Source organism: Sarcophilus harrisii, chromosome 3 (genome assembly GCF_902635505.1).
Source record: "Sarcophilus harrisii chromosome 3, mSarHar1.11, whole genome shotgun sequence".
Taxonomy (NCBI): Eukaryota; Metazoa; Chordata; class Mammalia; order Dasyuromorphia; family Dasyuridae; genus Sarcophilus; species Sarcophilus harrisii.
Window position 1 is genome coordinate 545449386 of NC_045428.1, and position 55555 is coordinate 545504940.

A 55555-nucleotide genomic window follows, 5' to 3' on the forward strand; every position below is an offset into this window, starting at 1 on the left:
AATCTTGCTGTTGCTGTGACAGTGTTTTCCTGGTTCTGCTTACTTCACTCAACATCAATTCATTTATCTTTCCAAACTTTTCTGAAATCAGCCTGTTTATCATTTTTTAATAGAATAATAACATTCTATTACTTTCATATGCCATAACTTATTCAGCTATTCCTCAGTTGATGGGCATCCATTCATATTCCAATTCTTTGTCACTATAAAAAGAACTGTTATATTTTTTGCACATGTGGCTCCTTTTCCCTCTTTTATGGTCTTTTTGGGATACAGACCCAGGAGTGACATTGCTAGATCAAAGGATATGCAGTTTTATAACCCTTTGGGGTATATATTGCTCTACACCAGGGGTCCTCAAACTATGGCCCGCGGGCCAGATGCTGCAGCTTAGGATGTTTATCCCCCTCACCCAGGGCAATGAAGTTTCTTTATTTAAAGGCCCATAAAACAACCTTTTTGTTTTTACTATAGTCGGGCCCTCCAACAGTCTGAGGGACAGTGAACTGGCCCCCTATTTAAAAAGTTTGAGGACCCCTGCTACACAATAGCTGGATCAGTTCATAACCCCACCAACAAGGCATTAGTGTCCCAGTTTTCCCACATCCCCTCCAACATTTATCAGTATCTTTTCTTATTATCTTAGCCAATCTGATAGGTATGAGGTGGTATCTCACAGTTATTTTAATTTGCACTTCTCTAATCAATAATTTAGAGCATTTTTTTCATATAAAGAGAAATGGCTTTAATTTCTTCACCTGAAAATTATGTTCATATCCATTTGATGGGGGTGAACTCTAAAATTGTGTCCCCTTTATTTGTAAAATAATCATCATGAAACTGTGTCCCCTTTGATCTGTAAAAGAAGGGAAATTCAGGGCCTCACAGGAGGGGGCATACTTTCCACACAGGACTTTTGGGATAAGCGGAATCATTCAATTGGAGATCTTGGGCAAATTTGCTCATATTGATCTTTTGGGGTAGCCAGATCCCCTTTCAGGAAATTCCCGGCTCTGGAAAAAAGCCTTCAAAGTGATTTCATTCATTGGGAGATCTTGGTCAGTTTATCAGCTCAAACTGTCCCCAGCCCCCAAGATTTGTTCATAAAAGAGATTTCTGTTAACACATTCCTTGCAAACTTTCTTCATTAAGAGATTTACCCGCTAATCTTAGCGACAAATAAAATTTCCTTTTGCCATTCAGATTTCGGGTTCGTGAATTCTTTTACATTAGACCTGCATTGAGACCAGAGGGGATTCTCACATCAATTCTCATACCTCAATTCTCTATTACTATACCTGCATCACTTTGACTATCAATTGGGGAATAACTTGTATCCTTAAAAATTTGACTCAGTCCTCTATAAATTTTAGATATGAGACCTTTATCAAAAATACTGACTAAAAATTGTATCCCAGCTTTCTGTTTTCCTTCTAATCCTAGCCACATTGGTTTTCTTTGTGCAAAAGCTTTTCAATTTAATGAAATCAAAATTAACCATTTTGCATTTCATACTGTTCCCTATTTCTTGTTTGGCTATAAATTCTTCACTTCAAGAAGCATTTTTAAAGACTAAGTACTAGGACACAAATCCAATGGAAAGATAGTACCTGCCCTCAAGGATCTTACATTCTGATGGTATTAAGTAAAACATAAAAAAGAAGCTAAAAAGGGAGGATGGGACAGAGGAGAGGAATGAAGACATGGTTCATCTGGACATCCTCTTTAAAATGGAGGTTTGGTGAAGACCAACCAGTCAATTAGAGGGCAAGATGTCAGGGGTGAAAAGTACTTCTGATGTTTTAAGTTCAGGAATCAAGGGAGCTTCTAGAGTGAAGAAGTTTCTGTATCATGATAGAGAAAGTTCATTGAATCAGGAGTGAATCCTGGAGAGGAATTCATCTATAATAACCCTTGTCCCAAAGCCCATGGGCAGGGGACTCTGCTTATTGTTGATCAAGCCTTTGCTTCATGTGAGGGGCCAGGGGAAGATGGCAAGAAGGGAGCCTTAGTGTTCTTCAGGACTTCAAATAACATTCCCTTTAGGTCTCTTCAAGGGTCAAATTTTTTTGTGTGCTTCTGCCTTACACTTTTAAGTCAACTATGGAAAAGGCCATGCCAATTTAGTGTGCTGAAAGACTCTGCAAAGACATGAGAAGAGCCAGAAGTTTCCATTGTGTCCCTGTCCCTAGCTTGCTACCCTAGAAACTTTGAAGAGTTTCCCCTTGGGTAAGATCAAAGACACTGCCTCTCAGTTGAGTTATCTCACTCCCAGTTGGAGAGCTCCTTCACTTTGTATTATCTGGCGTGCATTCTATTGTGTATACCTTCTTGGATTCCTGTTTACTATGGTTTGGATAAATGGATTTTTTTAAGTGCTATGTGTGTTTATTGTTGAATTGGTATTTGGTGAGAAAGTGGTTAAGCCTTGGACCCTCTCTCTCCATGACAAAATGATCAAAAGTTAAATCGAACCCGATTATATTCCCTAGACTAATTATATTGAAGGGAGAAGACAGATATATAATTCAAAAGGAAGAAAACCAGACATCTCTGCTGTCTCTGCCACCTTTCTCAGGGGAGACTTTAGTTGGGGTGGGAGGAGGAGAGACAGTGGAGGTTGGGCAGGAGATTATTCTGTTCTCAGAGAGACATGTACCAGGTTAGAAGTATAAAGACAGCTCTCTCCACACTTGTGGGGCCCTTTTCTTGCACACGTGGATTCCCCTTCTCTCATTATCTATCTGTTGTTCAGAGGACTAGCCCATCTGGTGGGAGGGCTTGCTGATGATCCCTTTTCGGAGCTGTCCGCCTCATTCACCCAACTCTTAGCTGTGGCTCCACGAAGTCACAGCAATCAGAGCTGGTCAGACAGAGAGGCCACCCGATGCATCCCTGGCCATCAACATGCAAGACTTTTGTCCTATTTTGACTTTGATGACTGGCCGGGAGTGAGGTGGATGCCCTTCTCCCTTAACTCCAGATCACCGGCCACTTTCGATGTCCTGGGCCCTCTTCGGAAACCAAGATCTGTCCATTTCTCTCCGTCTCTTCACCTCTCCTCCTCTGCCTCTATCCTCCTGTCCTTCATCCTACGCCCCACCACTCGTAAGCTCGCTTGCCTTAGGGCAAGCGGACTTAACACCGGTTCTCTCGCTCTGGATCTCTGATGGGCAGGGGCTCTAATTAAAATCTTTCCGATGTGCATCCTCGGGCCTCTGTGAGTGACAAGGGCAAGGATCAACAAGCAGGGAGAAGAGGACGTTGTGAGCAGGGAGGCGGGGCCTGAGGACAGTCACGGAGAGGGCAGACTTGGGGGCAACTACGAGGCGTCCGTTCCTGCAGCTGCTGAGCGGGGGAGTCGGGTTGCGGAGGGCAAGGGATAAATGCAGGTGTGTCTGGGTAAGGAGACGGGGGTTGGGCCGGAGGGCAAGGCGGAACTCGGGGCTCCCAGACTGGGGCCGCAGTGAAGGGAGAAGGTGGCGCGCTGAGGGCCCACCTGGAAGAGCACGAGGGTTCAGATTTACACAAGTCCTCACCTAGGCCCTGGAAAGGTCAGCCATGCGCAAGTAAACTGCCTGCGGGCTCGGAGACTACCCTGAAGGGGGCCCGGGGCCGCGCGGAGCCGGAGCGCGCACGGGGGCAGCTCCGCTTAGAACTAGGGCCGGGGTGGGGCTCAGCGGAAGTGGAAGGGCTGCCCGCGCTTTCTTGGTTCGGCTTCCGGGCCTGTTCCTAAGCCTCGGGGAAGGGGTTAGATGTGACACCGCAAGCTCGGAGCGGATGTGGTGTGTGGGCGACACACCCCCTGAGCTGAGGGGGGGGGGGGTGGTTGTCAGCCAGACTTTTTAGTTGTGACACAACCGGCATGCGGAACGAATGTGAAGGTGACACCTCCGCCTTGCCGAGGAGCCCGGATTGTTTGGATGTAACACAGACCGCAGGGCTGCGGAGACGGATGCGGCTGAGAAGACGAGGACCGAAGTGGTGGTGACACCGAGCATGCGCAGAGGCGCTGGGGACTGATATGGCGGTGACACCTCCGACGAGACGGATGTGGCTGTGACTCCCCGCCTTTCCCCCGGCGGGCGTGCTCGCGGAGGGGACGGAGCAGGCCGGGACGCTGCCGGCGTGTGGGGGCGCAAGGAGAGCCGAAGGCCGCGGGGATGTGGACGCCGCTGTTGGACGCGTTGTGGGCGCTGCCGCTCGAGAAGCGCATCTTCGGCTCGGTGTTGCTCTTCTCTTGGACCATCTACCTCTGGGAGACCTTCTTGGCGCAGCGGCAGGTGAGCGGAGCCGCTAGGAGGAACAGGCGGGGGAGAAGGCCGCACCCCTCCCTGCCGGGCGGGGGCCTGTCGGGGCCTGCCCTGCCCACGTGGGCCGAGGGTGTGGGGGGGAGGGCACCCGGCACTGAGCCCCCAAATTCCCCCGCCCTTAAAACCGACTTCCGAGGCCTCCTCACTTTCTGCCCTGGCTCCTCCATCCTTGGCATGCAGCAGGCGCTTAATAAGTGTTGGATGAGTGCTTGGATTGAGTGACTTTCCTCAGACTGGCTTTGGGGACCAGCCTGGGGTCCAAATCGCTGCCATCCTCATTTCCTCCTAATGTGACCTTGGCCAGTATCACTTCCACGAGCCTCTGTTTTCTTATGTAAAAAGAGAGGGACGTACCAGACGCCCCTCCCCCTTCTTCCCCACCACCATCCCCCCAGATCTCGTCTGGCTGTACACCCGAGGTCCTCAGCGACCTGCATCTGGCTCCTTCCCTGCTTCCTATTCGCCCCACGTCGTCATGCCCATTTTGATGGAGTTTGAGGATTTGCGGCGCTGGTTTTCTGGTTATCCTAAGAGGTAGTCAAAGGGAATACCGCATTTTCGAGCCCCAAATCGTATCGGATTGTTTATCCCCAAAATGATTCTTTCCCTGTGACAACATTGTGAGTTTGGTAGGGTCGGGAATAGCAAGTCCATTTTCTGATGAGGAAATTGGGGACAGGCAACTATTTGGTCGAAGGCAGAAAGCCTCTGAATGCTACCCCGCCATAATCCTGGGGTCTCTAGAAAATTTGATTTGGGAAATTGGGGTTGAATAACCTTCCCCTAACCACTTACTTGCTCTTTAACCTTGAACAATTAAATTATTCTCTGGGTCTCCTTTTCCACTTTTGTAAAAGGATGGGATATAAAATTGTACGGTTCTGTCTCTGAAAGTTATAATGGCCGGTCCAAAGTCACAAAGTAATAAATTTTAGAACCTGGTTTGGAATAATTCCAAGTCTTTCTTCGGTGCAGCTTGGGAAATTGAACCTGATTGGCTCTGAGTGAATGTAAATAGCTGTTGTTTCTGTTTTGACCAGAAACTCTGAGGTTCTTCCCTTCCCAGATTGATTTTTTTCCCCCCTACTAGATAAAAGAAGTTATTCTAAGCCTCATTTCTTACCTAACCCTAATCATCTATGGGGCTTGCTTAAGTCAAAACGATACCTGTTCGATTTAATGAGACCTTAGCTTAAAAGGCCAAGGTTTCCCCACTGCATCTAGGGCATCTCTAGTTGTCCTGATCTATATCTGACCCAGCTGGCTTTGTTGGAGAAAATGAGGCAGGTGACCTTGTCCTACCTTAACTGAAATCCAATTAACTTGTATGTCATGGCATCACTTCTCTGATATCATGGTCTTCTAGGGTTTATTTATTCTTGGTTTATTCTGTAAAATAATCCTTGGAGACCAAAGAACAAAGATCATTTACAACTTTCTGCTGTGCAGCCCTGAGGATTGTGATTGGATGACCTCTGAGGTTCCTTCCAATTCCTCCATTCTTATGCTCCTGTGGGTTTTTTTGCTTTTCATCTCATTGAACCAACATTTTTTTCCTTTTGTTAATGTGATGTCATAAAATTAGAAAATTATTTCCTGAAGCCTGATGCATTTCATCTGCAAAGGTAAAGAATTAGGTTCTAAATGTACTCTAAATTATACTCTAAAGAGTATAATGGGAAGAGCAGTAGAATCTGAGTCAGTGGATTTGGTTTTGGATTTGCTTCCTTGCTCTGCCACATTTTGTAACTTTAGACAATTTCTCAGTTGTCTTTCAGTTTCACTTTATTCTGTAAAATACACCTGGCTTTAGCTACTTCACAATTCAATTCAATTTAGCCAATGTTTTTTAAAAAGCCTACAATGTGCAAGGTATTGTAGATATAAAGGCAAAAATAAAATTATCCCTGCCCTTAAGAGTTTACATTTTACCAGGGAGTTGTGGTATTATGTGCATAGTAGATTGATCATTTGAGTACATAGTACATGAGTACAAGTACTCATTTGTACAAGTCCAAGCTTTCTTATACAACTCCTAGTGGCAAATCTATTCCCCTGCTTTAGGACTATACTGGTCTGACAGTTCATGCCTAGATACACTAGGTAGGAATTTGAGGGACCAGGTATAAGGAAGAACAATTTTCACCAAAAATCTCATCGTGTGCTATGTATTCTGAGATCATACACACTATATTTGACTATTATGTAACATTCTGATTATAGGGTATGTTTCAATTAAATCATATATGCTCAAATTATGTAATTTGATATAATTATATATAATGTATTAAGTAGAATTATAAAATTATAGAATCTTGGACCTAACAGAACATTTGTGCAATACGTAAACCCTTTCTTATCTATCCAGTTAGTTTTCAACTCTCCCCCTCACCCTGTTACTTTGTTTATATGTATTGCTTTAATAAAAATCCCTGGTCTTTTAAGACAGAGCTTTTTTCCTTTTGTTTATGATTCCTATTGCTTAGCAAAGGGCTTTGTGCTTAGTAAGTAATAGATATGTGTTAAATTATTATCTTAGTGTCCCTAGCACTTAGCACACATTAGCACTTAATAAATATCTCTTTGTGAGATTGTGAATTAATAGCATAACAGAGCATATCATCTAGTCCAACCCCTTCAGTTTATGAATGAATTGGCTGTTAAAGGGGGAAAAAAAGTCCATTCAGTGTTTTAGTATGGCATATTGATAACAGTTTTTTTCTGCTAGAAATTATTTTTTTTGTTTGACATTAATTTAAATACAAATATTTATTCTCGGAGACAGAAATACCCAAACTGCAATAGTCCCACCTTTCCCTTTAGACCGTTTGAGCTAACATTTATAGGACTTGAGCCAGGAAAAGATCACAATACATTAAAATTTAGTTTTAGATTAACTTAATGCTTTACCTAATACAACAACAGTAATTTACATCTTTTTCTAATACTTTTTCTATGCTATCAATACTCTTATTATTAATAAAATGAGCAAAAATCAAATGTGGAAATTTAGGCAAAGAGGAGACTAAAAATTCTTTTTTTTTTTTTTTTTTTCTGATAGAATGATAGTTTACTTAAAAGTCCCCCAGAATCAGTAACAATATTAATTGAAATAGTTAATGGCTTCAGCAGAGACTCAGGCAAGGTAAATTCACACAAATGAAAAGTATTTCTAAATAAGAATAACAAAATCTGAGAGGCATTAACAGAAAGGGAAATTCTGTTTAAAGTAAATATAAAATGTGTAAAATATTTGTGAGTTAATCTACCAAAACACAAAATGTTTGCACAAGTTCAGTAATAAAGTGCTCCTTTAAAGAAATAAAGAACACTTTTTAATAGCTGAAGGAATAGTTAGTGCTCACGACTGGGCTGAATTAGTTATTAGAAAAATGATAGTACTGCCAAAGTTAGTTTATGATGCTGGTCTTATTGCTATGTCTTATTGCTATACCAGTCACGTTATCAAATTATAGAACTTCATAAAATAATAATTAGGAGAAACAAAAGCATATCAATGAAAGTAATGAAAAAAGGTATGTAGAAAGGGTGAATAACATTTCCAGATCTCAGACTATTATAAAAGCAGCAGCCATCAAAATATTTGGTATTGTTGAGAAAATGGAGGAGATTAGAGTACCTAGACAAGTATAATACAGTGAAATTCCATATTGGATTGTTCAAAAACCAGAAAGCATAAATTACGTAGGAAAAAAACTCCTATGTTTGGGGCATCTAAGTGACACATTGGACAGAGACAGTCCTCAAGTCTGGCCTGAGTTCAAATCAGACCTCAGATACTTGGTACTTATTAGCTGTGTGACTCTGGACAAATCACTTACCTCTGATTGCCTTGCACACATGCAAAAAAAACCCCAAAAATTCAAGATAAAACTGTTGGAAATCTAGAAAGTAGTCTGACAAAAATTAGGTGTAGCCCAGCATCTTTTACCCTAATTCACAGTAAATTCTAAATGTATACATGATCTTAATATTAAAAATCATACCACCAAAAAAAATTAGAAAAGCAGATCTTATACTTTTTGTATTATTAGGAATGAGGCTAGGAGCTAGCTACTGTTATCAATATGCCATACTTATATGTTCTCATGCAGGCTAGATTAAACAGATAAAGTTGATTGAATCTAGTCTTACTGTCAAGATATGACTTGATTATTTTAAAGGAACCAGTGAACTGAGAATCAAATGTTGTATTAGTTACTTTTTTTTTTTTTTTGGCTAAGGCAATTGGGGCTAAGTGACTTGCCCAGGGTCATACAGACAGGAAGTATTAAGTGTCTGAGGTCAGATTTGAACTCAGATCCTCCTGACTTCAGGGTTGGTACTCTATCTCCACCGTGTTACCTAGCTGCCCCATTACTTTTTTTTTTTTTTTAACTTCATTTTGCTATTTATTTTCAGAGACGTATCTACAAAACTACTACACATGTACCAAAAGAATTAGGACAAATCATGGATTCAGAAACATTTGAAAAATCTCGACTATATCAGCTGGACAAAAGTACTTTTAGCTTTTGGTCAGGATTGTATTCAGAAACTGAAGGCACTGTGAGTATTGTTTTTTCTCTTTTAAAAATTATAACTTTTTTAAAAAAATATATGTGGATAATTTTTGACATTATGAGCATTTTTTAAAATAAAATAATTTAAACCTAATTATCACATTTGATTTCACATTTATGTAGCAAAAATTCAAGTAAGGGTTTATAGATGAATAAATAATTGTTCAGTGCTATCTCCTGAACTAATTTGGTTTGTGTTCCTCCAGTTCTTGAAAATCAGAAACTTTAAAAGGAATCAATCAGAAATATATTCTTCCTATTTTTAGTCTGTCCTTTCAACAGCTCCAAATGGGGGTTTTGGGAACAATTTTCCTGTGGTACCTTGAGTCAGTTTGCTAATATTGTCTGTAAGCATTTTTAGTTAATTTTTTTTATTTGATTGGCTCATTAGTAATCCTGAGAGTTTTCCTTTCCAGATTACTGGGCCATTTATTTTGCTGCCTCTAAAATTGTTACTATAGGCGAGTAACATAGCTAGAGAGGGTTAGAAATGTCTTTTAAACAAACAAACAAAAAAACATCTAAATAGTAATCAGGAGCAAGGAAAGCAGAAGCATGGTACTTCAATGAAAGACAAGACCTGGAAAATACTGTGTTTACACTATTCCTATGGAATTGGAGCCTTAGTAAAAGAGAGAAACTGTATGTTAATTGTATAGTTATCTGTGAGTTGATTTTGAGGACCCAGCAAACATAAGAACCTGGCAGTGTTAAAAATTAGAGCAGGGGAGTTCAGGGTACACTTGCCATGTGTAAGCATTGGGAAAGTTTGGTCTTTACTAGAAATCTGAAGTTGACTTCATTCTAGTTTTGGGGATAGGAGTTCACAAAAAATGAATTATGCTAACTCCATCTCCAAACTATCTAGAAATGATGGAGGAGAAAGAGAAGGCACATGCAGATTTATAATGGTGCTTTGGGACTGTGTGGTAAGCCAAGAAAACCCAAGAGCCTTTGCTCAACTATTGTGAGTTTGTAATAGTGACCCCTGTAGAGTTTGTAATAGTGGGTGGTGAGTAGGGAGTAGAAACACAGACCATGAGTTCTTTTTGATATGTTGAGATTGAATGGGAATTTTTGTGGTAATTTTTAGGTGAATTTTTAGGACCAATTCATTAGTTAGGAGAGTTGAAAAGTGTAGTTTAGGGAAACAATGACTTTTAGGTTAAAGAGATTTTCAGATACACAAGTTTTTTTGTTTTTGTTTTTTAAATCTTTAGTAATCTAGGCCAAAGGGCCAACTGGCCAACTAAAATGCTCATATAATTTAAGCTGGTAGTCAAGAAATAACCAAAATGTGAACAATATTAAATGTTGATTCATTTATTTGGTTTAAGAGAAGGATGACATGCTTAAGGAAGAAATAGGAAAAATCAGAATTAGAAGGTTTAAAATTAAAGCAGCTAATCCACCCTTTTATTGTGCAGATGGAGAAACCGAGACCCATAGGTTGAGTAATTTGCCCAACGTTCAGACAGATAAGTCAGCAGACCCAGGATTCATGTCCAAGTATTTTGACTTCAGATTGAGGAATATTTTGGGATGCCAAATTACAGTATTTTCCTATGCTCCTCGGATATGAAATCAGAAGATCTGGGTTCCTAGGAGCTATCAGTCCACAAGCATTTTGCAGTTCCTAATAAATGTCTGGTATTGTGCTCACAACTGAGGATACAGATGCACAAAGAATAGAATAATCCTGACTCCCAGGGGATTTATATTCTGGTAGAGGACACAAGAACATATATAAGCATATAGAGAGAATAGAAAGTCAATGCAAAATAAATGTCAAGTAGTTAAATACAAGGTACTTTGGGAAGGTGGGGACTCACACTTAGGAAGAGCTTCAGATAGAAGGTAGTACTTGAGGTAGCTCTGGTCACAAGCTGGCAGAATGTCCACTTCTTTATCCATTGCAATACATTGCTTGTCACATATGTTGCTTTTCACAAGTAGCTAAGGAGTCATTAAAACTGTTCTGCTTGAGTATTTCTCTCTGACAATTAGTAAAAATTTTATTGTGTTGATTAACTTTTTTTGTTAAAAGCAGTAACAAAAATATTTTTTGGAATATCTTTGCCTCTTCCTGAGGAAGCCTTTGTGCTGTTGAAATTAAGGTAAACTGAGGCACAAAGTTTCAAACACCTTCAATTTATTGGTAAGATTAGCAATTCTTGGGATTATTAAAAAACAAAAAAATCAACAACTCCCAAAGTGGATGGGCCATAGTTTGCTAACCCCTGAATAAGATGATCAGGGATTCCAGGTAAGAAGTCTCTTAGGTCTAAATAATAGAATTTGTGAACCCTAGCAGGCGGATAATTAAAAGTTAACTTTATTTTGTCCTTCATTTCCTCATATATACTTAAAATGAGGCTTTTGACATTTAGTACATTGAGGTGTAGCATTCTGGTTTCTAAACATTCAGTCATAAGGGAATGATTGTTTAAAAAGCTTGGATTTTAATAACAACATAATAGTGATGCTTTGCCCAACAAGTTCTTTTTATAAGGCAGTGTGCTTGGCTCTGGAAATGAAAAACAATGTAGTCTTTTCCCTCAAGAACCTTTTCGTCTAATGGAGAAGTTGACATTTATACAAGTAAGTCTGACTCAAAGTTGATAGTGTGCCTTAGGAAGAGTTGAGGAAAAGATCACTTTCAGCTTAGTGGGCATTGGGCAGAAGGAGGTCAAGGGGACATACTTGTGAGATGAGGAGGTGAGTTAATGACCCCTGTAGAGATCAGGGGTGTGTCCCCTTTCCAGGCTGTTTTCCATCTCTCCCAGTTGGGACTTTTCTAAAGCAGGAATGTTAAATTTGATGGAGTGACCTTAACTGTCAGAACTGATTGGAGTCTTCCAAGAGGAGCAAGTTCCACCTGGCAGCCAAGAGGCTTCAGATGTCAGTCATCTCATTCCCAGGTGGGAAATCTGCCACATAGAGGTGGAGAGACTGGGGGTGGGTAGTAAAGCCCACTCCTTGGTCAGGTTTGGAGACTAGCTCTGCAGAGCTGATTCCTAGAAGCAACTGCTCAGAACCTTGACTGCCCTGTTTGTGTCCACCATTGTCAAGTTCCTAACCTGATCTTAATCTCTTTGTTCTCTACATTTCAGTCAGACTGGCTCACTGTGAGCCTCCCTGCCAGTCTTGTTTAGCTCACCTCCTAAGCCAAGCAAACAGCTTGATATTTTTCCTGGAATAAGACTTGATTGTCTGTGGAATTCATGACTTTAAGAGTCCTGGATTACAAGTCTGTCCATTGGATTTAGAATCAAAAGAATCCCAGCACTGTTACATATTTCTTGTGTGACTTCAGATAAATGACTTATGCACTCTGAACACATCTGTAAAATAAAGGCATGGACTGGATAACTAAGATCAGTCAGACCATTGGTGAACATAAAGTAAGCACTCAGCTGGGAATACAGATAAAGTGAAGGATTATGTCCCTGCAAAGAGCTCTTGTTCTAATAGGAAAGTCCACCAGGACTTAATGTAAGGATATCCAGAGTCAATATAACGAGAATACATTTAAATAAATCGACCTAGTTAAACACAGCCAGTAGTAGCGATTAGGAAAGCCCTCACATAGAGGGTAGTACTTGAGATACATCTTAAAGGAAAACATTCTGTGAGGTGAAGTCAGGAGTCAGTGAACATTTATTAAGCATCTTCCTTATGCCAAGCACTGAGCTAAGCTGGGGCTCCAAATAGGAAACAAGGCTGATTGGATTGTACAAAATATGATTTTCCCACCGCTGAGCTTTCCCAATGCTTAGTGGAGAAGTCAGGAAAGTCTCAAAGAAGGAAGCCTGGGCGAGGTGAGGAGCAAGTACAGCCCAGGTATGGGTAAGGAGAGTTGAGATGGAACAGAGACAAGGCCTAGATTGGCTAGATCTCAGAGTGCAGGAGGGAGAACTTTCAGGCTGGAAAGATATGTTGGAATCAGGTTGTGGAGGGAGTTAAAATTCAGATAAAGGAATTGTTACTTCATTTTCAAAGCCAGAGGCATCCACTGGAATTTATTGACTACAGGAATGACATAGTCAGAATTGTGCTTAAAGAAATTTGCTTTTGTATTAATGTGGAGAATGTATTTGAGTAGGAAAATTCTTAAGTCAGGAGACCAATTAGGAAGCTGCTGTTAGAATTTAGGCCCAAATTTATAAGGGCCTGAATTAAGGTGCTCATTGTGTGAGGAGAGAAGAGACTGAATTTGAGATGTGAATGTAGAAATGACAAAATTTGGCAATTGGTCAGGTATGTGAGTCGAAGAGAAAGCAATAGCACTGCTGAGAATCCAGAGAACTGAAAGAATGGTGGTAATCCCAGTAGAAATGAAAGTTTAGAATAGGAAGAGGATTGAGTTCCACTTCTGAATCCTGTATTTTTTTTTAATAGACTTTTAAAGTTATTAGCCTACTTCTTTGATAGTAGACCTCATGTCTGGTCATTTTAGTTGGCATCTACAGAGCTTCTCTAGTTACTTTTTTTGTTTTATTTGAGATGTGGCTTCTGGATTCACACATAGTATCAGAAGTTGCAGAGAATAATAGGATTTTCATGGATAGAAAAGTGTTTTTTCATTTGTTTATTTTTTTTAAAGGTGCTCAACATGCTCCTTACCAGCTGTTCTATATCTCTTCCTTTACTAGGCTAAATACTTTGTAAAAGTTGTCTCCATTAAGTACTTCTACTTCTCTAATTTCTTTTTCCTAAATAGCTCTTTAACTTGACTTTAAAACATTTTTTAATAATAATTTTTATTTTCAAAATACATGTAAAGATAGTTTTCAGCATTCATCATCAAACCTTGTGTTTCAAATTTTTCTCCCTCCCTCCCTTAGACAGCAAATAGTCCAATATAGGGTTAAATATGTATAGTTCTTCTAAAGATAGTTCCATATTTATCATTCTACATAAGAAAAATCAAGTGAAAAAGAAAAAAAATGAGAAAGGAAAAAAAGTAAGCAAACAACAAAAAAGATGAGAAGCTATGCTGTGATCTACATTCAGTCCCCATAATCTTCTTTTTGGATGCAAATAGTTTTCTTCATTACAAGTTTTTGGAATTGACCTGAGTCAGCTCATTGTTGAAAAGAATCACATCCATCAGAATTAATAATCGCATATTCTTATTATAACTGTTGTTCCAATGTTCTCTTTTCTATTCACTTCACTTAGCATCATTTCATGTAAGTCTTTCTGAAATCATCCTGCTATTGTTTCTTATAGAACAATAATATCCCATTACATTCACATACCATACCATTCAGCCATTCCTGAAATGTTGGACATCCACTCAGTTTCCAGTTCCTTGCCACTACAAAAAGAGCTGCTACAAACATTTGTACACAAGTGGATCCTTTTCCTTCTTTTATCATCTTTTTGGAATACAGGACCAGTAATAATACTACTGGATCAAAAGGTTTTCAGTTTGATAGTCCTTTGGGCCTAGTTTAACTTGATTTTCAAAAGCTTTATTATTCAATGGAAGCTGCCCTCTCCAAAGTTATTGGTGAACTTTTGCCAAATCTAGTAGCTTTTATTTTAACCCCTTAAAACCTCCAGATCTTTTGGACAAAAGTTCTAACCATGACTTTGCCTTTTTGTTCTGATGAAGTCAATTTCTTATACTTCAACAGGAGATTTTATTCTTGTTCCTTTTAAATTTCATTTGATTAGGTTTAGCTCAGTTTTCTGGTTCACTGAGAAAATTTTATTGTCCTGTCATATAGTATGTTAGCTATCCTTTTTTTTTTTTTTTTAATGTTTATTGTTATTTTATTGTTTTTTTATGTTTTATGTTATTTGTTATTTGAAAATTTGTCAAGGCCATGTATTCCTTTATCCTAGTCATTGATATAAATTATAAATGGCATAGGGCCAAGCATAGAATCCAGGGGCATTCTGTTAGAGATCTTTTTTAAAGCTTATATGGAACTATTAGTAGTTTCCTCTTTAGGCTGGCCATTCATTCAGTTCCAAATCCATCTAACTGTGCTGTCACATAGCCCACATTACTACATATTTTCTATAAAAATAGCATGAGCTATTTTGCCAAAATTTGAATAAACTGTAGCTACAGTGTTTGCCTTATCTAGCACTTAAGAAAAGGAAATATGGTTATTCTGACATACCGTGTTCTTGATGAAGCCCTGCTTTTGTGTTTTCTTTACTTTTTTAGATGTAGGCAATTGAGAACCCCTGAAGATTTTTTAATTAACAAGAGATATGACCAACTTTATGTATTAGTAAGATTAGTTTAGTATTGGTATGAAGGGCTAATTGATTGGAGAAGAGATCAGGTCTTGGAAGAGCTGGTATGAGGCAACTGAAATAGCCCCAACAGGTCTATCCATGAGTGTGGCAGTGAGTGGCAGGGAGGGATGATTACCATGGAGCTAGAAACAATTGATAGCTTTTTAAAGCACAGCATTCTTTATAATTTGGATTTTTTCTAAATACACATCACTGTACTTGCCTACACTGAAACTCATCTGCCATTTCCTACCCACTCATATAATCTTAACAAGTCTCTGTACAATTTATTCCCATATTTCTGGCTTATATTACCTGGAATGTCATCAATGATCTTGAACATTTTGCTGTATAAACCCTTTCCCAGAACATTTTCTGAGGATTTCAAATTAGACCACTTATTTTTGGAGATGTCTTTTAAAAAAAAAATTTTTTTTTTCACTTAATAGTATTTTATTTTTTAGATTACATGTTGAGATACTTTTCATCATTCATTTTTGTTAAGGACCATGCCTAGGTAAAGGGGTAGGTCAATTCTACGAGAGCCTCCATAGTTGTGAATCATAACATCTGAGAGAACTGGAGGGTAGCCTTTGCTGACACAGGTATTGCGGATTAGGAATGAGATAAATTGTAGACAGAGGGAAGAGGAGAAAGGTCAGACAACGCAATGGCCTTTTAGTTTCCTTGTATCCTCCTCCTCCTCCTCCTCCTCTCACATGAAGAGATCCATTCTACAGATCTGAGGTAGACCTCCAGCAGCCATTGGCAGATGGCTCCTGTATTACAACAGATTTTGAGTTCCAAATTTTTTTCCCCTCATTCTCTTACTTCTCCTCTGCCCAAGATAGCAATCAATCTAATATAGATAATACATGTATAATCATTTTAAACATATTTTGGAGATGTCTTTTTACCCTACTCTGTTTTATATATCTGATTTGTTCTTACTTTCTTAAAAGTCCAGTAGAGACCATAGTGGGTCATAGTACTGGATATATTTTCTTCCCAGTGCTATTTTTCTGGATTTACTGCCAGAATAGCACTTAATGTGGGTCTCCTTTCTATAAGCTGTTTGGTAAACCTTTCCCTATCTTCTGTCTGTATCAGCATGATTTAGAAAAACATTTCCTGCTTTTGACAAATTTATACTATGTATACACACACAGAGGTCAACTCCTTCGTCCACTACTTTACGCTCTATTATCACCATATCACCCCCATACACAAACTTATCTATTCTCAGGGACTGACCACCTAGCCTACTCTCATACAAGAAGCCTTTCCTGATGCATCTAGTCTATAAAAAGCTTTCCTTCTAGAACTTGCACTGAACTTTTTAAATGCAGCTATCATCTAATATGATTTATTATTGCAGTCAGTATTTATATTAGTCATATACTAGAATGACCATGGGACAGGAGTATATCCTAGCTAAACATTGAATCTCCTGCATCACTGAGAACAGTGCATGATATGAGGAAGATACTTACATAATATTTTGTGTTTTCTGTGCCTTGGTGTAGAGAATGTAAGCTCCTTGTGAATAGGAAATGTTTTGTCTGTTATACCCATTCTCAGTGCCTAGCATAGTACTGGTACATAGTACTTGTTTAATAAATACTTGATCAATTTGTCTTCATCAAAAATACTTTAAAACTAAATGTGTTGTCCACTAATTTCATATTAGTTTTCATGTAAATTTATTCCCTTGATGAATTCAACAGATAGGGTTTCCCTTTGTGGAAGCCCAAGTTATCTTCTTTCCATGATTGTTTTATAATATTATATGATAGTTTCATATGCTTTTGAAAAATAAATTATATTTTCTTTTACAGGTTATTCTTCTTTTTGGAGGAATTCCACATCTCTGGAATTTTTCTGGAGTATTGTGTAGGCGTGCTGGTTTTGGGCCAGAGTATGAGGTACCTTTTCTTACATCTAAAAAATGTTTTTCCCCATCTTGACCTGCAGAGATTTATTCTAAATCTTGTTGGTAATTAAATTGTTCATTATTTATAGTTAGTACCTTGCATGGATTGGTAGTGGCATGTAGAGCACTTTGCCATGAAATAACTGTTTGAATTAGCTTTGCACCATAACTGTGCAGGGATATGGGACTTCAGTCTGGAGTAAAATGGGAGTAATCCTTGGAGGAAGGAACCTCCTGGAACGGAAGCAGATCTTCCCCTGCAGATTCACACTGGGATTCAGGAAGGAGTGACTCAAAGGGCTTGTAGGCCCAGCTTGTGGATTACAGCAGCCATGAGAGTGCATGGTCATTGCTGTAGAGCTAAAAGGCTCCTCAGCAGTCATGTAGTCAAATCCACACATCTTACACTTGAGGAAACTGAGGGCCAGAAAGGCTAAGTGCTTTGGCTGCTGTCCCATAAGTTTTGAACTCTGATCCTTAAGACTCCAAATTTGGTGCCCTTTGCTGCATCATGGAGACTTCCTGTGGCACTAAGGAAGTCCCATTGGCAACAGAGGCTGATGTTTCTTATCAGTCTTTGTCACTTTCAGAAGCTAGACATTCATGGACTGGGTCAGAGGACATACTTGAACTTAGGAATCCAAGGACAAAGAGAATAAAGAGATTATTGAACCATTTAGCAGAAGTGGTATTAGAGTTATATAATTCTGCAAGCACTTTGCAATTCAGTTTTAACTCCACAGAAAAGAAATACAGAGGTTTATTCATTTGGTATCATGGGTAAATTTCTGTCTATCATAGCAATTCCTGTGCAACATTGCAGGTTCACATCTGAATGTGTGCTCTTTACCTGATCTCATCAGAATTATTATACTAGGAGAGAAGGCAATGATAGGGGATGGAAAAGGAAAAACTCCCGAGTTAAGATGTTAAATATTTCTCTTTTTTTTCCCCTCAATACCATTTTATTTTTTCAATTACATTTAAAAATAGTTTCCAGCAATCATTTTTGTAAGATTTTAAATTCCAAATGTTTTCTTCTCCCTCCCCCCAAGACGGCAAACAACCAGATATAGATTATACATGTATGTGAAAGAAAACTCAAAAGGGTAAAAACCATGACAAAGAAAAAGCAAACCAAAAAAAAGGTGAAAATAGTGTGCTTGGATCTGCATTCAGGCTCCATAATTCTTTTTTCTGGATGCAGGCGGTGTTTTCCATCCCAAGTCTATTGGAATAACATTAAATATTTCAACAGGAATGAATAAAAGCATTATTAACTTTGTAAGGACAGTGTGCACACATACATACATATATATATATATTTAAATATAGCTATGAGCATACATAGATATGAGAAGATAGTGATAATATTCATATTTCCAGTATAATACAAATGCTGAGTTTATGTCATTATCTTATTTTTGTAAAACAAAGAACTAACCCTGAAGACTTTGTTGTGGGCAAAGTTGGGAGTGCTTGTTTTTTTGTTTTGTTTTTTTAAATCTTCCCTAAATAGGTATCTTCAAGCCACTTTCTCAGAAGGGAAGAGCCAGAAATATTTTAACAGAGGACGAGGTTTTAAAATACCTGTTCCCTTGCTAATAAAGTTAGGCTTTTAATAAGGGAGGGCTACTGACAGTAATGTTTAACATTTCTGTTTTGAGTAGTAATTGATAGAAATAACATCTGGGGAACTGCCTCTTCTCTCAGCAAGGTCACAGTTGCAGAAACAAAAGTTTTTACAGCAAGATAGGATATTAGAATAAGCAATAAGGTGTGCAATTTTTGTTAACAGAATTAAAAGGGATTTCTTCAGATGGAAGGGAGTCTGCATTTGCATTACTTAATATAAGCTAGTGTATATCTGTGTCCCTCTGTTCAGGACTGACTGCTGCAGCAAGATCTTAAGTAAAGTGACCTCTTGAGCAATGAGGTTCATTGATCACTTTTTTAAAAAATCACTTTCTTAATTAATTACCTTTAACTCATGTTTATCTTAAGCTAACTTGTATTGAGGCATGTTGAAATAGGCTTTATTAGTACTGGCAAGTACGCATTTTCAGAAGGAGCCCTCTTTATTTGTGAAGCAAATGTATATCTATGCATGTGTATGTCTGTATTTGTATGTGCGTGTGTTTGTGTGTATAAAAACACATTTGTACACACACATTTTTGCATCTCAGGGATCAAAATTAGAAAAAAAAATTCTCCTGCCGCTGCCTAGAGAAATAAATATTTAACAAGGATTTATTAAGTACCTACTATGTAAATTCCAGGCATTTTATAAATATTATCTCATTTGATCCTCACAAAACCATGTGAGGTAGGTGCTATTATTATTCCCCTTTCACAGGGAGGTGGCTGAGGCATTCAGAGGATACATGATTTGTCCAAGGTTACCCAGCTAGTTCCTGAGCAGCCTGGGGGTCTTTCTGATTCTTGGTGCTCTATCCACTAATACCCAATGGCTGTGGGTATGTGGGCTTTGCGGACCTTACAGCTGGCTCTACTGTATAGAGAATGTGGTAATGCCATGGAAGCACTTTGCTACCCCATGAGCATGCAGCCAGGTTAGGAACACAGCTGTAATCAGACCTTGAGTCTGTATGTCCCTCCTTTAGTCTCAGAGAGCGCAAGCTTCCTTTTTAAAGTTACATTCCTCACCTGTATTTGTAACCACCTCATTCTTTTTGCCTCTTGAGTTTGCTTTTCCCATTCTGGCCTACTCTTTTCAGCCCCCTTTGCCAGTTTATTTTCTTCTTTGCCTTCCACAGGTGTGAAGCTCTGCCCTTGGTCCTTTTCTTTCCACTCTGACAATCTCATCCACTTCCTTTTACTATAACTGGCTTTACTGTATTACCTCCTATATCTTTATCTCCAACCTATCTCAGTTCTGAACTGTGGGAAGAGGATTCTGAAGGGCAAAGATGGGGGAGGGCAGGCTTCCAGGCATGGAGGAGGCTTTGATAAGAACCTAAGAGAAAAGCAGTGGAGGCCTGAACAAGAGTGAGAGAGCTATGAGTAAGTGGAAAGAAGGGGACATGTGTAGGAGGTATTACGGAGGTAAAATTACTTGTACTTGGCAACCGATTGGATGGTGGGAGCAGATTGTTGAGGAAATGACTCCAAGGTTTTGTTCCTTAGAAACCAGTAGCTAGGACCATATTCCTGTCAGTAGAAGCAGGGGAATTGGAGGAAGTTACTCACTTAGCAGAGCATAGGAACATGGAGTGATAGTGGGACATAAAGATGGAAATACACAACAGACCGTTTAAAATGAAAGATTTACTCTAATGAAAATTGAAGGGCACATAGGTAGATTTGGACTAATTTGTATGGAAATGTTGTTGAACCATGGGAAAGATTAGAGCATGAGAGAGGAAAAAATGGGGCCTAGATCAGAGCCTTGGGAGACATCCTCTCAGGTAGTAGCAAGAGGAAGATGAACTAGCAAAAGATACCAAGAACACCAGTCAGTGGAGAAAGAGAACTACCAGTCTGGGGAGGAAAAACTCTCCTGGAGGAGGAGGAAGTGTTAAAGATTTCAGAAAAGTTAATGGAAAATGAGGGCAGAATAAGCATAGGATTTAGGGATCTTTGGTGACCTTTTTGGAATGGAGTAGGAAGTAAAGTTGCAGAGGGTCTATAAGAAGCAAAGTGACTAGGGAAATGGCAGAGTAGATTGTGGTTTGGTTTGTTTTTTCCCCTGGAATTTTAGCTTTGAAAGAGTGGAGAAATATATAGAATGGTGGTGTGAGGAGATAAGAGGGTCAAGGAATGTTCTCAAAGGGTGGGAGAGACTGCGTCTAGCAGGGACTGGAAATGGTTCTTGCAGCAAATTCCCAAAGGAGAAGGGAGGGTTTAAGCTTGAGGACATAAGTGAAGTGATTGAACTATAGCAAAGAGAAAAAGACCATCTCATTTTCTGAGACGAGGGCAACTTTGATGTTACTTTGTAGAAATAAATAATATGTCTTTTCATATTGTCTTTAGATCACTCATTCCTTGATGTTCCTGTTTTTGGCCACACTCTTCAGTGCCCTCACTGGCTTGCCTTGGAGTATTTACAATACATTTGTCATCGAAGAAAAGCATGGTTTCAATCAACAGGTATTGTAGAATGCACTGACACTATTCGTTGTCATGTGAAGATGACCTTTTTTTCCTTTCCATCATGCCAGGGGCCTCTACTTTTGCTTATACACCCATTACTTAGCTTACACATGTCACTTCTATTACTTGAATATTTTGAGAAAAATGCATAGTGGGTGCAACAGACATTGAGATTTTCTGATTTTTTTTCTGTAAGAACTTTTTGTATTAATACAAATAATTATATTAATTGTAATACAAATATTTTTCAGGTGATGAATTTCAAACTAGTTCTTTTAAGGGTGTGAGGGACAAAAGTTGGATAGGTATATAAAGTAGATGTATAAATCAGACATTTACTGATAATAAATAAATCATAATTTCATTCAGTTACACAAACCACAGTTTAAGGAGCTGGGCTCTAGAACTAGCGCTCTTTGAGTTTTACTATTGGTTAATGAGTCTACACCCCAGAACTGTTGAGGTGGCATCCCCTCTCATAACACCACTACAAATAAAGAAGTGACCTCAGGAAGGAAGGAGCATTCAGAACTGAATCCCAAGACTTCTTCCTTCCACTTTTTAAAAAAGGTCACCTTTAATTAGTTATTCTAGTTAATGATATTTACAAAGAGAAAAGGGATTATTACCCAGGAGGTTGGGGGTATTTAGCTATAGGGTAAAGCAGGATCATTGCATCTAATGTTTCATTTTGTTTTTTATGTATTTCATTGATTCTGGATTTCAGGGATGTGGGCATTACTTGTAGAAGATTTTAAGACTTTCTGTTGGCAGAAATATTTAGCCTCTGATGACCTACATTGTGCTCTAAGTTAGACTATTCCTCAGACAAGGGTGGTTCTCCTTTAGGCCAGAAGTTTCTCCAGTTGGTAGGACCTTCCAAAACTTGTATTTTCCTGTCATGACCTTAATTAAAAACTTAGGGCTATTTTAGCAATTCAGTGAGTCATTGGAGTAGGACTTGCGTGGAAAAGTTATTGGCAATATTTTAAACAAATGGTTGTACTCAGTTAGCTATTTAAAATAACAGCTTTTTGTCATTTATTTTTTTTAGACTTTTGGATTCTTCATGAAAGATTCTGTCAAGAAATTTATTGTGACTCAATGTATTTTATTGCCTGTTTCTTCACTTCTGCTTTATATCATTAAAATTGGAGGTGACTACTTTTTCATCTATGCCTGGCTGTTCACATTAATTGTTTCTTTGGTGAGTAAAGTTTCTCTTTATTTTGAGAGTAATATTTAATGTGATTGCATTAAAAAAAATTAAAAGTTTTATTTTTTATTCTGAATTTACAAATACTTCCTAGAGAGAACATTTCTATGTGTGAAATCACAAATATTTACTATGTAAAGCTTGCTTTTTTAAAAGTATATAATTAGTGGATTATTATTTTTTTTAGAGCTTAAAAAAGATTTTGTTTGTTTTTATTTAAAAAAAAAAAGAATACAAAACAAAATGAAATAAAAGAAAACATTGTCATGTGCCCAGCAGAACATCAGGGAAGATTCAAAATATATAACAAATTACTAGGCCAAGAAAGTATATATATTAATAGAAGAAATTATATTCATGAGTATCCATCTTTTCTTTACTTCCTTGCAAATTGTCGTTTTGTTCTCTGCTTGTGTATCTATTTTTTACTTCATTCTTTTTTTCCCTCTTTTTCATTTCCCCCTTCTCTTGTGCCCCCAAGCAGGATGTAATTAAAGGATTTATTTACATATATCTATATAAATATATATGTACACACACACACACACACACACATACATATACCTACCCCACCCCCATCCCCTATACTCAAAGATATTTTTCCTATCCCTGCTGACTCTTTACTTTAATTCTACTCTTTAACTTGCCTTGCTATTACTTTATCTCCTGCCACTCATGGATCCTTCCCTTGTCTTCTTCCTTCACTCTTTGCTTCCTTGTCCGCCCATTCTTCCCCACTTATTTCTTCATCTTATATATGTAATGTTGCCTATTTAATCCATTCCCAATGTGAGTAGTTTTTCAGAATTACAAGCCATCCCTCCCCCCTTGCAGTGCCTATGTCTATTCTTCTTCAGTACTCATTTGTAGAACACAATTACTATTTTTACCTTAACTCTGCCCCAATCTTTCTTTTGAGCTACCCTATTGTTGATGTCAATCTTAAACATAATTTTACCTTAATTCTGCCCCAATCTTTCTTTTGAGCTACCCTATTGTTGATGTCAATCTTAAACATATAGTATACATTTCCCATGTAAAACAACATAAAACAACATTTGTCCATGTTGAATTCCTTGAATTAATCTTTGATATTGGCTCTTATATGTTAAATTTCCTATTAAGTTCAGGTTTGATTGATAATCTTGAAAATCTGTACTTTTGTTGAATGTCCATTTTTTTCCTCATTCAGTATTATAGATAATTTTGCTGAGTGTGACATTTTTGACTGCAGGCCTTGTTCTTTTGATGGTCGCTAGATTTGATTCTAATTCCTGTGGTCTTTTATTGTGGCTGCTCATAAGTCCTGTATAATTCTAATTGTAGCTCCAGTATATTTGAATTGTTTTGGTTTTTTTTTCCTTTCTTTCTTGCAAAATTTTCTCTTTGATCTGGTGGTTTTGAAATTTGGCAATAATATTCCTATATGTTTTCCACCTTAGGATCATGTTGAGGTGGTGATTGATTGATTTTTATTTTTTATTTTTTTTTCTATTTCTACTTTCCCCTCATGTTCTATCTCCAGGACAATTTTCTTGAATTATTTCTTGCATTATTGTGTCATGGTTCTTTTTTTGGTCACAACTTTGAGTCAGTCCAATTATTCTTATGTTTTCTCTTCTTGATCTATTCTCCAGATCTGTTGTTTTTCCCCGTAAGATGTTTCACTTCTCCTTGCCAGATTCTAATTTTCAAAGAGTTATTTTCATCTTTGAGATTTTGTATCTTTGTATCTCCTTTTCTAGTTGGTTAACCTTTTTTTCCCCCATAATCTTCTTGTTTTTCTTGGATTTTTTTTTTTTTTTTTTTTGTCAATGTCTCATTTGATTTTTGAGTTCTTCTATAAATTCTCTGGGCAGAAAGCCATTTCACGTTGTTCTTTGGGATTGAAGCTTTTTTTTACTTCAGAGTCCTCCTCTGAAGATGAACCCCAGGCTTCCCTGTCTCCATAGTAAATTTCTATGGTGCAGTTCTTTTTTGTTGGCTCATTTTTTTTAAACGAGTTATTAATATAAACACTTGTAATCATGGGGTGAGGGGGGCATGGTGCTTCAAACTTTACTTCAGCTCTCCTCCTAAGAAATTTTTTTAAATAATGTTTTTATTTTTTCTCAACTATATATAAAAATATTTTTTAATTATTATTTTTGAATTTCAAATTCCTTTCCTTCCCTTCCCTCTATTTGAGAAGGGAGGCACCTTGATATAGATTATACAAGTGTAGTCTTGCAAAACATATTTCCATATCAGCCATATTGCAAAAGATGACACCATCTCTTAAGGAACAGTTAAGATTTGTTAATATTATTATTATTGTTATTTAATATATATTATATATAATAATATATATATAATATATTTTATATATAATAAACAATAATATTATTATTAATAAAATTTATTAAACAGCCCTCTTAATTCATGTTTGTTTGTAGCATTAAGATTACCACAACTCATCTTAGAATTTTAAAAACTTTCTGTTAACTTTTGCTGTTAGGTCTTTTTTTTTCTAGCTAGGAGGACAAGCCAGTAAAAGAAAATAGTCATGTAGAAATTGAGGGAGGGCAGAGTAACAACAAGAAGGAGTGGTTAAGTGTCAGATGCTGAACAGAGAAGAAGAGGACTGAAAATATGGCTATTTGGATTTGACAACTAAGAGATCTTGGGTGACTTCAGGGAAAGCTCTTTTAGTTGAGTGATCAAAAGAAAAGCCAGTTTGGACAGGAGTACGGCATGAGTGAGGGGTGAGATGGAGGATCGCTTCAGGCCTTCTGTACCTAATTGCTGAGATAGGCTGAGGAATGGACGGGAGGACGGGGGAGAAGAGCACAGAAGTAGTCAGCACATATCCGTCAAGATAACCTTCACATGCATCCATATGACCACCCAATCACACTCTTTGCAGCCTAGTTTCTCACTAGTACCCTTCATCTAGTATGTTTCGGTTGAACTGACCTACTTCTTATTCCCCAATACACCATGAAAGTTTCCCCCATGAAGCCTTCCTTCCTGCTATGAAACATCCTTCTGTCGCATGTAATTGCAACTGCAATATGACATCTATTGTTAAATCATTTTTATTTAGAGTCATGAAATGTTAGAGCCGTGGAAGTGCCTTTAGCCATTATAATCATGGCTTCCTGGTACTTTATAAAAATTAAGAGACTTAAGAGGCCATCTCGTCCAAGCTTTTCATTTTGTAGGTGAAGAAGCGCAGAGAGGGAAGCAGAGAGCTTTTCCCACACAGCTCTTCGGTGGCAGAGCTGGATTTTTAAACCTTGGACTTGTGACTCTTGAATCTGTTGTTTTTTTCCACTAAGTTTTGCTGCTTTCAACATTCTTGTATTAGTTTACTTGAAATGTGGTTCTTATCTCCTCAGCCAGATTATCCTTAGGATTTCTGTAGCCTATACTCCTTTCCCAAGTTCCTGGCATAAGTAGATTTTGCACAACCAGTGCTTATTTAAGGTATGATTAAATCTGAAAACAGTAGTGGCCCTGAACTAGTCTTCATAAGAGAGAGTCCTGATAGTTGCTAAAAACATTTATAACATTTATATATATAAACATATAAACAAAAAATATAAAAACATTTAACATACATAAGTAAATACTTATGAACTTCCTTTGACTAAAATACTATAAAGTTCAATGACACACTGGAAATATGATCTCCAAAGTCTAACCTGACCCAAGTGCACACATAATACATTTCAGCTTCTGCTTGGGCTCTCATTAAGAGACCATAGTCAGATAATAGGGTGATCACATGTAAAAGTAGACTGCTTGCCTAAAATATCTTAGGACTACTGCTAACTGTGCTGGATTCCTGATTCATTGTAAGATTCTGCCATGTGCCCTGGATGGCAGCCTGTTTTTGGCACACATTGTGGTCCATCTCTTGGTTTCTGCACACTGTACTTTCCCTCTTTATTCCAGCCTGATTTACCCTAGAGACCAACTATGTCCCTGCTTTATTGTTACTGTTGTGATTACCACTGGGCTGCAACAGTTCCACCCAGACTAATCACTGAAGAACTATAAAGCTATAAGATGAGAGGTCTCATCTTAATTTTGGAGCAGTTTTAACATTGTCCAATGAATCCTAATAAACATAGTGGATTCACCAGATTAGCTGAATGTGGCCAGCATACTTATTTCCTCTGGATTGAAACATAAACTACTCTGTTTGGCATTTAAAACCATATATTGTCTGGCTCTCACCTTTCTAGATGTTTCATATTATTCCCTCCCACATACTCATCATTGTAGTCCTATTAGACTGCTAGCTAGCCCTTCCCTGAATTCAGTATTCTTTCTCTTGGGCACCTCCAACCTCTTAGAATCCCCAACTTCTTTTAATCTCAGCTTGAAGTCCTCTTCAAACTGTGACACATTTGTAACCTGGGGAGCAATAGCATCAGAAGACAGACCAGCAAGACACTTGACCAGGAGTTCCTTGTAAAGGCTCCTAGTTTCCTTGGAACTAGTGATCCACTTTTTCAAGTATTAAAAAACAAAGAGCACATTTCAATGATTGTTGGTTCCATATTCATTTTTTCAGTCCTACCTCAAACACTGTAATCTAATATTCAACATTTCATTGTATCATATATTTACATGCTAGCTTTACATAGGACATTTGTACTCATTTATTTACTTAAAAAATAGTTGGAGGGAATGTCGGAACCATAGTTGCACTTGCAAGTATTTATTGTGTTTTTGTCAAGAAAAGGTGAAATAACTGATTAAATAACTAATATTTACAATCAGTTATAAATTAGCTGATAATTTATCTGATAAAATAACTTGCTCTTGGGCAGAACTTTTTTTGGCTACTTGAACTCTAAGGAGGATAATATATCATTTATTCACTTGGGTTTCTTTGTAGTCAAAGTGCCAAGAAGGAAGTCTGGGACAGCTGAAAAATACATTTCATTTCGGGTAGAAAGGTCAGGAGTGAAAACACCTAGTTTAACAGCCTGACTCTTAACAGCCTGACTTTTATTTATGACTTGCTGTCTTTAGTAAATCCTTTGACCTTTGGAGTTTCAGATTCCCCATTTGTAAAGTTGAGGGTTGGATTTGATTTCCAAATTGCCTTCCTATCTGATAATGTATTATGAATCATTCATTAAGTGTTTACTATATTTACAGGGATAGGGACTGAAGATAAAAATTTAGTTGTAAATATATTATTGTATAGGAGTTTACAGTCTGATTATGGGAAGGGCACATATCTATAAGTTATGGTACCAGAACTCTGGTGGGATATACTAGAGGCTTCTCAAATACTATTTTACAGCAACATAATGAAAATGTCTTGGACATACCTACTTCCTAACAACACTGGGGTTCTGCTGTATCCCCATTCTTAGAAAACACAAATTTCCAAATTTCAGCACTTAACTGTAAAAATAAATACTGCACTTTCCTTCACACACATCTTAGAACTTTAATAACAAGGCTCAAAGCCAGAGCTTCTTACCCTCAGTAAAGCCTTACCTTCTACAACATACATCTTCGTCAGAGGAAAGTCAATATTCTTTGCCATCACTTCAATTTCTTCTTTCCGAATTCATTTCTTAACCTCTAAAATTCAGCTTTCTTCCCAACCTTCATTTTTCTATTAAAGACACTGCTATCTTTTCTGTTCATAAACTTAGAGTCATCTCTGATTTTTTTTTCTTCTTCCTTGCCCCATGTCTAGTCACTTTTTGAGTTTTATCTAGTCTGTACCTCTATAATGATTCCTTTTTTCCCCCTTAATAATAGCTTTTTATTTTCAAAATATATGCAGATAGTTTTCAACACTTATCCTCGTAAAATCTTGTTCCAAACTTTTCTCCCTTCCAATATATGTTCAACATGTATAATTCTATATACATTTCCACATTTATCATGTTGCACCAGAGAAATAGATCAAAAAGAAAAAAAATGAGAAAGGAAAAAAGCAAGCAAAAAACAAACAAACAAACCAAAAAAGATGAAAATAACTATGCTGTGTTCAACATTTAGTCCCCATAGTCCTCTTTCTGGATACAGATTGCTCTCTCTACATCATAAGTCTATTGTGATCCCCTTTTCTTTCCTCAAGTAGATATCACCCTGGTTCCAGCCTTTATCATCTCTAGTCTGGATTATTGCAGTGGCCTCCTGCTTAGTGTCCCTAATTCCATTTTCTCCCTTCAATCTGTCTTACAAATAGCTGTTTAACTATCCTTTCCTCTAAGCCTCAGAACCCTTCAGTTATTCCCCATTGTTGGGTAAAACAATTTGCTTAGCAATTAAGATCCTCAGTAGTCTGATTCCTTCCTGCTTTGCTATCTTGATTTCCTTTGCCATTCTTTGCCAAGTCTACATTTCAGTCAAACTAGATAATCATTTCCTAAATTCATTACATCTCTACTTATTTGCCTTTTCATGAACAATTCCTCCTTTGTCTCAGAATATAGTTTTTTCTCAACTCTTCTCCTCAGAATCAGTTCCCCTTAAGGGCCCAATTCTCTGTGAAGTTTTCTCTAATCATTCTAATCACCCCAGGTTTTAGTGTTCCCTCCCTCCCTCAGATTACCTTGTCTTTTACTCATTGGTGTACATATAGATTCTCTTCCTTGCTCCCCTTTGCAAGCTCCTTAAGAATAGGAACTAATTTTTTTTGGTTATGCTCTTAGCTAGTATATTAAGTAGGAAGGCACTTAAAATTTATTCACTTAAATTTTATGGCACAAAGTATAATGGAAACTGTAAGAAGAAAAAGATTCTTTAGGCTACAGAGATCACTTCATGGAGAAAGATGTTCATGAGGTGGGTCTTGAAGGAAAGGAGGAGCTTCATCAGATTGGAATGGGAGGCAAGCCATTGCATGTATGGCAGTGAACTAAGTAGAAGCCCAGAGATGGGAGAAGCCATTATCAAAGTATGAGAGGAAAATAGGAGGGGTAATTGGAAGAAATCAGATTCTAGGAGCTTACACTTTGTTCAGCAGATTTTCGGGAGAGGAGGAAAGTGGTCATACTTGTCCATTAGGAAAAGTCCTCGGGTTGTGTGAGAAGATTGGCTTGGAGCAGTTGGTAGCAGGGAGAGATGGGGGTACGTTTGTCACAGAACTTTGGTCAGAGGGACCAGGGAACTGTGCCAAAACCCAGATCATTTCTGGGTATCTAGGCATACTTTATAAACTTGTCCCATGTTCATCCTTCAGGAAACTTCTTAGAGGTTGTTCTCACTTTTACATTTCAGGTACTTGTCACCATCTATGCTGACTACATCGCCCCTTTGTTTGATAAATTCATTCCATTGCCTGAGGGAACCCTTAAAGAAGAAATTGAAGTGATGGCAAAGAATATTGACTTTCCTCTGACGAAGGTGTATGTTGTAGAAGGTAAGGCTTTACTGAGGGTAAGAAGCTCTGGCTTTGAGCCTTGTTATTAAAGTTCTAAGATGTGTGTGAAGGAAAGTGCAGTATTTATTTTTACAGTTAAGTGCTGAAATTTGGAAATTTGTGTTTTCTAAGAATGGGGATACAGCAGAACCCCAGTGTTGTTAGGAAGTAGGTATGTCCAAGACATTTTCATTATGTTGCTGTAAAATAGTTAGGAGAAGCTTTTTTAATTCCCATTTTACAGATGAAGAAATTACATCTTAAATTAGTATTAACTTTCCCAACCCCACAACGGTTAGTCTTGACATCATGATTCAAAACCAGTCTTTTGACTCTAAAATCTCTTTCTCTTCTATCATACTCCCTCAATTTCCAACAACAAGAAAATATATCATTTGATTCTCAAAATAATTCCCTAAGGAAGGGCATATAGATATTGTTATCCTCATTGTATAGAAGAAAAACTGTGGTCCAGAGAGGCTGCCATTTAACACAATAAGCATAGCATATTTTCTGCCTGTTTCTATCCTTCACATGGAAAGAGTGGCAAGGTAACGCTTCACCGACTTGCCTGCTGATGAAACCTTGAACTGCCCTGGAACTTCCCAAAGTCACTGAAGAGAGAACTGAGGGCATGAATGCTAGGATCTGTGTGGGCAGAGCAGCCAGAGGCTGGGGTGGGTGGAGGACTTCACATCTCATTCAGACTTACGAGCTGGGTATTTGCTTAATTTCTCTGGCCCCTTCAATTTTCTCATTTCTATAGTGAGAGAATTGGACTCTGATAACAAAAGTCCCTTCTAGCTCTAAATCTGTGATCCTCTCATTTTTGGGATGTCAAGGCTCAGTGTAGTATACTCAGTATAGTGGGTGGCCATTTGCCAGTCATCTTCCTGTGACCATCATCTAAAGACCCGCCCAAACTGACCTCCTGGCACTCCTTCCCATGCACTTAAGGTACAGCCCAGTTAGCCTTTTCACTGTGTTTCATACATGGTATACCAGCTGGACTCTGTGCATGATCACATCCTGGCGTTGCCTTTACCTGTTAAAGTCTCTCTTCCCCCAAGGTTCAGCTCAAGTTCTTGCTTCATGAAGCCTTTCCTGATCCTCTAGCTGCTATGGTCAGTTGTTATGGAACCTCCCCCTGTTTCCCCCATTATCTTGTGTCTATTCTGGGGGGGGTAAGGGCGGGAGGGAGGAGGAAGGAGAGGAAGGTTTGCTCCTCGTGGGCAGGAGCTGCTTTGTCTTGGTATCCTTAGCTCTTGCCACAATGCTTGTCACTACTTTGCTTTTCAAGATCACACCACAACTAACAATTTGCAGTTGTTTTGTGAAAGGGCAAATTGTCACACTATATCCGTCCTTACATTGCCTTGCTGAAAGAATTTGTTCTTTACATACATAATGAGCATCATATTGCTTGCTTTCTCAGTGGGTGGGGAAAGGGCAGGAAGGAGGGAAAGAATTTGAAACTCAAAGGAATATTTTTTAAATAGCTTTTTATTTACAAAACATATGCATGGGTAATTTTTCAACATTGACCTTGCAAGACCTTTTGTTCCAATTTTTTCCCTCTTCCTCTCACCTCCTCTATATGGCAGGTAGTCCCATACATGTTAAATATATTAAAGTACATGTTAAATCCAGTATATGTATATATATTTATACAGTTATCTTGTTACACAAGAAAAATTGGGTATAGAAAGAAAGAAAAACTGAGAAAGAAAACAAAAAAGCAAGCAAGCAATAACAGAAAGAGTAGAAGTGCTATGTTGTATTCCAAACTCTGTTCCCACAGTCCTCTCCCTGGGTGTAGATGACTCTCTTCATTACTGAACAGTTAGAACTGTCCTGAATCATCTCATTGTTGAAGAGAGCCACGTCCATCAGAATTGATCATCATATCATATTGTTATTGAAGTATATAATGATCTCCTGGTTCTGCTCATTTCACTCAGCATCAGTTCATGTAAGTCTCTCCAGGCCTTTCTGAAGTCATCCTGTTGGTCATTTCTTACAGAACAATAGTATTCCATAACATTCATATACCGTAACTTATTCAGCCATTCTCCAATTGATGGGCATCCATTCAGTTTCCAGTTTCTAGACACTACAAAAAGGGCTGCCACAAAAAATTTTTGCACAAAAATTTTCCCTTCTTTGAGATCTTTTTGGGATATAAGCCCAATAGAAACATTGCTGGATCAAAGGGTATGCACAGTTTGAAAACTTTTGAGCATAGTTCCAAATTGCTCTCCAGAATGGTTGTATCCATTCCCAATTTCACCAACAATGTATTAGTGTCCCAGTTTTCCCACATCCCCTCCAACATTCATCATTGTCTTCTCCTGTCATCCTAGCCAATCTGAGAGGTCTGTAGTGGTATCTCAGAGTTGTCTTAATTTTCATTTCTCTGATCAATAGTGATTTGGAGCACCTCAAAGGAGTATTTTAAAATTTTTTAACTTTTTTTTTAAATTTAAAATTCATTTTTAAAAATTTATTTTTTTAAATTTAAAATTTATTTTAAAAAGAATATAGTATAATGTTTTCTAGAGAATTTGAACCCTGCTCACTTCAATACTTACTGTGCAACAGATATCTGTTGAATTTCTGCTTTGTGTTCAGTATTGTGAGAGAAACAAAAACTGAAAGTAGTTCCAATCTTCAAGAAATTTATCAAATAATTGAAGAGAAGAAACTCATGTGAAAATCATGCCTAAGCATTGATTGGTGTGAAGCATTCTTTACAAAGCAGCCCAAGAGGATAGGTAGTGATGGGTCACGTGGTAAAAGGACTGTAGGATTTCAGAGCAGTCACCTCTGGGGAACCTGGAGAGAAAGCTTCACAGAGAAGGGTGTGCCAGGCTAAATGAGGACATTCCAATAAAGAGAGCAGCATAGAGAATTCCAGGAGGTGGGAGTGAGCCATGCTTGCAGTCAGGCATCCGTCCATCCCTGCTGGCCCTCATTCCAGGCCTCGTTCCTCTTTAGAGGGCTGTCTGCAGTCTGTCTTTCCATTGATAGCACAGCTCCAGTTACCAGTCATCTCAGTTGTCAAATCTAACGGCTTCTTTTCTACTCTGGCCCTGCTTGGCCTTCCTGCAGCTTTTGACCCTCTCAGTCTTCTTGGCACTCCTCTGCTGTGCATTCTCCCTATCCAACAGCTCTTCTTCTCTCTTTTTGATGGGTCTTTACCCAGGTTAACTGTGGGCCCAGGAGGCCAAGTGTTGCTAGCATCTCTTTTTAGATGATTTTCAGTTTTATTTGTCCAGTTCAGACCTATCTTTCCTCCAGACTCTCCCTTCTTTCTAATTTGTCTATTACTGTTGAGTTACTTAGTTTTGCCATCTAAATGTCAATCTTCGATTCCTTCATCTCTCAACTCCCATTTCTAATCAGTTGTCAAGTTGTGTCATTTATACTTTGTCATATCTCTTGAATATATCTTTATATTCAAAGACTTGTAGTCCTCTGAAACTGCCATCACCGTGGTGCAGGTCCAAATGACCTTATACTTAGACCTTTGCTTTAACTGCTAGTGGGTTTGTTTGCCACAAAACTACCCACTCCAGTCCATCCTCTTATTTCCTGTCAGAGTGATCTTCCTAAAGTACAATTCTGGTCTTGTCATCTCCCTACTCAGTCAGTGCAGGTGGTTCCATTTTCCTCTGCAGATAAAACATCCTTTCTTTGGCTTACAAAGTCCTTTATACCCTGGCCCCTATCTTCCTTTCCAGCCTTCGTGTCCCTTACTCCACATACTTGGTGTTCCAGTGCCATCAGCCTCCTGGGTGTTGCTCTCACAAGACTCTTCATGTCAAAAGTTTCACTGGCTTTCTCAAATTCTCCCAGGCATTCTCTCCTTCCTCTCTACCTCCTAGCTCCCCTGGCTCCCTTCAGGTATTGCCTAAAATCTTAGCTTCTGCAACAAGCCTTTCCAAATTCTCCTCAATGCTAGTACTTCCTTCTGCTCATTCTCTTCAGTTCTTCTATCTTGGCTTGTTTGTACAGAGCTGTTTCTGTTGTTTCCTGATGCTATATTGGGCACTTAGAAATCTAGGAGTGTTTTAGCTTTCTTTATATCCTAGCCTATACAGAGTAGATACTTAATAAATGCTGATTGACTGACTTGATAAATGCCTTGAAAAGAATAAGAATGTTAATGTTTTTGGAGTTGAATTGTCCTGTTTTTCAGGATGATTTTGTGCATTCTTTCACGTGGTAAAAGATAAAGGCTTCCAGAAAGTAACCTAGAAAGGCCCTGGTAAGGTAATGGTATACATGGCCATAAAATAATATATCCTGTAATATAACCTTGTAGTCTGGGCCTACATTTAGGACTTCAGAAAGTCTACAATTTTATCACTGTAAATACTCTTCCATCAGTATTGATCACAAACGATTGTCAGGAATTTCCTGACTTGTGGCCTAGAGAATTCATCACCTTTTGGTGGCGAAACTTTTTTTTTTTTTAATGTGTTGATTTAAATTCATTCTCCTTAGATTTTTTTCCTGGTATTTTCTGTCCAAAGTCTATTGGGATTGCTTTGGATCACTGAAACACTAAGAAGAATCAAATCTATCATAATTGATCATCACAGATTCTTGCTGTTATTGTGTACGATGTATCCCCGGTTTTGCTTGTTTTTGCTCAGCATCAGTTCATGTAAATCTCTTCAGGCCTTTCTATAATCAGCTTGTTCATCATTTTTTTTTTTTTTTTTTAATAACTTTTTATTGACAGAACCTATGCCAGGGTAGTTTTTTACAACATTATCCCTTGCACTCACTTCTGTTCCAATTTTTCCCCTCCCTCCCTCTGCCCTCTCCCCAAAGACGGCAAGCAGTCCTATACATGTTAAATAGATTGTAGTGGATCTTGGATATAATATATGTTTGCAGAACCGAACAGTTTTCTTGTTGCTCAAGGAGAATTGGATTTAGAAGATATAAATAACCTGGGAAAAAGAACAAAAATGCAAGCAGTTTACATTTATTTCCTAGTGTTCTTTCTTTGGGTGTAGCTGCTTCTGACCATCCTTGATCAATTGAAACTAAGTTAGATCATTTTTTATAGAACAATAATTATTACCTTCATATGTCACAATTTGTTCAGCTATTCCCCAACTGACGGGCATCCACTCATTTTCCAATTCTTTGCTAGTACAAAAAGAGCTATTACAAACACTTATGCACATATGGGTTTTTTTCCCTTTTTTGTGATTTCTTTGGGATACAGGCTCAATAGAAACATTGCTGGATCAAAGAGTATACACAGTTTGATAGCCTTTTGGGCTTAGCTTCAGATTGCTCTCCAGAATGGTTGGATCATTTCACGTCTCCACGAACAATATATTAGTGTCCCAAGTGATGAAACTTTAGATTATGGTTCACATTTAACCCAGATGCTCCTGGTAGGATGTGACAGAGCTTGGTGCCCTGGCCTGGTGTTTGAGAACCAAGGATCATAGAAAATCTCAGTAAAGACTATGTAACTTGTTGTTTAGGTTGTGGAGCTTTAAGGAACTCTGGGTGAGAAATTCTTTCTGCAAAAGCAGGTTCTTAGAGCTCTGTCTGAGGATTTGAGAATTTCAGTGCCTCTCTTGGCTCATGGCTAGTGTGCATGTGAGGTGAGACCCTCACTCTTTCTGATTGCCAGCTGATCCGTGTGGACACGACTGATGGATTCATGGAATAACTGCATGGGATGCTCTATATACATAGTCTTACTTAGTCCTCACAACCAGAGTGCCACTATTCTGCCTCTTTGTTCTTCTTTTCCCCTCTAGCTTCCACTCCTGAGCTTTGGTGTACCTAGAACTGTTTTTACAGAACACTTAACTTGCTCTCATATGCTGTAGTGTGTTTTTCAAATGTGAGTTTCCTGTGTATCCACATTGATATTCTTTTTTGCCCAAATTTACTTTTATTCATTAATATCCCTGGCTTGTCCTGTCTAGTACTGATACTCTGAACATTGGTCTATAAACACCTGAGTTATTAAGTTTTGTTACTGTCATGTCTTAGATTTTGTCCTTTGTGTATTTGGGGGGCATGTATTACTATTCTTATGTCATAGGGTATTCTGGTTTCCTTGGTAACTATGTACTGAACAAACAGCTATGTATAACTGCCAAGCAGACCAGAATACCCTACAACTAAAAAAGGAAAGTAAAAAGAACAGCATGTTACAACTTTGACATTTTCTTGCTATTTACAAAGCATGCCCCAGTTCCAATGATCTTATCATGAAGAGAGCCATCTATACTCGGAGAGAGTTCTGTGGGAACTGAGTGTGAATCACAACATAGTATTTTCACTTCTTTTGTTGTTTGCTTGCTGGCACTTTGTCTTCTTTCTCATTTTTTTCCTTCTTGATCTGATTTTTCTTGTACAGCAAGACAATTGTGGAAATATGTGTATAAGAATTGCACACATTTAATATTACTGGATTACTTGCTATCTAGGGAGGGAGTGGGGGGAAGGAGAGAGAAAGTTGGAACACAAGGTTTTACAAGAATCAGTGGTGAAAAATTATTCATGCATATATTTTGAAAATAAAAAGTTTTAATTAAAAAACAAAACAAAGCATGAGCCAGTGGGGGCATAGACCAAAAATCTTTTTGTTTTTAATTTTTTGCTTAGCTTCACCATATTTGGGTATCTGTGGAGAAGAGGCATACACTTACCTGAAGTGAACGATATTATTTTGCTAAATCATTATAGAATTTAAACCAAGAAAGTTAGTGTGTCATTTTATATTTTGTGATTTTCCTGCCTTTCACTGTCAGCTCATAGATTTATTATAGAAGAGAATGTCTTACAACTCTGAGATCCACTACACACCTGTCAGATTGGCTAAGATGACGGAAAAAAAAATGATAAATGTTGGAGGGGATGAGGGAAAACTGGGACACTGATGCATTGTGGGTGGAGCTGTGAACGAATTCAACCATTCTGGAGAGCAATCTGGAATTATGCCCCAAAAGTTATCAAACTGTGCATACCCTTTGACCCAGCAGTGCTACTACTGGGCTTATATCCCAAAGAGATACTAAAGAAGGGAAAGGGACCTTTATGTGCCAAAATGTTTGTGGCAGCCCTGTTTATAGTGGCTAGAAACTGGTAAATGAATGTATGCCCATCAATTGGAGAATGGTTGGGTAAATTGTGGTATATGAATGTTATGGAATATTATTGTTCTGTAAGAAATGACCAGCAGGATGAATACAGAGAGGATTGGTGAGACTTACAAGAACTGATGCTAAGTGAAATGAGCAGAATCATGAGATCATTATATACTTCATCAATGATACTGTATGAGGATGTGTTCTGATGGAAGTGGATTTCTTCGACAAAGGAGATCTAATTCAGTTCCAATTGATCAAGGATGGACAGAAGCAGCTACACCCCAAAAAGGAACACTGGGAAATGAATGTAAACCGTTTGCATTTTTGTTTTTCTTCCCAGGTTATTTTTACCTTCTGAATCCAATTCTTCCTGTGCAACAAGAGAACTGTTCATTTCTGCACACATATACTGTATCTAGGATATACTGTGACATATTTAACATGTATAGGACTGTCTGCCATCTAGGGGAGGGGATGGAGGGAGGGAGGGGAAAAGTTGGAACAGAAGTGAGTGCAAGGGATAATGTTGTAAAAAATTACCCAGGCATGGGTTCTGTCAATAAAAAGTGATAATTATTTAAAAAAAAAAAAAAAAAGAGAGAGAGAGCGAGAGAGAATGTCTTAGTTTATGCTTCACCTACTTAGACCTTTATTACCTTCTTGTACCTCCCAGCTTGCACAGATGTTCCCAGACTTTCTCCTTCTCTACCTATGTTAATATTACTTAATTATCTCTTCATCTATTAAGTAATCCTTTGGCTTCACCTCACATGTTTCTGTAGCATGTAGGCAAGAAGCTAGAGGGCACGATGGACAGAGCTCTGAGCATGGACTCAAGACCTAAGTTCATATAGTGCCTCAGATAGTAGTGGGGAAACCCACCTGTGTTGTGTCGGCCTCCATTTGTACATCTGTAAAGTGAGAAAGCGTGGCCTGCTGTGAGGAGCACGAGATGACAGTGCCAAAGTACTTTGCAGGCCTCCGTGTGCTACTGCATAAGGCCTGGTCAGTAGCAGCCCTTCACCTGGACTACCTTTTATATAACAACCTACATGGGCCCTATCTTAGAATCTGATGTTCAAATAGATGATCCAGGCTGGGCCTCTGCTCCTTGACAGGCTGTTCTCATGGCAGCCTAAGCCTGTCTGCCACTGAGCCCGTCTGCCAGGCCTTCCAGACTCCCCGCTGCTGGCCAGGGGTTAAGTATGGAGGTCACTGCTGTGCTGTATGACAAGTCATTGGAACAAGACTTGAAAGGAGGGTTATTATTGTCATCATTAGTGGGTTTGTTGCATTTAAATACAACAACAACAGCCCTGATTGTGGGATCCTGGGCAAATGGTTGGGCCCACTTGCCTCCTGACCAGAGGCACTCTCTAACATGCTGATGACATCACAGAGTCTGACAGAATGAATGAACACCAAAGGTATTTCAGCATATGACAGAAATGTTAGCACTCCTCTGTTAATGATACTGGATAGCAGCAGGCAGTTTCAGGTCCCACAAGTTTAATGTCTGTCTTCTTGGACTCTCCCACTAGGATCAAAACGGTCCTCCCACAGCAATGCTTACTTCTATGGCTTCTTCAAGAACAAGCGGATAGTTTTGTTTGACACGCTGCTGGAGGAGTACTCCATACCGAACAAAGAGCCCCCGGAGGAGGGCTTCTTGGAGCCCCCCAGAGAGGGAGAGGGGGAGAGCCCAGAAACGAAGGCCAAAGTCAGAGTGAGTTTGACTTTAACTCTAGTCTTCTGCTGAAATATATGCAGCTCCTGCTTAGAAAATATGCAATGGTTCAGTGCCTGACTACTGCTTATTTAATCACCTAATCTCCTTACCACTGGGGTTTTGAGACTTCTGGGCCACGCGATCTTTGCTTGGTACAAGGAACATGGCACAGCTACAGATTATTACTACCAAGTTGGGTTTCAAATAGAGATCCTGTGTTTTGGAGTGATATCGTTGTCTTAAAAGACAAAGAATTGTCTTGATTTTTCTGAAATTAGGGAATTCTTGAAAACCACAGGAAGAGAAGATGAGTTTCTTCCTAAAAATTTCATTGAAACTGTTGTCAGCCTAATAATATATTTAACATGATTATACATGTAAACTAGATGAGGGAGAAAAATTTAGAACTCAAAAAATCTTTTTTCTTTTTTTTTTTTTAGCTTAGGCAAGTGGGGTTAAGTGACTTGCCCAGGGTCACACAGCTAGGAAATGTTAAGTGTCTGAATTCAGATTTGAACTCGGGTCCTCCTGAATTTATGAATTGAAAATCTTACAAAAAAGATTGTAGAAAACTGTCTATATGTAATTGGAAAAAAGTAAATGCTATTAAGTGGAAAGAAAGAGAGACAGAGACTATGTCATTATACAGTATGTGGGGAGAACAATAGAACTAGTCAGTTTAGCTTAATCCTCAAGCCCATAGGGCTGACTAGACTACCATCATTAGTATATAGAGGCAGCCCTAACTGGAACGTTTACAGTGGAAAAATGGTGCTACTAGTTCCCTAATTATTGTATTAGGTTAGATCCAGATAAACTAACAAGTAAGGCACTTGGTAGAGCATGAATAGAGCATTAGCCTTCAAAGCTCTCTGGCAGGTCTCAGTTCCTCAACTGTAAAATGGTGATGAGTAGAGGAATATTGTGACGGTGAAATGAGATCTGTGAGACTCAATGCAGTGCCTGGTCTTTTATAGGCTCTGTATTAATGCTTACTTCCTTACTTTCTCCAAATAGTGCCAGGTACTATTTTAATGCTAGGAATATAAAATGCAAGCACTTGAGGCTTGGGGGCCCAGAAACCCATTTGACATTTCTCCTCAGGGTTCTAAGAAACAGTGGGAGAAGTAGGGTGTTGTGTCCTTGTGGCAGAGTTTTACTTTACTAAGTCTGAGATAAAACCATTAGAAAACAGCCTGAGTCTTCACCTATTGTGTAGACAGGAGGCAAAGTCCAAAATTAACTCCCTGTTATTGGTGAGTGAAACCAGAGTGCTTTGTGACCCAGGGGAGCAGGAGTGCTCTACAGAGTTAACTGTTTGTCTTTGCCTATTTTTCTCCTCTGGTCCCACCTATCCCAGCAAGAGAATCACATGTATTTTCTACATATTTTTCCTGCTGTTCTAGTCAGGGCAAACCAAGAGTGAAATTGGAAGTCTCTCCCAAAAACTTGTTTCTCTAGGGAAAGATCTAATTTGTTAAAAGTGTTAAAGAAAAACTAAGTATCTAATTGTTTATTTTTTAATTAACTTAAAATTTTATTATGATATTAGCAAACAACAAATAGAACAAGTTTTTGGTTGAAGACAGTAAAACAAAAAGCTGAAATGGCAAGCCTCAGTTATATGCAGTTTGCTTTTCTTTTTAGGTTTATAATAATCACCTCTTGCTTTTAAAGCTGTCTGTCTAGTCTATACTTTTTTTTTTCCCTCTCCATTTACATTCAGACTTATGTAATTTAGCTTTCATTCATAGTTGTGGACACATATTACAAATGAAACCTTCCCTTAATATCTCTAACTCCTCTATGAAGCAGGGATTTGATAAGAGAGAAAGGGAATATTAGTAGCTCTAAATTCCAATTAGCTTAGCACGGTGCCTATTCTCTTCCCTTCCTATTTATTTGTTGCTACCAACATTCCTATTACACTGTGCTGCTGCTTATCATAGAACATCTTTTCTGCCTTGAAAAACACTTGTTTTCACATTAGAGATTAGGGTCACAATAGTTTCTGGTTTCTTTGAGATGTTCCTCTAGGGTGAATCATGTGAGGTGACTCATGGCCCATCTGTAGCTCCTGGAGAGCTATTATTCTCTGTATTACTTTTTTCACTTAAAATTTGGGGCCTTGGGGCTTCTCATTCTTCCTGATGAATGAATCCCATACTCTTCCTATTTTGTTATAGTCTTGAACCTCTCCTGCTTGGCTTGGTTGTTAAGTAGAAGAGGTTTATTTCTAGTAGCTGCCTTTTCCTCTTCCCCTTAGCTCCTTTGGGGAGCTCTTCTTGAGTCTTTTCTCGAGTTAGTGGAGTCTTCCAGAGCTTATGTCTCTGAGGACCACAGAACACCAACGCATCATGAGGAAGCAGTAGAGGAAGACTTGAAGAATTTAAAAAATGGTCCAGTTCTGCCTGGGTTTGCCCTTGCCCACTGCATCTCAGGCTTTTCTCCATCATCTGGCTTTCCTAAGTTCCCTGAAAGGAGGGTGGGGGGGTGGGAATGCTACACCTAAGCTATCCTGGCCAAGGACATACCCCTAAGGTACGCAGATAGAGACCGTATTCTAAATAAGCATTGAACCAATGGTTAGTCTTTGAGCCCACCCTTTATTTTATTTCCATTCCTACCCACTTGTACTCTTCTGTAGCTTATGTGCTTTATCTTATCTACAAAACTAACATGAGAAACTTCATCAAGTGCTTAGCAAAAAGATAGTTAACCAATTTCTGTAGCGTTCCCTTTATCTTCCAATTTAGTCACACTCTCAAAAAGGGAAATGAAGTTAGTTTTATATGATCTGTTCTTGATAAATCTCTGCTTCCTCTCGTCGTGACTGCTTCTTTTTCTAGATGTTCATTAATTCTGAGCCATCTTTGAAATCTTACCACAAATGCTTACTTCTTCAGCTGCCTTCCATGAAGTCTGTGATTTTTAACAGACCTTTTCCTTTATTTTTTAAATAATTATAACTTTTTATTGACAGAACCCATGCCTGGGTAATTTTTTACAACATTATCCCTTGCACTCACTAATGTTCTGATTTTTCCCCTCCCTCCTTCCACCTCCTCCCCCAGATGGCAAGCAGTCCTATACATGTTAAATATGTCACAGTATATCCTAGATACAATATATGTGTACAGGAAGAGTTGGATTCAGAAGTTAAAAATAACCTGGGAAGAAAAACAAAAATGCAAACAGTTTACACTCATTTCCCAGTGTTCTTTCTTTGGGTGTGGCTGCTTCTGTCCATCAGTTGATCAATTGAAACTGAGTTAGATCTTCTCTTTGTCGAAGAAATCCACTTCCATCAGAATACATCCTCATACAATATCGTTGTTGAAGTGTATAATGATCTCCTGGTTCTGCTCATTTCACTCAGCATCAGTTCATGTAGGTCTCTCCAAGCCTCTCTGTATTCATCCTGCTGGTCATTTCTTACAGAACAATAATATTCCATAACATTCATATACCGCAATTTACCCAACCATTTTCCAGTTGATGGGTATCCATTCATTTTCCAGTTTCTAGTCACTACAAACAGGGCTGCCACGACCCTTTCCTTTAGACTTCCCCTCTAGTACCCAGGTTATGTGTCATGGGCTCTACCTGGAGCAATTTGACTTCAGATTCTTCCTCCACCTCCTGATTGTGGGATTATGAGCAAGTTATTTAGTCTCTCTGAACTTCCGTTTCCTTATCTGCAAAGTGGGGATAATAACCAATCACTGCCTCCCTTATAAGATTAAATATGAATGTGCCTTGTAACCAAATGTTGAAGCTTTATTTATGTGGGTTGATGATGATATATTATAATTCTCTACATCTTATTCTTCTGCCAGATTATAGAAATTCTGTAAAGGCACTTACTCTGTCTCATTTACCTTTGCTTTCTCTCAGCCCCTGGTCCGTGCATGCTTTGTACAAATCAGGCACTCAGTAATAGCAGCTATTTATTACTTTTAAAACACTGCTAGGGTCCATCAGTATGTATATGTTGGACAAAAGATTGAATATGGATGGACAAATGTTGCCAAGTATGAAGAAGTCTAAGATAAAGATTAAAAAAACCCTTGTTTGCTTGCCTCTTGGGAATTCAAAGGGATTGTCATGCGTATGAGCTAAGTTTGATGAGACTCTCTTTTGGCCATATTCATGCTGTTAATTCAGTAGATATTCCTAAAAATGGATTTTAAACTGATTATTATTATTTTTTAACTCAGAATAAGAAACAAGGCTGTAAAAATGAAGAGGTTCTTGCTGTTCTTGGCCATGAACTGGGACACTGGAAGTTAGGCCACACGGTCAAAAATATCGTTATCAGTCAGGTGAGTGTGTGAATATTCTAGTTTGCTTAGAAGACCTGTTTTTCCTGGTTCTCTTCTACTCAGTACAAGTCAAATAGCTATTTGTACTTTCCTCATAAACAAGTAATCCTTTCCTGGTGGAGATGGCCAAGAATTACTATTTTGCTTCTCTTCTCCAAATTCCTTTTCAAATGTCTAGTATAATAGAAATCATTAACTTCCAAAGTCTTTGGCAAATGCAGCCATTAAAGGTAAGGAAGAGGAAAACAATATATGGAATGAGAATTCTTTTCGAAATTGTCTCCCTTTATCATCCAGGCTATAAATGTAGCTGCTGTTCATGGGCCCAGACTTAATACTGATCTATAGGGAAGATTAAAGTTAAAGCTTTTTTTTTTTCTGACCTGAACTGATTCACCTCTCTTTGGAAGCCTGGTGGTCCTCTGCTTTTGGGAATTTACCATATAAAATTAATGCAGCCGCCCTTTCAACTTTGTTCAACTTTATAGCTTGGAGCTCCTGGACAGTCTCCCCAGTCTCGGCCTCCCAGATAGCAGGGATTTACAGTTATGTGTTACCACACCTCTGGCTCTAGAATATTTGGGTCTTCATTCCAAAGTTGAGTTCATAAGATTTAGAACTGGAATGAACTATAGAGATCCCCTAGTCTAAAGATTCTTAACCTGAGGTCTAGGAATTTAATATTTTTTATAATTATTTCAGTATTATTGGTTTTCATGGTAATCCTATGTATTTTATTCTTATACTTCAAACAAACAAACCAACCTACTATTCTAAGGAGGGTTCCATAAGCTTCACCAGACTGCTGATGGAGGTCTTTGACACAAATCTGAGAATCAGTAGATTTAGGTTCAAGTGTTGACTGTGTAATAGTTTTCTCTGCGATTTTTGGAATCTATGTCTCTTTCCTCCCCTATAAAGTGAGCATACTAAGACTTTCTCATTGGATCATTGTGTATGGATCAGGTAGAATCATGGATATAAAACCGTTTTTGATCTCTGAAGTGCTGTGAACATTTTAGCTATTTGTTAAAAATATCTCCAAGCACAGAATTAGGAGGGTGAGCATTCTGTATATCTGCAGGCTGTTTTTCCCTTCTTGTCTAAGGCAGAAGTGAAACCAAGTATCTGGCAGTTTCTATAATCACATTTAATGTCATTCTTAAAATGAAGAGCATGTAGTAGATTTTTTTTTTAATTTTAATAGCTTTTTATTTAAAAGTTATATGTATGGGTAATTTTACAGCATTGACAATTGCCAAACCTTTTCTTCCAATTTTTCCCTTCCTTCCCTCCTACCCCCTCCCCTAGATGGCAGGATGACGAATACATGTTAAATATATTAGAGTATAAATTAAATACAAAATAGGTATACATGTCCAAACCATTATTTTGTTGTACAAAAAGAATCGGTATGTAGTAGAATTTAAAAATAAAATCCATGCTATCGAATGTTGCCCTTTGCGGCCATCCTTCCAACCATAATTTTATGTCTCTCTCATTTCAGATGAATTCCTTCCTTTGTTTTTTCTTATTTGCCATATTAATTGGTCGGAAAGAACTCTTTGCTGCATTTGGCTTTTATGATACTCAACCCACTCTGATTGGACTAATGATCATCTTCCAGTTTATTTTTTCACCTTACAATGAGGTAAAGTATGGTCTTTTAACTGTGTTCATATAATTTGTTAAATCCTGGACCTCTAGGGCAGTCTTTGAAATACTTCCCTATTCTTCATGGAAGGCCTTGAAAGCTAATCTATGTTTATTTAATACATGGACTAAATGGGTGGGACAAAAGAAGATGATTTTAGTTTGTCAGGTTTTCAAGAGGCTTTTTTTATTGAAGTTGGTGTGTCTGGATTGTGAGTAGAACAGACTCCCACCTGGACCAAAGTAGTAACTAGATGCTGACTAGCACTAAGCATGAAAAAAGACAACAGAATGATGGGTAAATTTGAGAAAAGACAAAATGTGGCTACAGATAGGACAACCTTTTTGGTCAAGAAGGAAACTCTTCAGAGTAACTTTTAAACCTTTGGAAAGGGGTCAAGGAATCCTTTGACTGGGAGATAGTTAAGATCAGGGCTGAGAGGCAGATCTTCATGTAGCTTTTGGCTTTCTGGAAAGAGGAAATTGTTCCCCAAAAGAAGCTCTCAAAATGTGAAAATGGGTAACATTGGCTGAAGAGGGCCTAAGGTGGATCCTGGGTTACCCCAGCAGTCAGCCAGCTCCCCGAGTCCACTCCCCTTCTGAGAAGATGAGGGAACCTGCCCCCACAGTCAGACAGTAGCAAGCTGGGATCTAGCCCATCGTTATGGTCACTGTGCCGCAGGATGATAAGCTGAAAGTTGTTAGGGGCAAAGGACATAATCTGGGGGGGCATCTCGGAGATCTCCTCAACTAGTAGCACTTGAGGCAAGACACCCCAGCAATTGCTGGCTAGTGAAGTAGGCTCCTAAGGGTCAGAGGCAGGCCAGCTCCGTGCTCAACATTATTTCTACCACACCTACCTGCCTCCATTTCTGACGGGTTTTAGATCTTTTGGATGGACCCTGATATTTGGCATTAGTTTATACAAACCTCATTGTTAGTTTTGAACTGGAATGACTTATTCTGAGAAAAGGGGCCTCTTTTTTTTTTTTTTCTTATGTTAAATATGGTAGAAATATATGTTAAATCCAATATATGCATACATATTTATACTATTATCTTATGGCATAAGAAAGGTCCCTCTTTTTGATTGAAAAAAAATAATATATCATGGAAAGAGTCCTGGATTTTACATCACAATCTGATACTTACTACTTCTGTGATACTGGGCAAGTCATTTTCATGTGTAGGCCTTTATTTTCCCATCTGGAAAATGATGGGAGAGATGTTCTCAAATGTAAGGCTCTCATTACTTTATAAAGATACCCACTAAAATTCCAGATCCTTGAATTTCATTTATCTTTATTCAAGCCTGTTTGTCTCATGTGCAGGCCCCACATTATTACTTCCTTTGGGATCTCAACTTCACCAAATATTCAATGAGAGCAAAAGTCTTGCTTTTCAATAACCTTTCCCTTTCTTTCCCTCAGGTACTTTCTTTTTGTCTCACAGTACTGAGTCGAAGATTTGAGTTCCAAGCAGATGCATTTGCCAAGAAACTTGGGAAAGCTAAAGACCTATACTCAGCGCTGATCAAACTAAACAAAGACAACTTGGGATTTCCTGTTTCTGACTGGTTATTTTCAATGTGGCATTATTCCCATCCTCCACTACTTGAGAGACTTCAAGCTTTACAGGATTCAAAACAAGACTGAGATGCCCAGGATCTGTGCTTGAAGACAAGTTTCTGAAAGTTTCCATCCTGGCAGCATGTTCTAGCTCTTAATGTTTTTACTTTTTTTTTTTTCAAAGAGAAGAATTAAGTGGAGGTGGGTACCCCAATTTAAATGCATTTAGAGCCCATTTTAAAATTGATTGGAATAATCAATTGTTTTAAAAAGGACAACACTGGATGAGCTTTAAAAACATAATGTATATATAAAGGTATTTTTACTTTACTTTTGATGATATAATTTACCCCCTTCATCTTCATACCTGTAATTGAATCTGCCCATGGGGTACTTTGGGCAAATATTTGGAGGAGTTGTCCCTTCCTCTGAAGCCTTTCTATAGAGCTGACACCATGGTCCCAAATCATTGTGCTCACACCAAACTTGAATTTTTAAATAGTTAAAATTGTTCATATTTAATCTGACTGACCAATCAGTGTTTTAAATAATGAGGAAGGTATTTGTCAGTACAGTTGGCATTGTTCTGATGAAATATGGTTATAAATGTACTTCTGACTTATGTTCCTATATCCACATTTAGGTGGGCAGTCTAAGACATTTTTTTTGTTGTTTATTGTTGTTTTATTGGGTTTTATTCATCAGGATCTATTTCACAATATAAAAAGTCACAGTTGACAAAAAATTTAATGTCATTTGGGCAAAGTATATACCATATTAGGCAAATCGGTAGTATTTTTCAAAATACCTTTAGCTTTTTTTGAATTTGTAATTCCTTTTTATTCCTGACTTCAGCTAGATCTTCAGTAAGGAAAGCTATGTGATCCTCTTTTGGGCAGAAACAGCCATATCATACAGATTTACATATCTATACTAGGAACAGAATTTGGAGAGGAGAGGATAGAATAGGATTTTTAGAACTCCCATCCTCACCCAAGATGACAGGTTTCTTTTTACATTTAGGCGAAACCTTCTGAAAACAGTAAAAACTAAAAAGTAGTGCCTGTTTTGAGAAAACTTCCTTTATTTAGATTCCCCACTCCCCTTCTTCTGGAAGTTACCAATATGATTCACACCTAGCATCCACTTAGATCAGTTGTAGTAGTTGTCAGTGGCCAAGCTGTTTTCATTCAAAGTAACTCTCCCACTAAGAGGTTCCTTTTGACATTTTAAAAGAAATGTGTATGGGACTACCTTACACTTACGTATAATGCCTGAGGAAGCCCTAAGTTTTTGTCTCTAGTCTTCTCTTTAGTATATCTGCATTCTGGGTATTTGCTAGGACTAGCCTTCAGATTTCTGTCAGTAAAATTCTGCACAGCTGAGGTTTGAGGTGACTTCTTCACAAGAAAATATGATTGAAGTCAGTATCTCTGTTGTAATGGGTTACTTATTTGTTGCAGAAAGCAAGTGGGCATGCTGCTTTGGTTTTATTCCTCCTGGAGTATACCTCCAGTCTCCCTTATCTTCCTTCTCAGTGACATGGCTTTCCCTTCTTCCTGTGCCTTTAAACTCACATTTAAATCCAGTACAAGTCAACATTAAAAATTGCCAATGGAAAGTTAGATATTCTATCTTTAATTTATTGAAAAGGCTTTATATTTTATCCACCTCCCAGACTCAGATCTCTGCACTGCTGTGAAGAGGTGACTGCTATTGGAAGAGAAGCATTGACTCTCCAGGGTTTATACCCCTGAGGCTGTCTCTAGCCCCTGTTCCCTGGCGTATCTTCCTCTGTAATTTCTTTTTACTTGGCTCAGCCTGTACTGTCTCGGCTTTGATGCAGTGCAAACGATTGTGAGCTTGACTGCTTTCAACATCAAACTTACTAATTGGTGTCTCCACTCAGAACCACTTCATTCTGCCCTCTTGGAAGCCAAATTAAGGTTTCTTAGATGTTTTGATCATGTTATTCTCCTGTTGTACAGTGAGAATTGAGTTGGTCAAGACTTGTAAAAGGAAGTTTAGCAGGCAGCAGAAGTCTAAGCAGTTTAGGGATGCAGTCTAGGGAATTAAGCTAATTAAATGTTAAGTGCCTGCTGTACAAAAGATTGCTAAAGCAGTATGATAGCTGCTAGAATACAAATATTTTTAAAAAATAGTATACCTCTAAGAAGCTTATTTTCTTCTAGACAGATACAAGTAGTATAGAGATAAATATATTACAAGTTAATGTGTGGTGACTGCAAAAGAGAGACCCAAGAGGAGGAGAATACTTATACCTGCACTGGAGAAGGGAAAAATGAAAGGAGGCTTCATGGAGAAGCTGTTCTGTGAGCTGAGTTTTGAAGGAATATGAGTTTTCAGAAAACAAGAAATGAAAATAAAGTGCAATAGGGGATAGGTCTGCATGAAGGTACAAAATGGTGAGTTCAGAGAATAGCTAAGTCACTGGACCAGGCTATAATGTAGGTTACAAAGGGAATTCATGTAATAAGTTTGGGAGAGAAGGCAGGTTGGAGCCTTAAATGTCAGACAGGCTCAAAGAATGTTTTTACTCTAGTGAAGATAAGAAGGCCCCCAAGAGTTTTGAGGTATGCTCATTCCCCAGTAGGATGATTTGTGTCATCTCTGGGGGATGGACTGTGGATAATGATGGGTACAACTACTGTAGTGTCTGTTAACAGAGTGAAAGGTAGCAATGCAAGAAGTGTTTTAGAGGTGGAAGTGAAGATGAATTCACAGCTAATAAATGGAAGGAATGGGGGAGTCCAAGGGTTGTGTGAGAGTTGCTTGGGTGAGAGTTCTGGGAGCTTGGATTGTGTTCCAAGCTGAGCTTGCTGCACTTACAGGGACATCCAGGTAGAAATGACCATCAGCATTTGCAGATGAGGAAATTGAGATCACATAGAGATAAGGATTAGATAATAGAGATTTTAAAAAACAACACAGGAGCAATGAGACTACCAAAGGGTAGATGTCTTACAGCAGGAATTATGACTCCCCCTGAGGATAAATTTCAGGGTATTCTAGAAGTTGAATAAAGGGAGGAAAAAAAATCTTCATTTTCATTGAAATTTAGCATCTCATTAGGAATGCATACATTCTGAGAAGGGGTTTATTGGTCTCCTGTGGTTTATAGAGGAATCAATAGCATAAAAATAGAGACAAGCAAAGAAAGTCCAGGCGAGAGCTATGAATACTATTGCTCAGGTGGTGAAACGTGTTGGATAACTGGGAAGAGGAAGTGAAGCAGTGGTCAGCTAGGTTAAGAGGAGAGCCATGAAAGAGCACTCTCAAAAAACTATCTAGAAATAAAGATTAAGACTGACTTAAGTTTGGCAGACATCACTAGCAACATTTGACGAAATAGTTTCAGTTGAGTTGTGGAGTCATGAATCATATTGAAAAGGGTTCAGGAGAGTGAAAAGATGGAGAGGAAGCAAAGGAGTGATAGCAGCCTGATTGAGGAGAAAGTAAGGTCAGGGCTAATGTGTATGACATATTGCGTTGGGCCCATCATCCAAAAGCTTACTGCTCAGAAGCAATTTAAACTACATCCTTAGGTGTATTTCAAAGAGAATTACTTGGATCCCAGTCTTTCAGGATTTTGTGATAGACCACACTAGTGTCAACTTGCAAGCATATGGTATACAACTCCTGTCTTCAGCTGTAATATTATCCCCACAGCCTCCTTCATGCCTACAGAATCACTCCATCTTCTTCCCGTTCATTCAGTCCGTTGTCCCTTCCTTACCTGGCCTTCCCAGTCAACTACTTAAGCATAACCACCATTCCCTAAGGTTTGCCCTGTGCCTTGCCTCTGAGTCCCTTCCCTCCCCCATCTCCCATCCCTAGCCTGGCAGCGTGACTGTATGTGACATCTTGTTCAAGACCCCAGCCCAGTCAACATTTCTTTCTTTCATTTATCAGTTACATTTCTTTAGGAGTTTCTTCTTTTTAAATTTTTTTCCAAAATTTTGTATCTTACCTCATATGCATGTGCACCTGTCATGTGTCTTCTCTCCCTGTCTCCCCATAAGATCCATTTTTTCCACTTTTGTATCCCCACTGCCTACCCATGGAGCTCTTTATTATTAGTTTTGAGCTAAGGCATAACATGTCCAGGCCTAGTTTAGGAAAAAAAACAAATCTGGCAGTTGGACAAAGATAAGATTTTAGAGGAGAGACTTCTGTTTCAATAATTATAATGAGGACTTGACTAATGGCAATGGAAATAGGGAAAGAATGGATATGGCGTTAGATTGGGGAATTACCTCTATAATGATTAAAACTGGGAATAAATGAGAGCACAGTAAAATCCAGGGATAGCACTATAAGGAACACCAGGGAGATTGTGCCATCTCTCATGCCGATATCCAGTGGGAGAGTGTGATTATCAATATAAAAAAAGGGAAGCTAAGTAGTGCAGTGGATGGAGGATTGGCCCTTGAGTCAAGTCAAATCCAGCCCCAGATACAAATTTTGTGATTCTTGACAGGTCATTGCTTTCAAAAATAAACAAGTCAAGGAATCGAATCTCTTTAAGGTTTTTTTTTTTTTTTTTAAATCTTGGATCTGGAAGTCAGGTGGTCATCAGGGACCTTAGTAATTTCAGTGGCTTCATGAGGGCAGAATTCCAAGGTGTTGAGAAGAGGTTAGGTAGTGAGGAAGTAAATGAACGCCTGGTAGAAAGCATTCTCATTGCTAAGCAATCGAGGAAGGAAAGGAATGGGATGTTAGCTAGATGATTAGGATGTAGGGAAGGCTATTCTTTGTCATTCAGGGAATGCCACAACCCATAAGATGAAGGCAATAATGAGGAAGAGATGAAAGATTGATGAGACAGAGAAGAACGAAACCTTGGAGCAATGGAGAGCAGGTGGTGGTAGGGAAATAAGATTAGCTTTAGTGAGTAAGAGAAATATTCTGGAGAAGTTATAATGTAAGGTTTAAGGAATGGAGGAAGAAGATGAAAAAGCTTTTGTGAACTATCCCTTCAGCTGAATGTTAGCCTTTCTGCCTTTTTTATATTATTTAATTTTACTAATCTCCCCAACATCTTTATGCCTTTGTCCATTCAGGGCAAGGTTAATCTCTAGGCATTTGACTTCGTTTGGTCCATAATTAACAGCTTTGGGCCCAGAGATAACCACAATAGACAAAACTGAGCCATTCTTACCTGGGTCACTGACTGTCTTGTGCTGTTTTCAATCAACAAGCGTTTATTAGGTGCCTACTGTACATCAGGTACCATGTTAGACTGTAGAGACACAAAGATAAAAATTAAACTGTCCCTGCTTTCACAGGGTTTACATTTTGTTAGGGGAGAGAATAAATATGCTTTTATAAACATAGAGGCAAATGCAAATGGACCAAACAAAGTAATTTTTATGGGGAAGGAAGCAGAAGCAATTTATGGAATCAGGAAAGTCTCAGTGTGTAAGATGTTGTCTAAGCTGAGCTTTGAAGGAAATGGGATTCAGAGATATTGGAGGTAAGAGGAAAACTGCAGACATGAGGAAGAGCTAGTGCAAAGACTTGGATATGGATATGGAAGATGCAATCTTGTGTGTGAATAGCAATAAGAAATCCAATTTAGAAGGAGGAGCAAGAAGGCTGGATCAAAGAGTGTACAAAGGGAAAGGTTGCATAATAGGTTGGAGCCAGCTTTGGAAAGGGCCGAGATTTCAAATCATGTTTTGTCCCAAATTCACTGTTTTTTTCCAGGGTCACTTCATCAACCTAAAGTTGAATCAGTCCAGACTCCTCATTTCATAAGTCAGGTAAATGTAACTCAGAGAGATGAGTCATGATTTGCCCAAGATCACACAACAAATGAAGGGCAAAACAGATTTAATATGGTTGTAATTAAAACAACAAAAAACTTCTAAGTTAGGAGAAACTAGTGAGAGAACTCACTCGACAGGTAATTAGAGTTGCCCAAATTAGACCCTCTCTCCTCCTCCTCACAGTTTTATGACTTCCTCTACCTCTCTGGCTACACATAGACAGCATCTCTTGATCTTGCCCTTGAAATTGCAATTCAACCTTTTCTTCTATTCCCTTTCCTCCACTTTCACTCTCATAAATATGCCTTTTTATTCTTAGAGCTAAGGCTAATTACAGAATCACAGAATTGAAAGAGCTAAGCAACTATGTAGTTCAACCTGTCCCCGAAAAAGAATTCTGGCTACCTGACAAGTGGTCATCCTTTGCTTGAAGACTTCTATGAAAGGAAGCTCACTACAAAACGAGACAGCTCCTTCTGGTTTAGACAGCTCTGGTGGTAGGGATTTTTTGTTTCTTCAGTTTTCCTGACATTAAGCCTAAGCTTTGAGGCAATGAACAGCAATCCATTGCTCCTGGTTCACTCCTCTAGGGCCAAAGAGTATGTTGAATCCTTCTTCCATGTAACAACCTTTCATAAATTAAAGGCTAAGCTTCATAAACTGAAGGCTAAATTCTTTCAACCAGCCCACTAATGACACACACTCAAGGCCCTTCACCATTCCGATTGTCCTCCTCTAAAATTTGTCCATGTCCTCCTTAAAATGTGGTGCTCAAAAATAAAACACAGATGTGATTTCTGCCTTTTTTAAAGAAGCATAAGGAGGCCACTGTTACTTGTTCACAGAGTGTGTTGGGGGACATACAATACAAGAAGGTGGGAAAGACAGGAAGGACCTTGAATACCAAAGAGAGAATTTTATATTTGATCTAGAGGTGTCCCAGATAGTCTCCATGATTTCATCTCTCACTTCACTCTAAGACTGGCTTTCTGAGTATGGAAAAACTCTCCTAATTCTAAAAATGTCTTTCCCCAGCCCTTCATCAATCATCTACTATCCTCTTCTCATTCACTGATAACCTCTTTTTTATTTAATAGTTTTCCTCTAATTACATGTAAAAACAATTTTTTAATCTTTTTACCTGGAAAGACTTACATGTACTAATGAAAAATGAAGTGACGAGAACCAGGAGAACATTGTATGCAGTATCAGCAACATTGTGTAAAATCTGACTATAATTGATTTAGCGCTTCTCAGCATTACAATGATCCAAGACAAATACTAATGACTCTTGATAGAAAATGCTGTCCAGCTTCAGAGAAAGAACTGATAAAAGTCTGAATACAAGATCAAGGATACTATTTTCACTTTTTTGGTTTTTTCCTTTTGCTCTGTTTTTTTCACAGCATGACTACTATGAATATGTTTTATATATTTTACTTCTATCAAATTGCTTAATTTTAAGGAAAGAGGATTTGAGGGAAGGAGAAAATTTGGAACTTGTAATTTTATGTGAAAAAATGAATCTTAAAATAGCTGTCTTTACATATAATTGGAAAAAATAAATTTTTTTAAAAGAAAAAATGCTTTAAAAAATTTTTTTTGAGAGAAAAGGATCGATGTGTACAAAAATGTTTGTAGCAGCCTTTTTTGTAGTGGCAAGACAATGGAAAAGGAGTGGATGCCCATCAGTTGGAGAATGACTGAATAAGTTATTGTATATGAATGTTGTACAATATTATTGTTCTGAAAAAATTTTTTTTGAGTTCCAAATTCTCTCACTGTTTCCCTCCCCTTTCCACCTGATTGAGAAGGTATGCAATTTGCTATAGATGATATAAGGCTTTCATGGTTAACTTTTATCTGATTTACCTGATCCCTCTTCAACATCGCCAGCTACTCTCGCCCTCCACTCCTAAGATCACTATATCCAATGACCTTTATTCAGTCTTCAGCTTTCTTGACCACTGTACCACAATCGATACTGCTGACCATCTCCCCTACTAAATTCTTTCTCTTTACATGGCTTCCAGGATGCAGAACCATAGAATTTGAACTTTGGAAGGGACCTCAGTGGCCATCTAGCCCCATGTCCCGTGCTTTTGTTTTTGTTTTCCTTAATCCTATTCCTTTCCCTGGAATGTCTTCTCTCTCCCTTTTACCTGCTGACTTTCTCCGAGTCTCAGTTTTCTCATTTGTAAATTGGAAATAAACAACCTAATGTGTCCTAGTGGTGACTCTTTTTAGAGTATAACCTGGATTAGGAGACCAGTGAGGTACTATTTAACTCTCAAATTCTGCGTCAATAATACCTGGTGCTGATGAGTCAAGTCAGGGCCCTAGAAACGTAATTTAAGGACAAATCCAAGTTAAATTTTGTTCACTAATTTTAACAAACTACAATATAATATAGAAATTTTAATTTATGATTTTCTGAGTTAATGTACAGCCTCCCCTCCGCCCCCTGGAATGTGTTTCACCCCACTGCCTTCTAGTACCTACTTCATGAGATGAGTAAGTACTCTGTAAATCTTCAAGTATAAATCTAGGAATATCAGCTGCTTGTTTTCCCTTGGGTCTAGGACTGATTTCATTATTAGAGAAAAGAAACTCCCTTCACCAGGGAGCACCAGTACCTGCTCTGTAGTTTAGAGTGAAAAGTTGCTGAAGGTCTTAGGAGGGTAAGTGACTTTCTTGACCAGGGGTTAGAGAGCCAGTGTGAGTTAGAAGTCAGATTTGAATCTAGGTCCTCCTGGCTATGAAGTCAACTCCCTCTCTACTTCTCTGCCTCACTTGCCCCTCCAGATACTAAAATAATAATTCTCATTCATCTTTTAAAACCCAGCTCCCAAAATTACATCAGCATGTTAGAGTCAAGTTACAGCGGGTCAGACCGTGGCCGACCAGAGCAATCCGAGCTCGGAACGCTCTGCCGCAGGTCGGACACAGATAGTCCCTGTGAACATATCAGGTGCTTCTCTAACTTTGCACATCTCCCGATTCTAGGGAGCTAATTTAGTTCTGCTTTGCTTAGAGAGCCACTGTGTTGGGCAGTCCTGTGCCACCGTCTCTCATGTCATACAATCTATTTAAAGTTCTTAAGAGAGACCTTGAGGGTCTGTGTTTGCCCTGTGTGAGTTCTCCGTAAAATAATCTTTTTGACAAGCGTACATTTGTCACGAGCACCAGCCCAGTGGAGCTGTGTTCTCTGCAGCATTATTTGAATGCTTAGCAGTTTAGTCTTCTGTGTCTGGTTCTCCTCCTGCGAGGGGATCTTCAGACTTCCTGAGACCATCCGGATGGAAGCCACTCAGTTTCCTGGTTCTGCCCAGGTTTCACAAACAGACAGGGCCAGCATGGCGGCTCTGCGGACCTTCAGGTTGGGTCAGTCTAACACCCTCCTCTCCCTCATTTCACTTCAAAACCTTCCAAGCCCTGAACCAGCTCTGGCAAGGCCTGTGTCAGCCTCGTTATCAGGGTGGACATCCCTGGAAAGTGTACTGCCCGGCTAAGGGAGCTTATCCACAGCCGTCAGAACTCTGACTG

At 38.5% G+C, this 55555-nt stretch overlaps 1 protein-coding gene across 1 annotated transcript; it reads left to right on the forward strand.

Moving 5' to 3' along the window:
* The first annotated feature begins 3947 nt into the window (after positions 1-3947).
* Positions 3948-53370, forward strand: ZMPSTE24 (zinc metallopeptidase STE24). The gene is made up of 10 exons (XM_023500213.2): positions 3948-4283; positions 8736-8882; positions 16996-17082; positions 21087-21203; positions 22261-22413; positions 29665-29806; positions 38484-38668; positions 42892-42996; positions 44504-44647; positions 46080-53370. The coding sequence occupies exons 1-10, from the start codon at positions 4164-4166 to the stop codon at positions 46302-46304; spliced, it is 1425 nt and encodes a 474-aa protein (XP_023355981.2). The 5' UTR covers positions 3948-4163; the 3' UTR covers positions 46305-53370.
* Positions 53371-55555: the final 2185 nt, after the last annotated feature.

Coding starts and splice junctions, on each gene's coding strand:
- ZMPSTE24 (XM_023500213.2), top strand. CDS start 4,164: ATGTGGACGCCGCTGTTGGACGCGTTGTGGGCGCTGCCGCTCGAGAAG. Junction 4,284..8,735: donor CCTTCTTGGCGCAGCGGCAG/GTGAGCGGAGCC, acceptor ATTTATTTTCAG/AGACGTATCTACAAAACTAC. Junction 8,883..16,995: donor ATTCAGAAACTGAAGGCACT/GTGAGTATTGTT, acceptor TTTCTTTTACAG/GTTATTCTTCTTTTTGGAGG.